Below are 72,089 nucleotides of genomic sequence, written 5' to 3'. Positions count from 1 at the left end.
TTGGCGTGGGTTTTGGACTTGTGTGCAATTGCTCATTTTCCAGTTGATTCATAGTTGTTGTAAGCTCGGCAATAGCTTGGCCATGATCATGCAATTCCTTGTGCAAATAGATGACCGTAGGGTCACCTTGGGGCACATTTGCTCGGCTTTGCCATGCCGAAGAGGTGTAGGCCATTTCATCAAGTACATCACATGCCTCTTGGTAGGAAAGTTTCATAAAGTTCCCTCCGGCCAATTGGTTCGCAATGCATTGATTCGTGGTGTTGATGCCCCGATAAAAAGTTTGTTCAATCATAGCCTCGGTCATGTCGTTATTAGGGCAATCTTTCACCATTGTTATATATCATTCCCATATCCCGTGCAAAGGTTTTGTTGGCTCCTGCTTGAAGGCTAGAATTTCATCCCGAAGAGCCGCCATATGACTTGGAGAAAAGAACTTGGCAATAAATTTATCCGCCAATTCATCCCATGTTGTGATAGAATGATTGGGGACCCTTTCTAACTAATCCAATGCTTTACCCCGAAGAGAGAAGGGGAAAAGCCTCAATCTCAACGCATCCTCGGACACATTTGTCTGCTTACTAACACAGCATGTATCCACGAACCCCTTCAAGTGCTTGTACGCATTTTGATCGGAGGCGCCCGTGAAATACCCTCTTTGCTCGAGCAAGGTCAACATAACATTTGTGATTTGAAAGTTTCCCGCCCGGATTCGGGGAGGAACAATAGCACTGGCATATCCTTGATTTGGTAAAACTCTGGGAGCCACTCTCGGCAGTGCCGGAGGAGCTCATTTGCATTTACATTGCCATTTCGGCCTCTCCGTGGAACTTGAGGTAAGACCTCATCTTGTTCTAGATCCTCTACCTCCTCCCCGCTATCACGTTGTCGAGAGGGTCGTTTGCATTAAGAGCCATTTGTACCTGATTGATCGACACAAACAAAATTAGTAAACAAGAAGGAAAGAGAAGCAAAACACAAAACTAAATAAACAGATAGTCAACACCGTAAGCTCCCCGGCAACGGCGCCAAAAAGTGATCACTTCCAACTCAACGCTACACTAAGGTAGGAGGAGCGGTTCGCAATATCTTTTACCCGATATGAAGGTCAGTATCGAATTAAGAGGGGACTTTTAAGGGATTATAAACTCAGTTATTTCACCTATATTTCAGACTAAGAAAACCTAATTGAACCCCTGCAACTCCTCCCCAAAAATCTCACACAAACCCTAGGGTATTCCGGGTGTTACGACGTGATTCTAGTGCTGAAAAGTCCGGACAGCTTGCTAGTTTCTCTTTCTCCTTCTTGTATCCGTGTTGAAAAACTTATTTTTGATGAAAAAGGACCAGGTTTCGTGGGTTATACTTAGTACAAGGTAAGTTTATGCTTCTCCTTCCATTATCTATATGTTTGCTAGTTGTAACTCGATCGTAAAGAATAGACCTAGCTAGTTTCGAAAGAATAGTATGTTGTTTATTCTTGTGTAATGGTTGGCTGGTTGTAAACTTATTTTTAAGTGTAATTCATGGTTGGTTTATTGGATAAGAGGTATAATGATGTACTTTTAGTTGTATTTCCCAATTTTAAAGAAAAGACAAGTCGAAATGTGTTTAAGTAAACTGAAAAATTATTTTTGAGTTGATGAACTTGTGGGAATATTTTTGGGCTGTTTCGTGTTGGTATTGGGTTGTCTCTTTTACTACTATTTTTATGGAGTTGAGAGGAGGAAGGTTGTGGAGAAATACCACATAATGGCAAGGTTGTTTGTTGTTCGTTCGTCGTAACATTTTCGGGTTGGTTGACACTATTATGGTTGTCATGCTGTGTATGAAGTGATAGGGGTATGTTGGGCTGTTTGTGATTGTTTTGAATAGTGTGAAGTCATATATATAGGGGAGGTTCTGTCCGTTTCATTGTAAAATAGGTTGTGGTCGATACATAATAGTTACGACGCTTAAACGATAACGAGAGTGTCATTTCTCTTATTGTAGACTAAGGAGCCGTGAAATTGCATAGCTTGAGGTTGGGAAGAATATACAAGGTATGTTAAGGCACTTACTTCTTTCTTTTGGCATGATCTAAAGTGACATGAACATAAACGGTACGCTAATTCATAACGGATCTACTCCTAGAAACTAAGGTTGTCCATGTTGTTCTTTCCTTATAAAGTTATTCTAAACAAGTGTGTATGATCCTTAAATCCCACTAAGGTTCATATTGATGGTAGGGATGTCCATAATGTTAATCGAAGGTGCAATGACCTTACATCACTCCGAAAGGGTTAGAACGTGATTCCATGAGTCGAGCATGCATTATATATATGTATCTATTTTACTCTACCGAGCCGCGCTATAGTCGGTCGGGTATGGCACCAATTGTGCAACCACTGATCAGTTGGGTTTACCGAGCTCCACATGGCCGGGTACGATTCTACCTAGCCTTATGATGGCCGGGTACGTTTTTACCGAGTCCTCTTTGAGGCCGGGTACGATATGATGATGATGATGCCCACAGAGGCAAATGTTTTTAAAAAGTTCATGTATATATATGTATTATGCATTTCATGTCAGTAGCCCCCAGAGGCACTCAGATGTTACAGGTTGTATCTCCTCTATCTCTCTTTACATTACTGTTCTTGTTTATGCTTTCCTGCCTTACATACTCGGTACTTTATTCGTACTGACATCCCTTTTGCCTGGGGATGCTGCGTGTCATGCCCGCAGGTCCCGATTGATAGGTTGACAGTCCTCCTAGTAGGCTATCAGCTCAGCGAAGGTGTTGGTGCACTCCACTTGCTCCGGAGTTGCCTAGTTGGTCAGTATGCTTTGGATATGTATTGATTGGTATGGCGGGGCCCTGTCCCGATCTTTATGATTTTATGTACTCTTAGAGGCTTTGTAGACAGATGTCAGGTGTAGGGACACTTGTATGGCCTTGTAGGCCTATGTTTTGAGTTTACAAATGGTCATGTCGGCCTTATAGGCCCGTATGTCACATATATAAGTTTGTATATCATTTTGGGTCTTCATATGTTGAGTATTCCCTTATGTTTTATTCTTGTTATCTCATGACCGGTTTTCTGGCTCATTTACTCATGATGGTATGATAAGAAAGATATGTTACGTTGGTACTCGGTTGAGTAAAGCACCGGGTGTCCGTCGCGGCCCTCTGATTCGGGTCGTGACAATCATTTCTCATGAGTCCATCTCAATTCTTTGTTGGGTCAAATTTGGGGTTATAGACTCTCTTTCTCAAGAAAAGTTAAACCCACAAAGCTTAAATCAGTGTTTACAACCACCAATTCTAGAATTAAACATAAAATCAACCCAAATAGCAAACACCCATAGTCAATCTAACACTAGATGGCAATACCCATCAATTACTCATACTAGGATTGAGTCACAACCCTAGCTAATGGGTTTAGCTACTCATGCTGGATAAGGAAATTGAAGAAATAGATGAAGAACTAAGCATATTAATTAATTTCTAAAATTAAAATACAAGAATCTATGGTAAATGTAAAGCCAAAGTGCCAAAAATGGCTACAAAATTCGTTCTCACGAGCGCAGCTGTTGTCTGATATGTCTCAATTCCTTAAAAATTGGTAAAATGTTCTATTTATACTAGGCTGGAAAAACTGGACAAAAATACCCCTGCGGGGTCAGTGCGGGCCGCATTAAATGGACCGCGGCCGCACTAGGCTTCCTTCTACTTCTCTGAACTTGGACACAGCGTAGCGCATAGAACAGACCGCAACCGCGGAGGGAGATAGTGCGGTGCGCGCAACCACGACCGTGGACCGCATGGCACTGGCTTTGCAAACTCAATCTCTTTGAACCTCATGACCGCGGACCACACAAAAGAGTAGTGCGGCCGCGGAGCCTTCACCGCGCACGGCGAGATGTGTACCGCGGCCACACTTCTTCTAGTCCTGATTGACCAACTCTTTGAACCACCTAGTGCAGCTGCATTCACTTTGCGCGGTCCGCACTAGGCCTCCTTTTCTTAATATTTCTTGGTCTTTGATACTTGAGCAGGTTTCACTCCTTTTTGAGCCGATCATTGACATTTCATCACTTTGTCGATCAAACCTGCGATCAAGCACAACTTGTGAGCCTTTTAGGACTATTTTGTAACAATATATGATCAAAGCATAGGCAAGTAGGGGCATAAAACATGTTAAAATCCTAACTTATCAGTCTCCACTCCCTAGTTGATTTTATTTTAGACATAGGGTCTCCAATCCCTAGTCTGCTTTTCCAACATAGGGTCTCCATTCCCTAGTTGATTTTTACTTTAGACATAGGGTCTCCACTCCCTAGTCACTTTTCCAACATAGGGTCTCCACTCCCTAGTTGAATTTATTTTAGACATAGGGTCTCCACTCCCTAGTTGAATTTATTTTAGACATAGGGTCTCCACTCCCTAGTCACTTTTCTAACATAGAGTTTCCACTCCCTAGTTGAAGTTATTTTTGACATAGGTTCTCCACTCCCTAGTCACTTTTCCAACATAGGGTCTCCACTCCCTAGTCATTTTTCCGACATAGGGTCTTCACTCTCTAGTCTTTTTTTCAACACAGGGTCTCCACTCCCTGGTTAATTTCATCATATATATATAGGGCTCCACTCCCTAATCTCTTTTTCCCAAGGATATACAATCCTGGTTTTATTGCTTTCAATAAAGAAATAGTTTAGATTTTTATTATGAATAACTCACAAAATTTTCCTAGTGAAAATTGGTGCAGAACATTTCGTTTGTTTGTTTGCTTTGGTGCCTGAATAGGTATTCACCGTGAGGCACAAGGTTCGAGATGACCAAAAGAAGAAGTCTCAACCCAAATGAAAGAAAAGAAGAAACAAGAAAAGCAGTTGAACTCTAAGTATAGAAGCGGAGAAAAGATGTAAACTGCCCAAGATAAAATTGAAGTCACAAGTTTCGCATTGTCTCGCCTTGATCCAAAAAGCTGAAGAAGAATGAACCAGCGGTTGCAACTAACAAGCATCAAGATTCAGATCAGAGTCTGCAGGAAAACCATCCGAGACTCAAGATCAAGCTTTAGAAGGTCTATAGATAGGAATCTTGTAACTTGTAGTTGATAGGCTTAGCTAGTTTAGCTTTTCCTCTTTAATTTTGGTGTAATAAGGAGATCAGCAAGCAGAAATAGCAGTAAAATCACAGTTTTTTTGTAGTCCCTGCTACCAAAACTTCCAGAAATATACTGACCTGATTCCTTTATAGCCAAGGATATGTAGGCAACCTCTGAAGCAAGGTTCGGTCAGACTTTCTCAAAAGATGCTTCTCATGGAGTTTCAAACGGGCAAAAATCACTCGTAATTGCTCATTTTATCTTTGCCCAAAAACTCTTCGTGTTTTCGAGCAAAGAGGGGCAGTTGTAAGCATATGATTTTTTCCCTATATGAATTACACCTATAAAATCTAAGAAAATAGATTTTTTCCAATTATTTGCCATTTTATATGAATTTTGTAGGATTTTTGTTAATTGTTTGCATTTTTGTGCAAGTTTTATTTTTATTAAAATTATGAAAATGCTAAAAACACCATACATTGTATTTAGGTTTTGTTTTTACATTTTTAGGATTAATTAGTAATTATTTGTTTTATTAAAAAAATGAAAATTACAAAAATGGCCCATTTTTATATTTTTACCTTTTAATTTTTAGATTAATGATTTTCCTCTTCTAATTTAGGATCATAGTAATTTTATAATTTTTTTAATTAGATATATGACTTAATTCTACAATTTTAGACTAATTTAGGATTTTAAATTTAGGATTTTTAATTGAAAAAAAAAATGAAGAAAACAAAAAGAAAAAGGAATAAAAAGAGGTAATTGAAAGAATGGGGTTTTAATTGAAATTGGGCTGTTTCCATACCCAAATTTTAACCCAGCCACATCCCAAACCCAGACCCAAAACCCCTTACTTGGTCCGTCTCCCTATAGTCCAAAATGACCCCATTTTGTTCCCCCCCCCATTACGATCGTTGGTTCTTTATGATCCAACGGTTCCTAACTCACCTCCCACTAACTATATGACTATCCGAATTAGAACCCCGCCTCCCCCATTCAAAACCCTTCAGTTTATCTCCTTCAACCAAACCTAAGGAAACCCTAGCCGCCCCAATTTCCTCTACTGCCTCCGCCATCAACCAACCACCGAAAATCGCCTCACGGCGATTCCGGTGCCCCAAACCTCTCCAAATTCACGCCAGACGCTCGTCACCTCCTCTTGTTTCTGAATCCCCAAACCAATTCCCTCAAATCCCTCTCAAATCCCTCCAATTTCAGATCTAAGGCTGAACCCTAGTTTGCCCAAACCTTTTCAAACCCGTCCATCTTCTAACCAGGCAACCGCCACACCCCTCTCATCTCATATATCCTTTCAATTACATTAGAAACCCCACCAAAATCGATGAATTTTAGATCTAAACATCTAGAAAAAACCCTAGTTCAACCTTGTGCAATTTGCTTGGGGATTTCTGTTCGTTTTGGGTAGAAACTCATTTGAGTCAATTGCTCTTGATAAGAGCAATCATTTTTGCATTAGTCCTGACCCATTTCGAAGTCATCGATTTTTGACCAGTTCACCACTGGCCGGCCCAACTTCATCATCGCTCATTGGCTTGCTTCGTTCGTCGCCAAAATCAGTATATTTTCCTCCTCGTATCTCCTTGTTTCTGTTTCTTCATTTTTTTAGGTGTTAATCTTGTTTGTTTTGATTGTTAATTCATTTAATTTTCAGTAAAATAGGCTTATTTAGTTAATTGTTTTAATTAAGTGCAGTTAAATGCGTTTAGATTAATCAGTCTTGTTCAACTTAGTAGACCAATTAAGGGTTTGCTTCTGTTTTGGTTTATTCTGTTTTGTTATATATCTGATTTAGCTTTAATTAGTTTTATTTCAGCTTGTTTTGGTTTGGTTTATATCTGATTTAGCCTTAATTGGTTTGATTTCAGCTTGTTTGGTTTTAGTTTAGCCTTAATTGGTTTGGTTTCTGATTTTTGAATATTGTGTGGATTTGAAGGAGTTTGATAAGGTAATTTTGATAACCTTAAGGGGTTTATTGGAAAACCAATTTAGGGAATCCAAGGTTGAATGGCTTAGTTGGTTCTAGGAGGTTCTAGAAGGGTTTAAAGGGTAGTCAAATAATCAGAACTTAAGTTAAAATTGCAATAAGCAAGATTTTAAAAGGGTAAATTGGGGGTTCTAAATGTGAAAATATCATAATGTTCTAGAATATGGCAGTTGTCCCCATTCTTAGCATGAAAATGCTGGCAATGGATAAGAAAAAGGAAAGGCAGTTGTATAAAAGATGTTGTACTATTCTACAATCTAGAAATTAGGTCAGAATATTTCTTTTTTGATGCTTTTTTGTACACTCTATAAAAGAAAAATATTCTCTCACTCACAAAGAGAGATTCAGCATCATCTTCTGCCTAAAAAGTTCTAAAAACACATCAGAGACTCATACCCTAAAAAAGACTCAAAAAGTTTCTACATTTTAAAAAAGGTTTTTTGCTAGGATTGCATCTCCGTTATTCTCTAAAGGCTTAAAAGGATTTGCATGAGAATTCCTGGTTTTCTAAGCTGAAGTAGAGTTGGATCTTTTTTCTTTCTTTGGGGAAAAAGTTTCAAAGTGGTACTTTCTGGGAAATTTCTATGCTTTCTAAGCTGAAGTGAGGCTTGGTTTGTTGATGTTGTTTGAGTGAATCTCTGCTGCTGTTCTTTGTTGTGAATCTGCTGCTGCTTTGCTGCTAATAGCTGACTCCAAGCACATTTTTTAGTTTGTTTTTGTTGTATCCAGGTGCATTTTTGAATCCCTGGAATGGAAGTGGATATAGTGATACCTATAACATTAGAGCTGATGGTTAAATGTTAAATGAAATTTTATACTCAAGTGTTTAAGCCTCAGTTTCATTTCATGTCTGATTTTTCTTCAAGTAGCTTAGTATTTTGGAATCTTCTTAGTTTGTTGTTTTTGCATTTCTGATTTGCATGATAGTCAACAGTCTTTTGTTTAGTTGGGAATCTTACATGTGAGTGTTTAAGTTTGTGACGCCCCAAAGGGTCATCACCTGTTTCTAATTGAATTGTTTTGTGTCTCCGAGGCCTTAAAAACCTCATTTAGGGTTGCCTCGATTTGTGTGCGCAGTCTGAGAGCGTAGCCGAAAATCTTAAATGTGAAATCTTGTGAAAATTGCTAAGTTTTGACATCAAAATGAATAAGTTTGACTCCGATCAACATTTTGGGTAAACGGACCCGGACCCGTGATTTGACGGTCCCGGAGGGTCCGTAGGAAAATATGTGACATGGGCGTATGCCCAGAATCGAATTCTGAGGTCCTGCCCGAGTTATGAACTTTTAAGTGAAATTTTTTCTGAAAATGTTTAAAGAAAGTTGAAATGAAAATTGATGTGAAAGTAATGGTATCGGGCCCGTATTTTTGTTCCGGTGCCCGGTACAGGTCTTATATATGTTTTGAATCACTCCTGTTAAGTTTGGTCAAAAACCGAATGTCGTTTGATGTGATCCGGACCCTAATTGGAAAATTGATGTTTAAAAGGAAATCTGAAGAATTTCATGGATCTTGAGGGGCAATTCGATGTTCATGACGTTATATTGGTGATGTGATCACACGAATATGTTCGTAGGGTGTTTTGAGGTAGTATGCATGCTTGGATTAGAGTTTCGAGGGCTCGGTGAGTTTCTAGTAGGTTCTGGGATGCCTTAGGCTTAAAAAGATCAGATGTTGCATGTTCAGAAAAATATTGCAGGCCTCTAAACCCTTTGGCACGGCCCGCGAGGAAATGCGTGCGGCCGCGGAGGGGCCAGCGCGGCCGCGGTCGCCTTTGCGCAGTCCGCAGTGGGTGCAGCGAGGCCGCGGTCGGCCTTGCGCGGTCCGCGCGGGGCATAAATCCGCAGGCCTTCAGGAAGCCTGTGCGGCCGTGGTCCTTATTGCGCGGTACGCGGTGGGAGCTTCAAAGGGGTATAAATACACTTGAATTTCAGTTATTTTACAATTTTCAAAACCTCAAAACATAAGAGGCGATTTTCCAAACAACTTTTCTTCTCCAAAATGATTGGTAAGTGATTTCTAACTTATTTTCTTCACTTCTTAACATCTTTTAACATGATTTCAACTTCAATCAAAGATTTTCATGGGGAAATTGGGTGTTTTGGGTAGAACCTAGGTTTTTCTCTAAAATTTGGGGATTTGGACCTCAATTTGAGGTCCGATTTCAAAACAAATCATATATTTGGATTCGTGGGGGAATGGGTAGTCGGGTTTTGGTCCGAACCTCGGGTTTCGACCATGTGGTCCCGGGGGTGATTTTTAACTTTTGGGTATAACTTTAGAAAACTTATTTTCATGCATTGGGGTTGATTCATTTAGCATTTATTAATGTGATTAAGTAACTTATGACTAGATTCGAGCGGATTGGTGGTGGAATCAAGAGGTAAAGCTATAATTGAGACTTGAGTGGTGTTCAAGGCACCGAGGTAAGTGTTTGGTTTTACCCTAGCTTAAGGGATTAGGAGTTGGGTCATATTTGCTACTTGCTTCTTGTTGAGTACGATGTTTAGGCATGGTAACGAGTATCTATACATTGGTGTCAAGCATGACCGTGGGTCTTAACTTGAAAATTGTTGTGTTTTTGAATGACACCTTGTATACTTTAATTAATGATCCTCTATTATTAAGTATTTCCATTAATTGAACTGAATACTAGTAAAGCGAGATTGGTTATACCTGATTCTCCCTTGCCGGGATGACTATTTCGATATCCTTGTTCCCTTGCCGGGAAGTTATTAAATTACTTATGTCCCCTTGCCAGGAAGTTATTATATTACTTATGTTCCCTTGCCGGGATTTCTGGTGATTGTGTGGTGAATTGAAATGGGAGCGGGTGGTACGCCTACCACAAGATATTATGAAATGGGAGCGGGTGGTATGCCTACCACGAGATATAATGAAATGGGAGTAGGTGGTACGCCTACCACGAGATATAATGAAATGGGAGTGGGTGGTACGCCTACCACGAGATATGAGAAATGGGATCGGGTTGCACGCCTGCAACAAGAGGAAACTAAAAGTGAAAGTTGCCTTTATTTTCTTCATTTGTGATAGAAGTTATAGTGCTAGCTTCCTTATTATTCCCTGTTATTCCTTTTAACTGCTATCCCCGAAGCATGTTCCCTTTCCCCAGCTTTAACTGCTTATTTCTTGTTTACTTTTCCGCCATATATTATATAACTGTAAAGGTTTATCTGGAGTCTGGTCCTAGCCTCGTCACTACCTCGCCGGGGTTAGGTCAAACACTTACCAGCACATGGGGCCGGTTGTGCTGATGCTATGCTCTATGCGCTTTTGCACAGATCCAGGTTTTGGACAGCAGCAGTAGCGTGGGAGCCAGCCTTCAGTCCAGTGAGACACTGAGGTAGCCTTGCAGGCGTTCGCAGGCCCGACATCTCCCCTATCTTTTATTTCCATCTGTTATCTCATATATTCGAGACAAACAGTTTATATTTTCTTTCAAACGGTTGTATTTAGCACTCTTAGAAGTTCGTGAGTAATGTGACACCAGTTCTTGGGTGGAGGCATATGTTGATTCTCGCATTATTGTTCAGCTTTCTTTAAATTTAAGTCTTCCGCATATTTATTTAATTCTGTTGCGTTCATGCTATCGCCGATAATTGTTAAAAGAAGTAATTGTTAACGATGTAAGCAGTTAAGGATTGGCTTGCCTAGCTCTCATTAGTAGGCGCCATCACGACTCCCGAGGGTGGAAAATCCGGGTCGTGACAAGTTGGTATCAGAGCACTAGGTTACATAGGCCTCACAACTCATGGACAAGCTCAGTATTGTCTGAGGGATCGGTACGGAGACGTCTGTATTTATCCCCCAGAGGCTACAGAGTTAGGAAAATCTCACATTTGTTCTTTCTTGTCGTGCGGATTTTTTCCTCAAATGCTAATTGAACTTCTACTTTGTTCTTCGCAGATAGCGAGAACATGCGCTTCCTCATCTACCACTCAGCAGCCCGAGCCCCCTGCAGTAGCTTCCACTAGGGGAAGAGGGCAAGGTCGAGGCCGTACTAGAGGCCGAGGTAGGGGCAGAGCTCAGCCCCGAGCAGCAACACCAGTGGCGGAGCCTCAGGTTGATTTTGAGGAGGAGGTTCCAGCCCCAACAGTTCCGGTAGGCCCAGCTCAGGTCCCATATGGGTTTATCGCTACCCTAGTTCTTCAGGATGCTCTGGTTCGATTGGTGGGCCTTATGGAGAGTGTCACCCGAGCAGGTTTGTTTCTAGTAACACCAGCCACTTCTCAGGCTGGAGGAGGGGCTCAGACTCCCGCTACTCGCACTCCGGAGCAGGTAGCTCCCCAGATTCAAGTTCTAGCGGTTCAGCCAGCGGTGGCAGTTCAGCCGGGTGTAGGGGCTCAGACCGGCAATGGAGCGGCTATGTCCGCCGATGCTTTGTGGAGACTGGATAGATTCACCAAGCTCTTCACTACTACTTTCAGCGGAGCTCCTTCTGAGGATCCCCAGGATTTCCTATACAGCTGTCATGAGGTTCTCAGGAACATGGGCATTGTTGAGACCAATGGGGCCGATTTTACTGCATTTCGCTTATCTGGATCCGCCAAGACTTGGTGGAGGGATTGTTGCTTAGCGAGACCAGCTGGATCGCCATCTTTGACATGGGAGCAGTTTTCAGTGTTGTTTCTGGAGAAGTTTCTCCCCGTGACGCAGAGAGAAGCCTATCGGAGGCAGTTTGAGCGCCTTTAGAAGGGTTCCATGATGGTCACTCAGTATGAGACCAGGTTCATCGATCTAGCTCGCCATGCTCTTGTCATACTTCCCACCGAGAGAGAGAGAGAGGGTGGGGAGGTTTATTGATGGTCTTATTCGGCCGATTCGTCTTCAGATGGCCAAGGAGGCCGGGAGTGAGATTACATTTCAGGAGGCGGCCAATGTGGCCCGTAGAGTTGAGATGGTTTTGTCACAATGAGGTGGTCATAGGTCGGATAAGAGGCCCCGTCATTCAGGTAGTGTAAGCACGTGATTTTTGCCCTATGAAAGAATTACTCCCAAGAAATTCAAAATAAAATAATTTTTCCTTGGTGTGCAATTTTTTGAATTTTTGTGGTATTTTTGTGTAATTATTTGTATATTTGTCTGCGCATGTTTATTTGCTAAATTAATAAAAAATACAAAAATATATCGCATTTTGCATGTAGGATTTAATTCTACAATTGTTAGTAATTAAGTTTGTTTTACAAAAATGAAAATTACAAAAATAGGCATCTTTCACATTTTTAGCATTTAATGTCCAATTGTACAATTTTATGCTTAATTATTACTTAATTGTGTGTTAATTGTTATTGGGAGTTAATTTGCGCTTTTATAAATTAATTTATTTCTATATGATAGTTTAAGGATTTTTAGAATTTAGTTTTAGAAAAATAAAAGAAGAAAAGAGAGCAAAAAATAAAGAAAATCGGAATTGGGCCTCTGCTCCAAATTCAAGCCACAGGCCCAAATATACCCAACCTTCCTCTACGACCCGGTCCATTTCAAACCGGGTCGACCCAGTACATAACCCAAATACCCAACACCCCCCTATCTTACACAAAACAAAACAAAAAAACCAAAAAAAAACTAACACTAACCATCCGCCCCCCTTCCTTATCTTCTTCTTCTCCATCACCTTCCCCAAGCAAGCAACCATGGTTGCCCCCCCTCACACTTCATCCCCACGACCAACACCCTCAATACACACACACAGTAGTCGTCGAACCTCCATAGCCACACCAAACGACCCCGCTGCCATTGCTTCATTTTCTTCGTCAAGCTCGAATCTTGCTCGACACTCATGGATGCGCATCTCCTTCTTCTTCACGACAACCCAGCAGCAACCAAGCCAGCCTGTCGCTGCTGCCATGGCTGCGTCTTCTCCATTCGTTGTTGCTGCTACTGCCTGCTTCTCCGTCGTCCACCATTGCTGCCCGACGCCACCGCTGCTGCTGCTGCGTTTTCTTCTCCTCCGTGATGCTGCTGCTGCGTCGTCTGCTTCTTTAGCTCGTGCATGGCTGCCTCCCTCCCCGACGTGAGCTGTTGTTGTGTGCAGCTTAACCAGCATCTTCAAACGACCATCTTCTTCAGTCGAACCACCATGAACGACCTCGCCATTCCATGGCTGCCCTCGCTGCTTCGCCTTAACAGCTTCACGTCCAAAACAACCAACATCCATGGATGCCTCGTCTTCGTCTTCTTCACTTCTGCTTCACGTTCAAAACCAGCTGCACCTTCACCGTTGATACTGCCTTCTGCTTCGTTTTCAAATGACACCAAATGACCATCTTCTTCGATGGTCCGTTTGTGGTCGTCTTCGGCGTCAAGTTATTTTGTTGCGATAATTATTTCCGGGCAGATTTGTTTTCATTCGAGTTCGTCGTCGCTTCGATCCGGTTAGTGGGTTTGAGTTTTATTTTGTCCATATTTTTATTTTGATGTTCTCGGATTCTAAAATAGGTAAATGTTCGATTCTTGCTTTGTTCATGTTTATCGTTGAATTAATTTTCTAGTTTGTTCATATGTTTTGATGATTTAATTTTCAGATTCAAATGTAACTTTGATTAATTAGTTTTTCAGTTTATTTCATGTACTTTTATTTATTTTTGTAAAAGAAATTGTTAGTTTAATTTTAATATTGTCAGATTTAGTTTAAATTGTTTGAATCCGTTGTTTGTTGTTTAATATAGATTTAATTCATGTTCATTTTGTTTGAAGTTCGTTTTAATTCAGTAATTTAATGCGAAGTTATGTTTTGGTTTTAAATTTTTTTTTTCTGATTCAATGTAGCTTTGCTATAATTTTGTTGGATTTAATTTAAAAAGATCATTTGATTATTTGAAGTTTAGTGATTTGAATATGTTTATTTGTTTTGTTTAATAATTCGAATTTGAATAAAACTTGCTTGTTATTGTTGTTGAAACTTTTCATTTATATTCATACTTTGTTTGATTGTTCTTGAATTCGAAATTAGTATAAGGTTGATTTTCTTGTTTGTTGTTTATCATTTATGATTATTTCTTCGGTTTGTTTCATGATCTTGTTTAGTTTAATATAGAAATTGTTGGTTGTAATGTTGTTAGATTTAATTTTAAGTTAAATGATTATTGAATTTAGAAATCTGAATATACTTGTTTGTTGTTGTTGAATCTGAAAGTAGGTTTGTTTGTTTTAAAAATATTGTTCAATCAAAATAATTTTAGTTGTTTCTTTATTGTTCATCATTTAGTTTGAATTTGTTGTTGAAAATTGTTTAGAAATTGGTCATATTTGATGTATTATGGTTGAAATTAATTAGGTGAATTGGTTATAGCTGATGGGGGTAGTTTGGTAATTTGCAGTACGTTCAGGGGTAGAATGGTAATTTCAGTAAGGTCAGAGGGGTATTTTTGGAATTAAAATTCTGAACATTTAATTATTTTGAGTGTTTTGTCCATTAAAATTAAGATAATATTAAAATAATCAATAATGGGGGGACAAGATATAATGGTGGGGAATAATGCAATTGTTTAATATAAGCATGGGGGACAAGATATAATGGGGTATTTATTTAATAAAGTGGGCGACAAAACATTAGGTAGTGGGATTAAAAGGGGGATGAGTGGGAAGATAATGGGTTTTATGTTTAAAAAATGCTGAAGGATGTTAATAAAGAGAGGAAACTTGATCAGATTTTGGGACAGAATACAGAAGAAATTTTAAGAGAAAGGAAATTCCGAAAAATACTAAAACTTCAGAAGATAAAAAGAAAAACATTCTGTAAATTCAAAAGAAGAATAGTATACACCTGATATACAATCCAAATATTCTGATATACGGATTCAGAAATTAAGGGTTAAACACTAACTAGTCTTTCAAAATCTGAAAAGATTCCCTTTGCTTCTGTCCGTTGATTGTTGTTGGTGTTTCTGGATTTTTGTCTTGATTTTAAAATCTGTCACTAAGTTTCTCGTTGCTGGTTGTTACTGGTTGCTGGGGTTGTTGTTGTTGTATGCTACTGAATTTCTGCTGATCTCCCTTTTCTTTTGCTTCCAATATCAGGTACACAACTGACACGCTAATTATTGTAAACTGAAATAGGAAGCATGAATACGAAAATGAAGAGTTGAAGTTCTAAATTTATTTTAATTATATTCTGAATTTTATTTGTATATATAAATTATTTAGCTTACAAAAATCAGAATCATGTAGCTATTTAATATATATAGTGGAACATCTGACGATAGCTTAACGGATGAACTATCTATATATATTTCTTAAAAATAAATAAATGGTGTAGTAACTCTGTCTAGTTAAAAATCAAACGAATAGATCCATTCGGAACTTGTAGGAATATTGTTTAGTTAAATAATATTGGTTAATTTCAGCATGTAAATGGTTTAGGATTAAAATTAGATTGCTAAGTTTTTTTTAATTTGACAAACTGAGAACATGCCTAGTATAATGTAACTAGGTAGTAACATGTGAATAAGACGGCCCAGGTCTAGTTTTATGCCATACACGTTGGGACTGGGCCCGCATTGGCAACGTACTGCCCTGCTTGTATCATTTTCAGAATTTATGAATCATATTCGAAACTCAACTATAACAACTCAAGCATGTAAATAAATTAAGACCTTTTCTATTTCATTTTGTAGAGACAATTTTAATAGAAAAAATGTAGGCACTTTAGGATTATCCTTTTAAAATAAATGAGATGAGCCTCACCCAATAAAACGCACAAATTGCGGGCCCTCGATAAATGTTTAATTAAAATTACTTAGACTTCGGGATGAGCCGTTTAGCAAAATTCCACGGCCTTACCCAGAAATAATAATACGCTAATTGCTTTAGGCGCACGATTTAATTAATCTTACCTTCTTAAACTCGGGTGCGCATTTCATGCGACCCAAATCCAAATCCCAAAACATTGAATAAAAAATGTGTTCCGGATTACGGGTGCATTTCATGTGACGCAATCCAAAGACATGTTCTTTTTAAACAATGTTCACATTTTTTTTTAAAATATAATAATAAAAGTGGTAAAGAGTTAAAACTTGCACAAGAGCGCATAATTGTATAAAATCAGATAAACAAGCCGAATATGACAGTTGAGCGACCGTGCTAGAACCACGAAATTCGGGAATGCCTAACACCTTCTCCCGGGTTAACAGAATTCCTTATCCGGATTTTTGGTTCGCAGACTGTAATACAGAGTCATTCTTTTCCTCGATTCGGGATTAAATTGGTGACTTGGGACACCCTAAAATCTCCCAAGTGGCGACTCTGAAATAAATAAACAAATCCCGTTTCGATTGTCCTTTAATTGGAAAAACTCCTTCAACCCCTCGCGGGGGCGGAAAAAGGAGGTGTGACAGCTCTGGCGACTCTGCTGGGGATAAAATCCAGAACTACTGGTTCAGGGTTAGAAATTCGAGCTTATATAAATTGTTATATTTGGTTTTATCTGATTTTGTTACATGTTTGGGCTCAATATGCTAATTGGTTGCCTTTTACCGCTTTGATATTATGTGAACTGTATATAAACTGTGCCGAAACTCATCTCCTCTCTGAGTCTTCTGAATCATGAAGAAGGGTGTACTTCGTACGACTTCTTTTCTGTATAGTGTCAAATCCCAATTTAGAACGAGGTTCGGACAAGTTGCTAAGCCGGTGAAGCTTCTGTATTCCCGGTACGCTGCCCCCCCTCGGCTCGAGCTGTCCGCTCGGGTAAGCCAGGTCTAGAACAAACACCCAGGTTCTGAACCTAGTATAACAAAGCCACATGCCGGATCCCTAGTAGGAACGTTTATTTGCATCATGTGCATTTGACTTAGGGGACTCAACACAGGGGTTGGGTCCGTCTAGGACAAGCAACCTGAAAATAATAGACCATCTTATGGCATCCTATGTGCTACATGTTGTATTCAGTCAAGGGCGAATGGGTCATTTGGTCATTTCCAGCATGATGTTATTTTAATCAAAGCATGGGGAACATTTGTGGAATCCAAGAAGCCTTGGAATTCCCTATGTCCCCCACGCTTGCTTTTTGGGAAAACACATGGGGAACATTTGTGGAATCCAAGAAGTCTTGGAATTCCCATATGTCCCCCACGCTTCATATGTTGGAAAAAGCGCATGGGGAACATTTGCGAAATCCAAGATGTCTTGGAAATCCTTATGTTTCCCATGCCACATTTTGAAAATAACAATAAATATAAAAAAATAAAAATACATATAAAAACAAGGCATGAAAATTCAAAAGATTTTGTATGTTGTCATCATTTTCCACAAATGAAAATGCCAAAAATGAAAATAAAAAGAATCTTGCGTTGAACATGGATTTATTATTTGTTGTAATATATATATATATATAAATCCAAAAAGTATTTTTCTTTATTTCCTTTCTAGAAAAGTTTTTTTAGACCCCCAATTTTTGAGAAAAACTCCAAAAATATTTTCCATTATTGATGTCTTTAGAAAGTCTTTTTAATTGTTTTAAAAAAATAAATAAAAATATTTTCTTTTAATTTCTTCCAAAAAATCAGAAAATATTTTCATTCTTCTTTCAAAATTGAAAAGAAAAGTCAAAATTCAAAAAAAAAAATTTAGGCATTTCTTTCATTGAAAGTAAAATTCCAAAAATATTTTCTTTCTTCTTTAGAAGTTTCTCTTTCAAAATTCAAAAAAAAAATCTTTAGAAATCCTTCTTTGAAAAAATGCTCCATTTCTTCTTTATAAGTCTTTCCTACAAAAAATAAATAATAATAATAATAAAAAGAGTTTATTTACTTTATTCATGATGTTCCGAACTACGCGGGTTTGATTCTCACCGGATGTGAGATACGTAGGCAACCCTCATCGGGTCAAACCTCCACCTTTTGCTAAAATAGCCAAAAACAAATAAATAAAAAATGTCAAAATTTTAATTCTGTCATAAAGAGGTCGGGTGACGCTGTTTTGTCAAAACATAGCCGAATGTTCCCGAAAGGGACGCCGGAAGGCTGACTTTGCATAAACAGCCACCTTTGGGTCATTTTTTAAGATTTGGTCCAGTTGACCCACACAGCCTTAAAAATCTTCGTCCCCGAGGCGTTGAAAGGTCGTGTTTGCAATATTGAGTTTTCTATTTTTGAAAAATGATAAAAAGAGTCATAAATAAGTTGGGTGATGCTGTTTTTGTCAAAATAGTCGAATGTTCCCGAAAGGGACGCCAGAAGGCTGACTCTGTATAAACAGCCACCTTTGGATCATTGTTTTAGATTTGGTCCAATTGACCCACACAGCCTTAAAAATCTTCGTCCCCGAGGCGCTGAAGGGCCGTGTTTGCAACACTAGGTTTTTATTACAATTTGAAAAAAAAAAAAGATTCAGCGGTCAGGTGAATACCGTTTGGATTTTTGGTCAAAAATAAGCCGAGCCAGCTTCGGTCGCGTCTTAAACCGTTCTTGCCGAAATAGCCTTAGAGTATCTTTCAGTTGTCGAAAGGCTATTTTCGTAAAAGAACGGATAAGTTTGTAAAGTGTCAAAATAATCCTCCCCGGCCTCAAAATTCATGTGATATTCGGAAGGGGCCACATTTGAAAAATAACCGTTTGGTTGCATTTGTCAAACGGGGAAAGGAAGCTAACCTTTTGTTTTGAGGTTATAAATCTTTTGACTAGAATATGTGGGTTGTTTGATTTTTGAGTTTGTAGGTCATCTTCAAACCTTTGAAACCCAGTTTGTTTTAATATGAAAATTGAAAAAATATTTATTATTGTTTATCTTTTATGTGTCCGAACTACGCAAGGTCTGATTCATGCGGGGTCATGATACGTAGGCAATCTCCATAAGATTCTACCACAACAAAAAGAAAAAAAATGAAAAAAAATGAAAAAAAAAATCGAAAAAAAAAAAAGAAAAATGAAGATGTTGTTAATAATGAGGACCGACTGAGTCCATTTTAACCTGTTTTGTTTTGAATCACAAAGAAAGTTAAGGTGGTTGGTTTGTGGTAAGCCGGACAATGACACCCAGAATATCGCGCGGAATCCTTTACCTGCACATCATGATACACACTTTGCGGGGATCAGGCCTGATGACAGAAGCACTCGAATCCTATTGGGGAATTGTTGACTAAGGTTGATGATATTGAAGTTGGCAATGGTCTGGACAATACTGATGCGAAGCTCAGTGGCTAAGATGCCAATTTTGATAAAGTGGGAGGACGCTCCGTTCCTTGGTTAGCAAGAGAGAAGCTTGTGGTGGCTTATTTTGTTGTCATTTATGTTGTTCGGATTATTAGGATTTTAATTCGGGTATTGTCTTGTGTCAAACTGTCTTATCTTTCCGTTTTATCATAACGGTTTGTTTAAGTTTGTCCAGGTCTTTTTAGGATTTTATTCTGGTTTGTTTTTGTCTATTTTGTTATTCAAACCATTTCACCGGTAGTCTAATGCAAAATCCGGTCTTTTATTATTTCCAGTCATCTTTTCGTTTAGTCCTTTTATCATTTTTGTTCAGCGCTGATTCCAGTGACATGACATGCGCACACAGTTTGGGCCTAGTCTTTAAAGTTAATCATAAAACCCCGGAAAGGTGATCAGAACATTTAAAAGAAATAAGGACGGTTTGGGATTATTAGGAGCTCGAGTCATACAGAACTAGGGCAAGTAAAACACAAAGAAAACCGCTAAAAGAAAGATTCACCAAATTGGCATGAGGGTCGTTCATGATAATGAGAGTGTCGCCCAACGGTGCTTTAGAAATGACAAATGAAAAGCAAATGGAGAATATAATTGTCAAGTCCAACACCATCAAAAGAGACTATAAATCTATGTTCAATTGTGTTGTTTGCACTTGACATGTTTTGAAGACTGGAATGACGAAGGCATTTCGTTCTGCTACCTAAACACTTTATCCTTCGTTACCCCTTTTGAGCCTTGTTTATTTTCTTCTTTCATACCCCTCTTTCGGAATCAGTAGCAAAGAGTAGAAACACAAACATAAAAAGATAAGAAAAGAAAAAGAAAAAAAATACAAAAAGAAAAAGAAAAAAAATCAACAAAACGACAAAAGAAAAATGAAAAAAAAAATGATAACAAAAAAAAAGTCAGAAGAAAACAGAGGAATTGGGAACTACGTTCGACCTGATTCCTCAAAGAGGATACGTAGACGCCTCACGGCTCGGTCATGGTGTAATAAAAATTAAATAAATAAATAATCCCCAAGCAAGAAACTGGGGCAAGAGTTGCGCTTGTTGTAAGCAAATATGGTTCCGAAGGTTGTAATTTTGAACCCCAAATTTATTTTTGAGCCTTTAATACCCTTTCTTTCTAGCCTATCCAAAACCCACATTACGGTCCAAAGAAAGACCTTCTGATCAGTCTTCAAAAGATGCCAAGTCAGACAAATGAGAGTCTTACCGGTGAATATAACATTCTGTTCCACAGCAGAAAGGACTCTAATCCCCAGCAGAAAGAGTCATATCGGCAACACTCCAAATCCCCAGCTGTAAAGTGATACAACTGAGAGAGTCTTATCGGTGAAAATTTTCACGGACACCATAAGACGATGGAAGCTGAGAGAAGAAAAAAAAACAAAATGGGAGAGGCTTGATAGTGAAAACCCTTTGGGCACTACAAGCCGAATAAGATTAAGAATCAGATGGGGAATCTCCAAGTGAAGATCTAGAAAGACGATTGACGGCGAAGGATAGGCCACATGTGCATGTCACGACCATTAGAGTCGGTATCGGTGTTTGATAGGTTTTTATTTTATAGTTTCTTTTGTTAAAGAGTCATCTTTTTCCTTTGTCCTTTATTCGGTTCCCCTTTTGTTTATCTTTCTCCTTTCATAGAAACATTCCCCAGTAGAGTCTGTTTGGTCAGAACCAGTGGGAAATTACTTCAAAATCTGCCATCAGCTTTCCTATTAGGCAAAACCAGATCTGGTTAGAAGATCCAAATGGTCTAAGTCAGGAAGGAACAAGCGCGAGGTCAGTGTCAAAAAGATATCCCCAGCAAAAGGGAATTGACAAAAGGACTGACGAGTGTCAATAGGGATATCCTTGCCAAAACCAAATGTTATAAACCTCAAGGCCAAGGCCCGTGGACAAATCAAGGAGAACAATGAGCATGATTTGGGAAATTCATGCGAGACTAAAAGGTCGGGAAAATGACAGTTTCTGAACTATGCCACAAAAGAAGAGAGATATCTCCAGCAGAAAGGGATCATTCCCAGCAAATAATATCATCCCCGCAAGTTTTGGGAACGCAGAGCAGGGAAGGAGAAAGGGAAAAGCCATCCTAGTAGGAGTATCATGACCAACCACCGCGTTTTAAACTAACAAATTTTATTTGATTTGAAACAGGTAAAGGAAATGGCATTGATGACGGAAATGCATGCCACAAGAAAGATTATCAAACTGGGGCAGAAAATTTTCCTTTCATTTAGAAAATTTTCTGAAAGTCAGATACCCATTTGGGGAAGAATAAAGATAGCACCAGTCTCAAGGGAAGTGGTCTTTGAACCAGTTTTACCCCTAGCATAACAAGTTTTAATAAAGGAAGTTGTTCCCCAGCGGACAGAACAAAAGGATGAAACTTGTGCTCGGAAAAAGCAAAAGGCCAATATCATTCCCAGCAGCCTTCAGAAGAGTGAAGAACTAGTTTTGAAGGAATCAAAATCTCCCAACAGTGTTATCCTCAACAGCGTTATCCCCGGCGGATAACATTTTATCCCCAGCAATGTTGAGAGAGAAAAGATTTGAAGGAAGTGGCTTTGGAGAAAAGGGGAAGAAAGGAGACTCCCCAATAATATTATTCCCCAACAGGTAAGTAAATAATTTCCCAGCAGTGTTATCCCCAGCAGTCTCGGGGAAAGACAACACGAGCTTTTAAAGGGGAAAATCATCCTCAGCAAGGCCACAAATCGGCCAGCATTTTAAAAACTGATAAAATTTTCTTTGCTTGAGAGTTGAAACATGAACAAAGCAGCGCAAGGGAAAAAGAAAAGAAAAAAAAAGGGGAATTACAAAGGTAAGTTTCTCAAATCTTTGATCTTTACATTTTCCTCCTAGGATAAAGGTCCTAGTCTGATGAAATTTTCTCCTGAGATATCAAATCTTAGTCCGATGAATCTTTCTCCAAAGCTCGAAAGGAGCTTGATTTATTTTTAAAAATATTAGAGTTGAAGTCAGGAGCCCGCCTGGAGAATAGAGGCGTTAAAATTTAAGAAATTGTTGAAGTCAGGAGCCCGCCTGTAGAACGGAAGTTGTTAAATTTTAAATTGAAGAAGTCAGGAGCCCACCTGTAGAATGGCAATTTAAATTTCAAGTTTTGAATTTGGACTACATTTCAGTCTTTACATTTAAGTTGAAGAAATTGGGTTCATCCACCCTCAAATAGGATTTTATTTTCAAAGTTGTTGAAGTCAGGAGCCCGCCTGAAGAGAGGAAAGGCGTTTTATTTTAAAAAAAAAGTTGTTGAAATCTCGTCAACCTAAAGAAAGGAATGGCATTTTATTGTTGAAATCAGGAGCCCGCCTGAAGTGAGGAAAGGCGTTTTATTTTTAAAAGTTGTTGAAATCTCGCCAGCCTAAAGAAAGGAATGGCATTTTTTTTCAAAGTTGTTTTGAAGTCAGGAGCCCGCCTGAAGAGAGGAAAGACGTTTATTTTTCAAAGTTGTTGAAGTCAGGAGCACGCCTGAAGAGAGGAAAGGCGTTTTATTTTTTAAAAAGTTGTTGAAATCTCGCCAGCCTAAAGAAAGGAATGGCATTTTATTTTCAAAGTTGTTGTTGAAATTAGGCGCCCACCTGTGTAACAAGGGAATACATTTCATGTCTTTACCATTAGGCGCCCACCTGTGTAACAAGGGAATACATTTCATGTCTTTACCATTAGGTGCCCACCTGTATAACAAGGGAATACATTTCATGTCTTTACCATTAGGCGTCCACCTGCATAACAAGGGAATACATTTCATGTCTTTACCATTAGGCGCCCACCTGTATAACAAGGGAATACATTTCTGTTTTTTATTTCATGTTCTAGGTCGCCCACCAGTATAATGGGGGCATGCATTTCTGTCTTTTCATTTCATGTCCTCGGTCGCCCACCAGTATAATGTGGGTATACCTTTCAGTTTTTCATTTCTGTTCTAGGTCGCCCACTAGTATAACGCGGGTATACATTTCTGTCTTTTCATTTTATGTCCTAGGTCGCCCACCAGTATAATGCGGGAATACATTTCTGTCTTTTCATTTTATGTCCTCGGTCGCCCACCAGTATAATGTGGGCATACCTTTCAGTTTTTCATTTCATGTCCTAGGCGCCCACCAGTATAATGCGGGAATACATTTCTATTTTTCATTTCGTGTTCTAGGTCGCCCACCAGTATAATGCGGGCATGCATTTCAGTTTTTCATTTCTAGGTCGCCCACCAGTATAATGCGGGTATGCATTTCTGTTTTCATTTCATTTCTAGGTCGCCCACCAGTATAATGTGGGTATGCATTTCTGTTTTCATTTCATGTCCTAGGCGCCCACCAGTATAATGCGGGAATACATTTCTGTTTTTTTATTTCATGTTCTAGGTCGCCCACCAGTATAATGCGGGTATATATTTCTGTTTTCCATTTCATGTCCTAGGTCGCCCACCAGTATAATGCGGGTATGCATTTCTGTTTTTCATTTCGTGTTCTAGGTCGCCCACCAGTATAATACGGGCATACATTTCAGTTTTTTATTTCTAGGTCGCCAACCAGTATAATGCGGGTATGCATTTCTGTTTTCATTTCATTTCTAGGTCGCCCACCAGTATAATGCGGGTATGCATTTCTGTTTTCATTTCATGTCCTAGGCGCCCACCAGTATAATGCGGGAATACATTTCTGTTTTTTTATTTCATGTTCTAGGTCGCCCACCAGTATAATACGGGTATACATTTCTGTTTTTCATTTCATGTCCTAGGTCGCCCACCAGTATAATGCGGGTATGCATTTCTGTTTTTCATTTCGTGTTCTAGGTCGCCCACCAGTATAATGCGGGCATACATTTCAGTTTTTCATTTCTTGGTCGTCCACCAGTATAATGCGGGTATGCATTTCTGTTTTCATTTCATTTCTAGGTCGCCCACCAGTATTATGCGGGTATGCATTTCTGTTTTCATTTCATGTCCTAGGTAACCCACCAGTATAATGCGGGTATACATTTCAGTTTTTCATTTTTAGGTCACCCACCAGTATAATGCGGGTATACATTTTCATTGCATGTCCTAGGTCGCCCACCAGTATAACGAGGGAATACATTTCATATTGTTGCATTCAGGCGCCCACCTGTATAACGAGAGGAATACTTTTCAGTCTTATACTGCAGATCTTGAAATCAGTAACCCACCGGAAGGTAGAAGGTTACAACAGGAATTCCCAGCAGGAAACAATAAAAATCCCCAGCACTAGAAAGCAGAAGGTGGCAACAAGAGGTCCCAGCACAAAATCAAGCGCATGAGTCAAAAGGAAGAAAAGACTCGTCTTGAAAGAAACGGCTTGTGAACATTAAATTATGTCCAGCATAACAAATCTGATGAGGAGAGTCATATCCCCAGAGGAACCGTCGAAAAGCTTAATGAAGAAAGCCATATCCCCGGCAGACTGAGCAAAATGATGAAACTGGTATTCAGAAAGGCAAAAGGCCAGTGTCATCCCCAAATTCACGGAAGAAAAGCACCGGAGGAAACACAAGCCGACAAGAAAGCAAGGCAACAAGAACAAGTTGCAGATAGATGAGATCTTATGATCCGTAGTCTAGCCTAGCTTCTTGTTTTCTTTTAAGCATGGTGTAATAAGGAGGTCAGCAAACAAGTGAAAGTAGCATGCAAGAACGGCAACATTGCAGTCCCACGGTAGTCCCAGCTACCAAAACTTCCCGAACTACATTGACCTGATTTCTGTTCAGCCCAGGATATGTAGGAAACCTCTGAAGCAAAGGTTCGGTCAAATCTTTCAAAAAATGCTTCACACGGAGTACTCAGATGGGCAAAAATCGCTCACTTTATCTTTGCACGAAAACCCTTCGTGTCTTCGGGCAAAGAGGGGCAGCTGTAAGCACGTGATTTTTGCCCTATGAAAGAATTACTCCCAAGAAATTCAAAAAGATTTTTCCTTGGTGTGCATTTTTTTGAATTTTTGTGGTATTTTGTGTAATTATTTGTATATTTGTCTGCGCATGTTTATTTACTAAATTAATAAAAAAATACAAAAATATATCGCATTTTGCATGTAGGATTTATCTACAATTGTTAGTAATTAAGTTTGTTTTACAAAAATAAAAATTACAAAAATAGGCATCTTTCACATTTTTAGCATTTAATAATTGTACAATTTTATGCTTAATTATTACTTAATTGTGTGTTAATTGTTATTAGGAGTTAATTTGCGCTTTTATAAATTAATTTAGTTCTATATGATAGTTTAAGGATTTTTAGAATTTAGTTTTAGAAAAATAAAAGAAGAAAAGAGAGCAAAAAATAAAGAAAATCAGAATTGGGCCTCTGCTCCAAATTCAAGCCACAGGCCCAAATATACTCAACCTTCCTCTACGACCCGGTCCATTTCAAACCGGGTCGACCCAGTCCATAACCCAAATACCCAACACCCCCTATCTTACACAAAACAAAACAAAAAAACCAAAAAAAAACCCTAACACTAACCATCCGCCCCCCTTCCTTATCTTCTTCTTCTCCATAACCTTCCCCAAGCAAGCAACCATGGCTGCCCCCCCTCACACCTCATCCCCACGACCAACACCCTCAACATACACACACAGTAGTCGTCGAACCTCCATAGCCACACCAAACGACCCCGCTGCCATTGCTTCATTTTCTTCGTCAAGCTCGAAGCTTGCTCGACACCCATGGCTGCGCATCTCCTTCTTCTTCACGACAACCCAGCAACAACCAAGCCAGCCCGTTGCTGCTGCCATGGCTGCGTCTTCTCCATTCGTTGCTGCTGCTACTGCCTGCTTCTCCGTCGTCCACCATTGCTGCCCGACGCCACCGCTGCTGCTGCATTTTCTTCTCTCCATGCTGCTGCTGCTGCGTCGTCTGCTTCTTCAGCTCGTGCATGGCTGCCTCCCTCCCCGACGTGAGCTGATGTTGTGTGCAGCTTAACCAGCATCTTCAAACGACCATCTTCTTCAGTCGAACCACCATGAACGACCTCGTCATTCCATGGCTGCCCTCGCTGCTTCGCCTTAACAGCTTCACGTCCAAAACAACCAACATCCATGGATGCCTCGTCTTCGTCTTCTTCACTTCTGCTTCACGTTCAAAACCAGCTGCACCTTCACCGTTGATGCTGCCTTCTGCTTCATTTTCAAACGACACCAAATGACCATCTTCTTCGATAGTTCGTTCGTGGTCGTCTTCGGCGTCAAGTTATTTTGGTGCGATAATTGTTTCCGGGCAGATTTGTTTTCGTTCGAGTTCGTCGTCGCTTCGATCCGGTTAGTGGGTTTGAGTTTCATTTTGTCCATATTTTTATTTTGATGTTCTCGAATTCTAAAATCGGTAAATGTTCGATTCTTGCTTTGTTCATGTTTATCGTTGAATTAATTTTCTAGTTTGTTCATATGTTTTGTTGATTTAATTTTTAGATTCAAATGGAACTTTGATTAATTAGTTTTTCAGTTTATTTCATGTGCTTTTATTTATTTTTGTAACAGAAATTGTTAGTTTAATTTTAATATTGTCAGATTTAGTTTAAATCGTTTGAATCCGTTGTTTGTTGTTTAATATAGATTTAATTCATGTTCATTTTGTTTGAAGTTCGTTTTAATTCAGTAATTTAATGTGAAGTTATGTTTTGGTTTTAAATTTTTTTTTCTGATTCAATGTAGCTTTGCTATAGTTTTGTTGGATTTAATTTAAAAAGATCATTTGATTATTTGAAGTTTAGTGATTTGAATATGTTTATTTGTTTTGTTTAAGATTAATTCGAATTTGAATAAAACTTGCTTGTTATTGTTGTTGAAACTTTTCATTTATGTTCATACTTTGTTTGATTGTTCTTGAATCCGAAATTAGTATAAGTTTGATTTTCTTGTTTGTTGTTTATCATTTATGATTATTTCTTCAGTTTGTTTCATGATCTTGTTTAGTTTAATATAGAAATTGTTGGTTGTAATGTTGTTAGATTTAATTTTAAGTTCAAATGATTATTGAATTTAGAAATCTGAATATACTTGTTTGTTGTTGTTGAATCTGAAAGTAGGTTTGTTTGTTGTTAAAAATATTGTTCAATCAAAATAATTTTAGTTGTTTCTTTGTTGTTCATCATTTAGTTTGAATTTGTTGTTGAAAATTGTTTAGAAATTGGTCATATTTGCTGTATTTTGGTTGAAATTAATTAGGTGAATTGGTTATAGTTGATGGGGGTAGTTTGGTAATTTGCAGTACGTTCAGGGGTAGAATGGTAATTTCAGTAAGGTCAGAGGAGTATTTTTGGAATTAAAATTCTGAACATTTATTTATTTTGAGTGTTTTGTCCATTAAAATTAAGATAATATTAAAATACTCAATAATGGGGAGACAAGATATAATGGTGGGGAATAATGCAATTGTTTAATATAAGCATGGGGGACAAGATATAATGAGGTATTTATTTAATAAAGTGGGGGACAAAACATTAGGTAGTGGGATTAAAAGGGGGATGAGTGGGAATATAATGGGTTTTATGTTTAAAAAATGCTGAAGGATGTTAATAAAGAGAGGAGACTTGATCAGATTTTGGGACAGAATACAGAAGAAAATTTTAAGAGAGTGGAAATTCCGAAAAATACTAAGACTTCAGAAAATAAAAAGAAAAACATTCTGGAAATTCAAAAGAAGAATAGTATACACCTGATATACAATCCAAATATTCTGATATACAGATTCTGAAATTAAGGGTTAAACACTAACTAGTCTTTCAAAATCTGAAAAGATTCCTTTTGCTTCTGTCCGTTGATTGTTGTTGGTGTTTCTGGATTTTTGTCTTGATTTTAAAATCTGTCACTAAGTTTCTCGTTGTTGGTTGTTATTGGTTGATGGGGTTGCTGTTGTTGTATGCTACTGAATTTCTGTTGATCTCCCTTTTCTTTTGCTTCCAATATCAGGTACACAACTGACACGCTGATTATTGTAAACTGAAATAGGAAGCATGAATACGAAAATGAAGAGTTGAAGTTCTAAATTTATTTTAATTATATTCTGAATTTTATTTGTATATATAAATTATTTAGCTTACAAAAATCAGAATCATGTAGCTATTTAATATATATATAGTGGAACATCTGACGATAGCTTAACGGATGAACTATCTATATATATTGCTTAAAAATAAATAAATGGTGTAGTAACTCCGTCTAGTTAAAAATCAAACGTATAGACCATTTCGGAACTTGTAGGAATATTGTTTAGTTAAATAATATTGGTTAATTTCAGCATGTATATGGTTTAGGATTAAAATTAGATTGCTAAGTTTTTTTTAATTTGACAAACTGAGAACATGCCTAGTATAATGTAACTAGGTAGTAACATGTGAATAAGACGGCCCAGGTCTAGTTTTATGCCATACACGTTGGGCCTGGGCCCGCATTGGCAACGTACTGCCCTGCTTGTATCATTTTCAGAATTTATGAATCATATTCGAAACTCAACTATAACAACTCAAGCATGTAAATAAATTAAGACCTTTTCTCTTTCATTTTGTAGAGACAATTTTAATAGAAAAAATGTAGGCACTTTAGGATTATCCTTTTAAAATAAATGAGATGAGCCTCACCCAATAAAACGCACAAATTGCGGGGCTCTCGATAAATGTTTAATTAAAATTACTTAGACTTCGGGATGAGCCGTTTAGCAAAATTCCACGGCCTTACCCAGAAATAATAATACGCTAATTGCTTTAGGCGCGCGATTTAATTAATCTTACCTTCTTAAACTCGGGTGCGCATTTCATGCGACCCAAACCCAAATCCCAAAACATTGAATAAAAAATGTGTTCCGGATTACAGGTGCATTCATGTGACGCAATCCAAAGACATGTTCTTTTTAAACAATGTTCACATTTTTTTTTAAAATATAATAATAAAAGTGGTAAAGAGTTAAAACTTGCACAAGAGCGCATAATTGTATAAAATCAGATAAACAAGATGAATATGACAGTTGAGCGACCGTGCTAGAACCACGGAATTCGGGAATGCCTAACACCTTCTCCCGGGTTAACAGAATTCCTTATCCGGATTTCTGGTTCGCAGACTGTAATACAGAGTCATTCTTTTCCTCGATTCGGGATTAAATTGGTGACTTGGGACACCCTAAAATCTCCCAAGTGGCGACTCTGAATAAATAAACAAATCCCGTTTCGATTGTCCTTTAATTGGAAAAACTCTTTCAACTCCTCGCGGGGGCGGAAAATGGAGGTGTGACAGGTAGATTCAGTGGTACCTCGTCTGGAGGTAGAGATTCATATGGTAGAGGCCATCCTCCTAGGCCCTTTCAGTCAGCTCTTCAGGTCTTCCATGGTACTTCAGGTGGTCGTGGTTCTCAGATGCACTATTCTGATCAGCAGCCTTACAGTGCACCATCAGCACCTATCAGTGCACCGCCGCTTCAGAGTTTCCAGGGTCGTCAGCCCTAACAACCGAGGGCTTGTTTTATTTGTGGCGACACGTGGCACATTGCTAGGTATTGCCCTCGAGCTTCGAGCAGTTCTCCGCATCAGGGTTCTCATGTTATGGTACAGGCGCCAGATGTCCCACAGCCTGCCCAGCCAACGAGAGGCAGGGACAGAGGTGTTAGAGGTGGAGGTAGAGGTCCCAGAGGTGGAGCTCAAGCCGCCAGAGGTGGAGGACAACCAGCAGCAGGCCGTCCTAGAGTGGCAGTTCAGGGTGGTGGGGCCCAGCCCCGATGTTATGCACTTCCAGCCAGGCCCGAGGCTGAGTCTTCAGATGCAGTCATTACAGGTACTATACTGGTTTGTGATAGAGATGCTTCAGTGCTATTTGATCCAGGGTCTACGTATTCGTACGTGTCATCTTATTTTGCCCCGTACCTGGTCAAGCCTAGTGATTCATTGAGTATTCCTGTTTATGTGTCTACACCGGTGGGTGATTCTATTGTAGTTGATTGAGTTCATCATTATTTTAATGTAGTGTTTGGGGGTCTTGAGACCCGTGTCGATTTGTTGCTTTTAGACATGGTCGATTTCGATGTTATATTGGGAATGGATTGGTTATCCCCGTACCATGCTATCTTGGATTGTCATGTCAAGACCGTGACCTTAGTCCTGCCAAGTTTGCCCTATTTAGAGTGGAGAGGGACCCCTAGTCATTCTTCCCATAGTGTTATCTCTTATGTAAAGGCTCGGCGTATGGTCGAGAAGGGGTGTTTGGCCTATTTGGCTTATGTTCGCGATTCTAGTGTGGAGGTCCCTTCTATTGATTCTGTACCCATTGTTCGGGAGTTTTCTGAGGTTTTTCCTTCATACTTGCCCGGTATGCTGCCCGACAAGGATATCGACTTTTGCATTGATTTGACTCCGGGCACCCAGCCCATTTCTATCCCGTCGTATCATATGGCCCTATTGGAGTTGAAAAAGTTAAAGGAATAGTTGCAGTATTTGTTTGAGAAGGGTTTCATTAGACCTAGTGTTTCGCATTGGGGTGCGCCAGTTTTGTTTGTAAAGAAAAAGGATGGTTCAATGAGAATATGAATTGATTACCGGCAATTGAACAAGGTTACAATTAATAATAAGTATCCACTGTCGAGGATTGATAATTTGTTTAACCAGCTTCAGGATGCCAAGGTATTTTCAAAAATTGACTTGAGATCTAGCTACCATCAGTTAAGGATTAGGGCATCTGATGTCCCTAAGACAACATTCCGCACTTGGTACGGGCATTATGAGTTCTTGGTTATGTCATTTGGGTTGACCAATGCCCCATCAGCCTTTATGGATTTGATGAACCGAGTGTTCAGGCCTTATTTGGACTCGTTCGTGATAGTCTTCATTGATGATATTTTGGTATATTCCCGCAGCTGGGAGGAGCACGAGCAGCACCTTAGAGTGGTTCTTCAGACCTTGAGGGATAGTCAGTTATATGCTAAGTTCCCGAAGTGTGGGTTCTGGTTGAGCTCAGTTGCATTTCTGGGTCACGTTGTATCAGTAGAGGGTATTCAGGTTGATCCAAAGAAGATTGAGACAGTCAAGAACTGGCCTAGACCAGTTATAGAGATTCGGAGTTTCTTGGGATTGGCAGGCTACTATCGTAGGTTCGTGGAGGGGTTCTCGTCTATTGCAGTCCCGATGACTAGGTTGACCTAGAAGGGTGCCCAGTTCAGATGGTCGGACGAGTGTGAGGCGAGCTTTCAGAGTCTCAAGACAGATCTAACTACGGCACCGGTGTTGGTTTTGCCCACAGGTTCAGGGCCTTATATAGTCTATTGTGATGCATCTCGTATTGGACTTGGTGCAGTGTTGATGTAGGATGGCAAGGTCATTGCCTATGCTTCGAGGTAGTTGAAGGTTCATGAGAAGAACTATCCAGTGCATGATTTGGAGTTGTCAGCCATTGTTCACGCATTGAAGATTTGGAGTCACTATCTGTATGGCGTGGCGTGTGAGGTGTTCACGGACCATAAGAGTCTTCAGCATTTGTTCAAGCAAAAGGAGTTGAATTTGAGGCAGATGAGGTAGTTGGAGTTGTTGAAAGATTATGACATCACTATCCTATATCACCCGGGAAAGGCCAATGTGGTGGCCGAGGCTTGAGTAGGAAGTCAGCCAATATGGGCAGTCTTGCTTATATTCCGGTCGGTGAGAGACTGCTTACTTTGGACGTTAAGGCTTTGGCCAATCAGTTTGTGAGGTTGGATATTTCTGAGCCTAGTCGAGTGTTAGCTTGCACGGTCGCTCATTCTTCGTTATGGGAGCCTATCCATGATCGGCAGTTTGATGATCCCCATTTGTGTGTCCTTAGAGACACGGTGCAGCGTGGAGGTGCCAAGCAGGTTACCTTAGGTGATGATGGAGTCCTGAGATTGCAGGGTCAAGTTTATGTGCCTAATGTGGATGGGCTTCGAGAGTTGATTTTAGAGGAGGCCCATAGTTCCCGGTACTCTATCTATCCGGGCACCGCGAAGATGTATTAGGATTTGCGGCAGCATTATTGGTGGCGTAGAATGAAGAAGGATATCATTGCCTATGTGGCTCGGTGTTTGAATTGTCAGCAGGTTAAGTATGAGCATCAGAGGCCTGGTGGTTTATTTCATAGGATTTAGCTTCCCAAGTGGAAGTGGGAGAGAATCACTATGGACTTTGTTACTAGACTTCCGTTGACCCAGAAGAAGTTTGATGCAGTTTGGGTCATTGTTGATAGGCTGACCAAGTCAGCGTATTTCATTCTTGTGGCAGTCTCCTATTCGTCCGAGAGGTTAGCTGAGATCTATATCTGGGAGATTGTTCGTCTTTATGATGTGCCGATATCTATCCTTTCGGATCGAGGTACGCAGTTCACCTCGCGTTTCTAGAGAGCAGTTCAGCGAGGGTTAGGCACCCAGGTTGAGTTGAGTACAGCATTTCATCCTCAGACGGATGGGCAGTCCGAGTGGACTATTCAGATATTGGAGGATATGCTCCGAGCTTGTGTTATTGACTTTGAGGTTCGTGGGATCAGTTCTTGCCTTTAGCAGAGTTTGCCTGCAACAACAGCTACCAGTCGAGTATCCAGATGGCTCCTTACGAGGCTTTGTATGGTAGGCGATGTCGATCTCCAGTTGGATGGTTTGAGCCGGGGGAGGCTCGGTTGTTGGGTACAGATTTGGTTCAGGAGGCCTTGGACAAGGTCAGGATCATTCAGGATAGGTTTCGTACAGCTCAGTCCAGGAAAAAGAGCTATGTATATCATAAGGTTCGAGATGTGGCTTTTATGGTTGGTGAGCGGGTATTGCTCCGAGTGTCGCCTACGAAGGGCGTGATGAGATTCGGGAAGAAGGGCAAGCTTAGCCCTAGGTTCATTGGTCCATTTGAGATCCTTGATCGAGTGGGAGAGGTGGCTTATAGACTGGCATTGCCGCCTAGGTTATCAGCCGTGCATCCAGTGTTTCATGTGTCCATGCTTCGGAAATATCACGGCGATCCATCCCACGTGTTAGATTTCAGCACTGTCCAGTTGGACAAGGATTTGTCATATGAGGAGGAGCCGGTGGCTATTCTAGACCGACAGGTTCGCCAGCTGAGGTCGAAGAGTTTTCCTTCGGTTCGTGTTCGGTGGAGAGGTCAGCCTCCTGAGGCATCGACCTGGGAGTCCGAGTCCGACATGCAGGACCGTTATCCCCATCTTTTTCCCGACTCAGGTACTTCCTTCTTTTGTCCGTTCGAGGATGAACGGTTGTTTTAGAGGTGGAGAATGTGACGACCCAAAGGGTCATCACCTGTTTCTAATTGAATTTTTTTGTGTCTCCGAGGCCTTGAAAACCTCATTTAGGGTTGTCTCGATTTGTGTGCGCAGTCCGGGCGCATAGCCGGAAAGCTTAAATGTGAAATCTTGTGAAAATTGCTAAGTTTTGACCTCGAAATGAATAAGTTTGACTCTGGTCAACATTTTGGGTAAACGGACCCGGACCCGTGATTTGACGGTCCCGGAGGGTCCGTAGGAAAATATGGGACGTGGGCGTATGCCCGGAATCGAATTCCGAGGTCCCATGCCCGAGTGATGAATTTTTAAGTGAAATTGTTTTCTGAAAATGTTTAAAGAAAATTGAAATGAAAACTGATGTGAAAGTAATGGTATCGGGCCCGTATTTTGGTTCCGGCGCCCGGTACAGGTCTTATATATATTTTGATCTAGACCCTAATTGGAAAATTGATGTTTAAAAGGAAATCTGAGGAATTTCATGGATATTGAGGGGCAATTCGATGTTCATGACTTTATATTGGTGATGTGATCACACGAATATGTTCGTCGGGTGTTTTGAGGTAGTGTGCATGTTTGGTTTAGAGTTTCGAGGGCTCGATGTGTTTCTAGTAGGATCCGGGATGCCTTAGGCTTAAAAAGATCAAATGTTGCAAGTTCAGAAAAATATTGCAGGCCTCTGAACCCTTTAGCACCGCCCGCGAGGAAACACGTGCGGCCGCGGAGGGGCCAGCGCGGCCGCGGTCACCTTTGCACGGTCGGCGGTGGGTGCTGCGCGGCCGCGATCGGCCTTGCGCGGTCTGTGCGGGGCATAGATCCGCAGGCCTTCAGGAAGCCTATGAGGCCGTGGTCCTTCTTGCGTGGTCCGCGGTGGGAGCTTCAGGGGGGTATAAATACACGTGAATTTCAGTTATTTTACACTTTTCAAAACCCCAAAACATAAGAGGCGATTTTCCAAACAACTTTTCTTCTCCAAAACAATTGGTAAGTGATTTCTAACTTATTTTCTTCACTTCTTAACATCTTTTAACATGATTTCAACTTCAATCAAAGATTTTCATGGGGAAATTGGGTGTTTTGGGTAGAACCTAGGTTTTTCTCTAAAATTTGGGGATTTGGACCTCAATTTGAGGTCCGATTTCAAAACAAATCATATATTAGGATTCGTGGGGGAATGGGTAATCGGGTTTCGGTTCGAACCTCGGGTTTTGACCACGTGGTCCCGGGGGTGATTTTTGACTTTTGGGTATAACTTTAGAAAACTCATTTTCATGCATTGTGGTTGATTCATTTAGCATTTATTAATGTGATTAAGTAACTTATGACTAGATTCGAGCGGATTGGTGGTGGAATCAAGAGGTAAAGCTATAATTAAGACTTGAGTGGTGTTCAAGGCACCGAGGTAACTGTTTGGTTTAACCCTAGCTTAAGGGATTAGGAGTTGGGTCATATTTGCTACTTGCTTCTTGTTGAGTACGACGTATAGGCATGGTAACGAGTATCTATACATTGGTGTCAAGCATGACTGTGGGTCTTAACTTGAAAATTGTTGTGTTTTTGAATGACACCTTGTATACTTTAATTAATGATCCTCTATTATTAAGTATTTCCATTAATTGAACTGAATACTAGTAAAGTGAGATTGGTTATACCTGATTCTCCCTTGCCGGGATGACTATTTCGATATCCTTGTTCCCTTGCCGGGAAGTTATTATATTACTTATGTCCCCTTGCCAGGAAGTTATTATATTACTTATGTTTCCTTGCCGAGATTTCTGGTGATTGTATGGTGAATTGAAATGGGAGCGGGTGGTACGCCTACTACAAGATATTATGAAATGGGAGTGGGTGGTACGCCTACCACAAGATATTATGAAATGGAAGCAGGTGGTATGCCTACAACAAGATATTATGAAATGGGAGCGGGTGGTACGCCTACCACAAGATATTATGAAATGGGAGAGGGTGGTATGCCTACCACGAGATATAATGAAATGGGAGCAGGTGGTACGCCTACCACGAGATAGAATGAAATGGGAGCGGGTGGTACGCCTACCACGAGATATGAGAAATGGGATCGGGTTGCACGCCTGCAACAAGAGGAAACTGAAAGTGAAAGTTGCCTTTATTTTCTTCATTTGTGATAGAAGTTATAGTGCTAGCTTTCTTATTATTCCCTGTTATTCCTTTTAACTGCTATCCCCGAAGCATGTTCCCCTTCCCCAGCTTTAACTGCTTATTTCTTGTTTACTTTTCCGCCATATATTATATAACTGTATAGGTTTATCTGGAGTCTGGTCCTAGCCTCGTCACTACCTCGCCGGGGTTAGGCCAGACACTTACCAGCACATGGGGCCGGTTATGCTGATACTACGCTTTGTGCTCTTTTGCACAGATCCAGGTTTTGGACAACAGCAGTAGCGTGGGAGCCAACCTTCAGTCCAGTGAGACACTGAGGTATCCTTGCAGGCGTTCGCAAGCTCGGCGTCTCCCCTATCTTTTATTTCCATCTATTATCTCATATATTCGAGACAAACAGTTTATATTTTCTTTCAAACGGTTGTATTTAGCACTCTTAGAAGTTCGTGAGTAATGTGACACCAGTTCTTGGGTGGAGGCATATGTTGATTCTCGCATTATTATTCAGTTTTCTTTAAATTTAAGTCTTCCGCATATTTATTTAATTCCGTTGCATTCATGCTATCGCCGATAATTGTTAAAAGAAGTAATTGTTAATGATGTAAGCAGTTAAGGATTGGCTTGCCTAGCTCTTATTAGTAGGTGCCATCATGACTCCCGAGGGTGGGAAATCCGGGTCGTAACAAAGTTAGTTCATCTTCCCATGTATTGTTCACGATAACTCTATTTAGATATTTCATTGGATGATATTGGTTGGTATCTCATACATGTGGAAAAGATGTATTGTGTGGCTACCAAATCACTTCAATTAAATAGTTTTAGATTTCAGCATTGCTAAATAGATCATGTGCTTGATTCAATATGGTGGCTGAGTAGTTTAAGGCATAGTTCAAGCTTATGACTCGTTATTAAAGGCATGTCAAATGAATTATAAGTCTATAATCTGATTATTCATGCATGTTTAGTTTTTTTCCAGAATTTCGTATAATCTTTCTTGTTGTCATTTGTGAATCAAGAAGTATGAATTTCAGCCATGGCCTTATCATTAAGAGCCTATTTTGCAAAATATGTGGGTTTGATTTTGGCCCCATAAGTAGGTCATGTCCATCAAGAGGCCTGGAGTGACCAGATCTAGGCCTCGCGTGTTTTGGGTTCAATTTGGAGCCCAATCGTATTTGGGCTTTGATTGTTTCCTTCTGTTAAATTCTGCTCTAATTCAATGGAGAGTTTTGTGAGGCTGTTGGACTCAGTTTTAGGCCCAAAAGTAAGACAGTCATGGCCAATTCGGGCCTGACAAGGTTTCTGAATGTTTGCCCTCTTTGGGCTCATCTTAGAGCCCAAGCGATTGCAAACACCTTACTTCCTTGGCCAAGTTCCCAAGTTGGGCCAGCAGCCTGTCTTTTTTAGTAATCAAAAGGTTTACTGAAATACCCCAATACATATTTACAATTAAGTTTTTCTTTAGATTGAACTTCAATTTAGAATAAACCTATGCATCCTCAATTTACTTTAGTTAACTACAAATCTCCTTTTCAAACAAATTGAGGTGTGCCATCAAATCACATAATCTATGGCCCTCGTATTAATCATCTTAACTAATGTAGAAAAATGCCCTTAAGCACTCGTTAGTTTGTTTTAGGCGCGACTTAGACTATTATAGTGATTATGTATACGCCCACGTAACATAATTACGAATTTGATTTTTTTTAAAAAATAAATAAATCGAGGGATGCGTTCGCGCAACTTCAACCAAATTTTCTTAATAAATAAACAAAGAATTATTAATTGTGGACACGTTCGCGTGACATGATTTTTGACGCGCCAAAGGAAAAGATATACGTACGCGTACCCAATTCTTTAAATATGAATAATCAAGTGACTAAAAGGGGTTAAAAATGTATATAGGTCCTAAAAGTGAGTAGTTAAACAATTTAAGACAAGTAATAATCACTAAGCGACCGTGCTAGAACTACGGAATTCGGGAATGCCTAACACCTTCTCCCGGGTTAACAGAATTCCTTATCTAGAATTTCTGGTTCGGAGACTTTTAGAATAAAGTCGAAACTTCCTCGATTTGGGATTTAAAATAAACCGGTGACTTGGGACACCAAATAAACTATTTCAAGTGGCGACTCTGATAAATTAAATAATCCCATTTTGAATAATGTCACTTTAATTCGAAAAACTCCCATATATCCTCGGGGTGTAAAAAAGGGAGGTGTGACAAATGCCATGCCCTAGTTGTCCTTTTCCTAAATCAAAGAATTATCTCGAGCACTTTGAGTACCTAGGAGTCAGATCGCAATGATGTATCCTACTCCATCTTTAAACAAAGCATACTCAATGATAATAGACCAAGAGAGCCAACGGAACATAGCTAATTACACTCTAGTGTCACAAATCACTGAATCAATTGAGAGCACAACTTTGTTAAGCAACAAAGGAGGATATCATGCTAGTACCACTTTCAAACCTGTGCCTAGAAAGAGTACTATGGTTTGTGAATATTGTCATCTCAAAGGTCACACTAAAGAAAATGTCTACAAGCTAGTAAGTTGTCCACCAGACTTCAAGTCCAAGAGAAGAGGAGGCGCTACTGGGAATACTATCTCCTACACTAATAAAACCAACTCTAACTCCTAAGCAAATCAGGCTAGCTGGATGACACCTAATACAGGAGAAGCTACATATGAAGCCAACAATACTGGAATGCAAGGACAACAACAACTTGCAGTTATAGAAGGTTTCACTTTAATGGTAATGCCAGCATCTCCATATGCTCCTACTGCCTTCTTTACACCAGAACAGTATTAGTGGATACTTCAGCTGCTCAACAAGGGACCAGATGAAGGATTCTCAACCAAGGTAGTTGTTGTAGGTACACAAACAGACCTAATGTCTATCTATAATGATAGGGAGTGGATTGTGGACACATGTGCATCTAAGCATATGGCATCTAGCTTACAGATGTTAAAAGCATATAGGCTAGTACCACAATCAAACAGGAGTAAATTTCACTTACCTACAAGAAATGTTGTCTCAGTCACACACAGAGGATTGGCCTCTATGTTTAAGAACCAAGACATATCTAATGTGCTATATATACCTGAGTTTAAGTTCAATCTTCTCTTAGTGTCCAAACTCACTAAAGAACTGAAATGCCTGGTAATGTTCTTTTCTAACTTCTGCATCTTCCAGGACCTCTTCAGTGTATAGGTGAATGGTATTGATAAAGAGAAACATGGTCTTTATGTGTTACAGGAGAGGCAGAAGAAGGGTTCAAGTCAAGGTACAAGTCAACAAGTAACTACTAGCACTAGTACAGGTTATTTGAATAAGACTAGTCATGTTCACATGTCTGCTGTTTCTGATTCTAGTAGCCTATGGCACAAGAGACTTAGGTCATGCACCACTAGAAATAATAAGGAAACATGAAGCACTTAAACATCTAAAGGCTAATGCACATCAATATTGTATTGTTTGTCCCTTGGTAAAACAAATAAAGTTATGAGCTCTACTGTGTCTAAATCTACTTTTTATTTACTTTATTGTGACATCTGGAGACCTTACAGAGTTTCCACCTATGATGGCAAAAGGTACTTTGTCACTGTTGTAGATGATTATACTAGGTTTACCTGGATATTCCTGATTCAGTCTAAGTCTGATACTATAGTTGTTCTTAGAGAATTATTTGTCAAAGTACAGAACATTTTCTCTATCTTTGTTAAAACACTTAGAACAGATAATGGCTGTGAGTTTTTTAGCACAGAATTCAAGGGACGTCTCTCTACTATTGGTATTGAAAACCAAAGCACTTATCTGTACACCCCACAACAGAATGGAGTGGCTAAAAGAAAACATAGAACCATCCTTGAAATAGCTAGAGGATTAAGGTTTCAGGCAGACATCCCATTAAGGTTCTGGGGTTAGTGTGTCACTACTACTATTTATCTGCTCAACAGGTTACCCTCCAGAGTGATTGGCTTCAAATCTTCATTTGAGATGCTTTATTTGTATGCTCCTTATCTCAGTCATCTGAAGGTCATAGGTTGTCTTTGCTATGCACATGTTCCATAATGTACTGACAAATTTGCCTCAAGGGCCATTCCTGCAGTTCTCATGGGGTATGCACCTTCTTAGAAAAGGTATAAGCTATATTATATCCATTCCAAGACACTCTTTGTGAGCAGAAATGTGGTGTTTCAAGAGGATATCTTTCCATTCAAGCAACTGAAGTCTGCAGGCAATCCTGTGTTCCAGTACTAGATCTACTATCACCTATGGCATCTACTAATATTATGAGTCAGCCAGCTACTTACTCACCTGGTACTTCTAATAGCTCAACTCTAGGGGAGATCAACTCACTTCCTTCCTCAATTGCAGTTCATGAGGTGGCATCTCCTACTGAAGCAAATCCAACTCTTTCCAATACAGCTCAAGAGGTCTAGTAGATCAAGCAGACCCCATATGTGGTTGCAAGATTATGTTACTAAACCAGCAACTCACACTTGTCCCTATCCTATTTCATACTATATAACCTACTCAAATTGAAAACACCTTATCATCATCTACTGGCACTTCACTCAGCCATTCCTGAACCTAAGTCATTCAAAGAGGCTGTCTTAGATCCCAATTGGGTGCACGCTATGAAGCAGGAAGTAACAGCTCTTGAAGACAAAAGCAGCTATTGGGTGCAAGTGGATTTTTAAGGCCAAGTACAACACTTCAGGTGAGGTTGAAAGATATAAGGCCAGGTTGGTGGCCAAAGGGTACAGCCAAAAAGAAGGGCTTGACTACACTAAGACCTTCTCCCCCAGTGGCAAAGATGGTCACTATGAGGTCTGTCATAGCTCTAGCTGCCTCTCTGAATCGACAGATTTACCAAATGGATGTACACAATGCATTCCTCAATTGTGATCTTATTGAAGAAGTGTATATACATATTCCTGAAGGCTTTTGTAGAAAGGGGGAGACTCAAAAAATTTACAAACTCCAAAAGTCACTGTATAGCCTTAAACAGGCCCAAGACGGTGGAATATGAAGTTAATAGAAGCTCTAGTGGAGATGGGATTCAAGCAGATTCACTTTGACTACTCTCTTTTTACCAGAAAAGCAAAAAGTGACATAGTTGTAATCTTAGTCTATGTAGATAGTTTGATCATCACAGTTAACAATCCTATTCAACTAAACCAAACAAGAGATGACCTACACACTAGGTTCAAAATGAAGGATCTTGGGAAGCTGAAGTCCTTTCTAGGCATTGAATTTGCCAGTTCCAAAGAAAGAATAGTAATGAATCAGAGGAAGTATGCTATGGAGTTGATTTATGAATCGGGCCTAAGTGGAGCAAGGCCTGCTGGCATTCCTCTTGAAATGAACCAAAAATTAACATCAGCAGACTATGATAGCTGAATGAAAACTAATGCAGTAGATGAGGTGTTGAAAGATCCTAGTAGCTATCAAAGACTGGTAAGGAGGTTGTTGTACCTCACCATGACCAGGCCTAACCTTGCCTTTGCAGTGCAGGTCCTTAGACAATTTATGCACTGTCCAAAGGTATCACATATGGAAGCAGCCCTTAGGGTGGTAAGATACATCAAGGCTGAGCCTAGGTTAGGTCTTCTAATGCCTGCTAATAACACAAACAAACTTAGAGCCTACTGTGACTCAGTCTGGGGAGCTTGCCAGCAAACCTGAAGATCAGTCACTGGCTATTTAGTAAAGTTTGAAGATACATTAATATCATGGAAGTCCAAGAAACAAGAGATAGTTGATAGTTTCCCTATTTTGTTTGGCTACAAAATACTCACCAAAAATTATAAGTTTGATTAAGTTTAGACTAGTATTGCTATGTAATAAGCCATCTATGGAATTGGGATGAGAAACTTTGTTTCGGTACAAAAATATTGACAGTTATAGTATATATGTGGCTTTTGTCTATGTTCTAGCAATTCAAGATTATATGTTATGTAACATCTAATAATGATAAAGTAATTATTTCAGGGTTGTGGTGAGATATGAATAAAATCTATTTATCCTTAATCAAAAGTCCTAGTATGAATTTTGGGTATGAATTTTTTTTTAGTAAAAGCATTTTTTTCCTCTTTAGTGCACCTTACACCTCTTACTAGTGGAGCCTGTATCAAAGTTCGAGTGAAAAAAATATAAGTAAATACTTGTGAATATTCTTATTTGCTTAATTGTAGAGATATTTGAGTACATTTGGGTTATCACTTGACGTATGGTAGTAGAGAAATCAATTAAGAAACCTCAAATAGTTTGGGAATGGCTAAAATCAAGATCATTTTCAAAGATGACAGAAGTGCCATTATTAATGTAATACAGTATTCTTTAGTCAAACATCAAAGCTACGTCATCTTATCTACAGATTCCTAGTATTATTAGGTTATATAGTAGTAGGATTAATATAGTGGCTCATGGATTTTTGTTTTTTCTTTTCTTTTATTTTATTTTTTATTAGACTTATATCTTATTTCCTAGTATCGCTAATGGTGGATAAAATTGGTTAAATTTTACTTAGAAATCGAGTTCATTACCATCAAGGTTTAGCTAGTGCGGTGAATAGGATTTCTTATCTTTAACAAACTTCTCGGGTTCGAGGTTTAAGTATGAAAATATTTTAGCAGAGAACGTTTTCTCCTTTTAATAGATTTTACGCAACGTGAATTTAAATTAATCAGGACCTCCATATAAATATCAGACATCAAATAATAATAAAAAATAAAATAAAGTTCATATATAACGGTCTTCTAGGATCCTTCCTTGTTACTCCATGTATTTTACATCCATACAAAAATAGAATAGAATAGAGTGATTTTCTAATATTTATGGTGACTTGTCTTTTGTAATGATCAAAATGCCAACGAAAAACAAAAGAATAAGAAATAAGGTAATGACAGAACAGCTCACGTTTCTGTACCTTCATCTAAACTGGTAGTTTATGAAAAATATAAAAATACAACATTAAAAATAAAAATAAAAAGGTTAAAATAATATGTGTGGTTTTGGTAAGCAATACAAGGTGTATTCATTTGCTGGTAACAGCAAATTTCTCCTATGTACATCTCACCTTCTGTCTGTTGGCAGGACTACAAAATACTTTCTTCAAAAAGTTGTCAAAATTATTGATACTGTCAAATAAATAATTTTACATTCAATCAGATTAATTTACTAAAATTAGGTGATTTAATTATGAAGTAAATATATATATATATATATATATATATAATTATGATTTTAAGTGAGAAAAATCTACCTTTTTTTCGGTGTAATAATATATTATTCAGCAGTCTTTAGTCTAGCTAATTCAGATTCGCATTCCGTAGAGCTTATATAAGAGGGGGAAGCACTCCCTAGCGAAAAAAATTTCATTCATAGGGCTCGAACCTCAAAACTCATATTTAAGGATGGAAGAATCATATATATATATATATATATATATATCTTAGAAGTATGCATTTTTTATGTGAGGTAACATCGGATATGAGTAAGTTTTTAACCATATATGCCCCTCTGGAATTGTTTTGTTTTATAATTTGTAATAACGAGCCTCAAAGAAAAGATCTTTCACTATTTAATAGGGAAAAGGAAAGAAATCTGGAAGTGGTCAAGAGATCACAATTTTAAAATCATAATCTCACAGATTTAAATTTCACAGTATGGTTTTTTTTCATCAGCCACATAACTCTATTTTTAACATAAAAATTACAAAATATTATGCTATTAACACAAAAGTTACAACGGTCGAAAAACTCAACTTTCTGATGTAATATTTTTTTACTCCATATATATATATATATTTTAATTTTTAGTCTAAAATGGTTGTTAGCAAGGGGTAAATGGATCATTTATGATGAAGACGATGAGCTAAGAGAATGATTTAGAGTTCTTGCAGAGTAGAACCATATACGAAATAGATCCTCTGGCAATTATTACTTTTGTATTAGTAGTCAAAATCTTGTGATTTTTATATTAAATAATATAATTATCTAATTTTGATATTAAACAAAATTATAATTATGTGGCCATTTATAAAATCTACCTCTCTATTTTATTATGTAATTGAACCTTTTAAATGACGATAAAGAAAAAGTATATATGCTGACAAGAAGACGACCACTTTGTTAGAATTCTATGCATCGACAGTTCAAAAAGTATTTATAAATTAAATCACTTAAAAAGTTATTATAACTTACAAGTATCTATATTTAATGCTTAGTAATCAGGATAAAGGATAAGTAACTAAAAAATATTTTAATTAATAGTGTAAAAAAAAATTATTCCGGTAATACAATATCATTTTCCAAACAAAAAACTACTTAGAGGGGGTTAGGTGTCCTTCCTTGTCATTAGTCCATACATAATCTTGAACAATCAACACCCAATATATTAACAAATCCATATTCCTTGTCTCCAACTCTTATTATGTCTTAATTCCTTAATCACCTCTTTAATTTATAATCACCTCCATGTGCTTGCCAACTTATTATCATCACCCCCTGTGGCCCCACAATCAAATCATTTATCAAACATACATTCATCATTGATCCCTTTTATTTGAATTATAATTTTTCAACCAACCCTCATTCCACGTGTATGTATATAGGGAGAAGCTAGTGTGTAAGTTACAACTTCGATCAACCGAGTAACTTGATTCAAACTTTATATTTATTTTAAGAAATTTTTGAAATTTTTATTTTAAAATTCAATATTTCAAAAGGACCGAACTCTTAAACTTTAAATCCAGCTTTATGTTATGCATCTCAATTTTTAGTCATTCTCTTTATAAGTAGGTAAAAGTACTACTCCATCAACTACTGATTGATTCGACCTGTTTGTTGCATTTTGTTTTAATTAGATTTTCATTCCACTCTTTTTTAAACAAGGAATAAAAATTTAGACCAGCTTAAAAAAAAATTATTTTTCCTATATCAATTTAACCGACTTAATTGCATGATTGATACAAGGTAATGAAATACCTCCTACATGACTATTGCTGACACCACAACAGACCCCAATTCGGATTTCAAATTTTTAAGGAAAAAAAATAAAAAAACAGAAACGACCATTTATCCACTAATTGGTACGTGTGTTACACTAATTGTGTTTGGAATTAGTACGTGTGTTACACTAATTATGCTTGGAATTAGTGCTGGTCACAAAAAGTGATATTTATATTAGTGTGAATAATTATAGAGGATCATAGGACTCCACAAAGTTTAAGTATGCAATTGAAAAAAAGGAATAACTATAACGGCAAAATTGTGTGTTGAAATTTTAAACTATTTGTATATATTAAGTCTTTCGTTTCAATTTAGATAATACATTATGCTTATAGAGAATCAAACTATATAACTTTTGACCAATATTTTAAAATTGTCAAGAAAGCAGTTAGTAGTTAGTTAGTGGTTAGCCAAGTAGTTAGCCAGTTATCCAACAGTGTAAGGACAGATGTGTAAGCACGTGATTTTTGACCCTCCCCGGGAATTTTTATGTTCTTAGCTTAAATATTTAATTTAGGACTAATATAGCTATTTTGACTATTTTTGCTTTATTTTTCTCGCAAAAGAAAAATTACAAAAAATATATATATAAATTTTAGTTTATGTATCCCTCATAAACTTGAAAAAATCAAAAAATTGCACTTTATTTTTGTACTTTATATAATTTCGGAAATTACAAAAAAAAATATAATTCTATTAAGGTTTTGTAGTCATTTTAATTTGGAAAAAATACAAAAAATATTACTTAATATTTTATCTTAATATTTAAAAAACGAAAATTACACAAAATAGTTTATTTAATATTTTGTAGCTATTTTAAATCTTGAAAAATATTTAAAAAAGATATAGTTTTGTTTAAATACTAGTCTTATTTTTGGTAGTTATTTTGTTTACGTAGGACTAGTTAAGCAACGTTTTCTATTTCTCGGCTCCGGGCAAAAGAATAATATTCGGGTTCAAACTACCCGGTTTTTAGGCCTAATTTTCGGACCTAGCCCATAATAAACCGAGTCCACCGTACACGGGGAACCCCACCACGCGTGGGGGTCATAAACCTTGAACCCCACCACGCGTGGGGCTCATTTTTCTTGGCAAAACATTACAAAACACGGACAAACACTTAGAATTGAGGGGGGACTTTTGAATTTTTTGGATTTTTGGACTACTGTAGATCTTCTTCTTCAAAAGAAGAAGAAGAAAATAACCCTAAGAGAAAAAAGAAAACCCTACTGCAAAAACAAAACGACTCCATTCCCTACTTCCCCCAGCACCGGACCAACAGCTCCCTCTCCATCCCGTCACCTTCCCCGGCAGCCCCACCATCGTCAAAACCACCGTCCAAAACCACTGGCAGCCCCCACGCACCAGCTCCGTCGAGCTGCTGCTCGCTGCATCGTCAGTGCCCCCTCCTCGACCCTACTGTCGCTACCAGCCCCTTCACGTCCACCGTCCACTCCCTCACGTCCGGTGACCACAACCAGTCTCCCTCGCTGCTCCTTCGTCGTCCAGCCTCATCGTCCCATCTCGTCACTCACCGGCGACTACCAGCAGTCCCTCATTGCTGTTGCACCATCTTCCCCAACCTCATCATCTCACACCGCCAAACCACCCTATTCCCCCAGCCAGCGAGCTCCTGCTCGTCGTCATTTCCAGCCAACGACTAAACAACCCAGCTCAACGCCACCACCAAGTGCCACTGCCCAAACGACCCCTCCCTCCTTGCCATGGCTGACCAAAAAACACACACACACACACCAGCTGAAGCTTAACTGAAACGTACAAAAGGTAGCCCAGAAGTTCTGTCCGGGGTGAGGTCCGTTGAGGTCGTCTTTGGTTCGTCGAGGTTCGGTACGTCGAGTTTGTTGTCCGAGGTTTCATCGCGGGTCCAACGCATCGGACGATAATATCAAGTAGGTCATCTCTGTCTGTGTCCTTCATATTTGTTGTTTAGCAATATGTACATGCGTTTGTTGAAATACAATCCTAGTTCATGCGGATAGTACGCGACATTATATACATGGTGATTGCAAATTGCTATATTTGATAATTAACCCCGTATGGTATTGAAATTTGGCCGTGAATGTCTTTCCCGTTGTTTCGTTATTTTAAATAGCTATTTGACATTTTGTTTCTTCATGTTTAAATTGTTGTTATCCAAACATTTGTTGTAATAGAGGTTTGCACATATTCTGAAAGGTTAATTATTTAGTTTGTCTTAATAGTTGTTTATACATGTGGTAGTAAATGTTGAAATTATAGTAGCAATTTTAATTCCGCGGAAAAATGTTCGCTTCATCAAATGGGTTCAATCTATAACCTATGATCTCGCGAAGTAGCAAAAAAAAACATAGTTATTTTAGCCTTGTCCTATTTCTAAAAGAAAAAAAAAAATGAGACGAGCCTCTCCGAAAAAAAATACAAGCTGCGGGCCCCTCTAAATGTATATATTAAATACTTAGATTCCGGGACGAGCCGTTTAACAAATTTCACGGCCCTACCCAAAATAATAATGCGCTAGTTGCTTTAGGCGCGCCTTTAATAATTTAATTTTCCTAAACTCGGGTGCACATTTATGTGACCCAAATCCAATTCTCAACGGAGTCGAAATGTGTTTCTAATCACGGGTACATTGATTGTGACGTGGTTCGAGGTGCGTGTCCATGACGTTGCAAATTCATTTTAAAAAATAAGAATGAGATGAGCCTCGCCAAATAAAATACAAATTGCGGGGCCCTCAGTAAATATTTGCTTTAAAAATTGTTTAGACTTCGGGATGGACCGTTTAGTAAAATTTCACGGTCCTACCCAAAATAAATACGCTAGTCGCTTTAGGCGCGCCTTTAATAATTTAATTTCCTTAAACTCGGGTGCACATTGATGTGACCCAAATCCAAATCTCAACGGAGTCAAAGCGTGTCGATGACCACGGGTACATTGATTGTAACGTGGTTCGAGATACATTTTATAACGTTGCAATTCTTGATAAAAATAACGGTAAATGATAAAAGCGGTTGAAAGATAAAATTTGCACATAAGTTCATATTGTATTTAAAATCAGATAAATAAGCCAAATATAACAGTTGAGCGACCGTGCTAGAACCACGGAACTCGGGAATGCCTAACACCTTCTCCCGGGTTAACAGAATTCCTTATCCGGATTTCTGGTACGCAGACTGTAATATGGAGTCATTCTTTTCCTCGATTCGGGATTAAAATTGGTGACTTGGGACACCCTAAATCTCCCAAGTGGCGACTCTGAAATAATTAAACCAATCCCGTTTCGATTGTCCTTTAATTGGAAAAAACTCCCCCTGCGTCCTCCCGGGCGCGGAAAAAGGAGGTGTGACAGCTCTGGCGACTCTGCTGGGGATAAGACACCCAGAACCACTGGTTCAGGGTTAAGAATTCGAGCTTAGAATAATTGTTATTATTTGGCTTTATTTATTATCTGATTTTTACATGTTTGAGCCTAATGTGCTAAATGTTGCTTTTACCGCTTTGATATTATTTGAACTGTATATAAATTGTGCCGAAACCTTTCTCTTCTTACCTCCGGGGATGTGCTTACTGGTTGAGACTCCCTATTCTGTTAGTGTCATACCCTGAATAAAAGAGGCTCGGAAAGTTTCTAAGCCGGCTGGCCTTTTGGTTCCCGGAAAGGAGCTCCTTCCTCAGCTCGAGTTGTCCGCTCGGGTACACTGTCTAGAACACCGACCCAGGTTTTTGAACCTAGTATAACAAAGCCACATGCCGGATCCCTAGTAGGAACGTTTATTTGCATCATGTGCATTTGACTTAGGGGACTCAACATAGGGGTTGGGTCCGTCTAGGACAAGCAACCTGAAAATAATAGACAATCTTTCGGCATCCTATGTGCTACATGTTGTATTTAGTCAAGGGCGTATGGGTCATTTGGTCATTTCCAGCATGATGTTATTTTAATCAAAGCATGGGGAACATTTGTGGAATCCAAGAAGCCTTGGAATTCCCTATGTCCCCCACGCTTGCTTTTGGGAAAGCACATGGGGAACATTTGTGGAATCCAAGAAGTCTTGGAATTCCCATATGTCCCCCACGCTTCATATGTTGGGAAAAGCGCATGGGGAGCATTTGCGGAATCCAAGAAGTCTTGGAAATCATTATGTCTCCCATGCCACATTTTTGAAAGAAATAATAAATATAAAAAAATAAAAATACAAATAAAAACAAAGCATGAAAATTCAAAAAGATTTTGTATGTTGTCATCATTTTCCACATATAAGAAAATCGTGAAAAAAGGAGAAAATAACAGCATAGAAGTCCGAGTAGAGTCGAAACTCTGCCGAAATTTTGAAAATGAAAAAATGTCTTGTTAGTTTGTTATATTAAAAGCAAAGGAAAAATAAAAAAAAATCATCATTGTTCTGTCTGGTTTTTTTAAAATATTAAAGAAAATAGTTTGTTTTGCCATTAAATGAAAATGAAAAAGAGTCTGTTTTTTTTTTTAAAAAAAATGTTTTATTTTATTTTACTTTGTTTGTCTATGAAAATGCCAGAAATAAAAATAAAAAGAGTCCGGCGTTGAATGTGATTTTATTATTTGTTCCAAAAATAAGTATATATATAATCCAAAAAAAAATTCAAAAGAAAGTTCAAAATTCAAATAGATAAAATAGATAAATAAAAAATCCGAAAATATTTTGATTCTTCTTTCAGAAATTGAAAAGAAAATTCAAAATTCAAAAAAGCATTTTAGGGGCATTTCTTATATTAAAGGTAGAATTCCGAAAAATATTTTCTTCTTTTCTTTAGAATAAAAAAAACGAAATTTCAAAAATATTAGTCTTTCTTTTAAAAAGAAAATCAATCAAAAAATAATATTTCCTTGCTTCTTTTAAAGTAGTTCTTTTAAACGAAAATTCAAAAAAGGTTAGTTCATATGCTTATTATTATTTGCCTACTTATTCTTATTAGCCCGAACTACGCGGGTTTGATTCTCACCGGATGTGAGATACGTAGGCAACCCTCATCGGGTCCAACCCCACCTTTTGCTAAAAAAGCCAAAAACAAATAAATAATAATAAAAAACAAAAAAACAAATAATATGTCAAATTTTAATTTTGTTATAAATAAGTCAGGTGATGCTGTTTTGTCATAAATAGCCGAATGTTCTCGAAAGGGACGCCGGAAGGCTGACTTTGCATAAACAGCCACCTTTGGGTCATTTTTTAAGACTTGGTCCAGTTGACCCCCACAGCCTAAAAATCTTCGTCCCCGAGACGTTGAAATGCCGTGTTTGCAATATTGAGTTTTCTAATTTGAAAAACGACAAAAGAGTCATAAATAAGTCAGGTGATGCTGTTTTGTCATAATAGCCGAATGTTCCCGAAAGGGACGCCGGAAGGCTGACTTTGCATAAACAGCCACCTTTAGGCCATTTTGAGATATGGACCCACACAGCCTTAAAAAAAGCTTCGTCCCCGAGATGCTGAAGGGCCGTGTTTTGCAACACCAAGTTTTTATTATAATTTGAAAAAAAGAGTCGACGGTCAGGTGAATACCGTTTGAATTTTGTCATAATAAGTCGAGCCAGCTTCGGCCGCGTTTTAAACCGTTCTTGCCGAAATAGCCTTAGAGTATCTTTCAGTTGTCTAAAGGTTATTTTCGTAAAAGAATGGACAAGTTTGTAAAGCGTCATAAAATAATCCTCCTCGGCCTCAAAATTCATGTGAAAGTTGGAAAGGGCCACGTTTGCAAAAACAACCATTTGGTTAAAATTAGCAAATGGAAGAAGGAAGTTGGCCATTTGTTTTTGAAGTTTGTAAACCTTTTGATTAAAATAGGCGGGTTGTTTGATTTTCAAGTTTGTAGGTCATCTTTAAACCTTTGAAACCCAGTTTGTTTTAATATGAAACGTGAAAAGAAAAAATGTTCATTATTGTTTATCTTTTATTGGTCCGAACTACGCAAGGTCTGATTCATGCGGGGACATGATACGTAGGCAATCTCCATAAGATTCGACCACCACTAAAATGAAAAAAAAAGAAAATAAAAAAAAGAAAATAAAATAAATATATAATAATAAATAAATAAAAGAGAGTGTGGAAGATTTTCAGGGGGCACAATTGCCTAACTGCTTGGGTACATTTTTGATATATGATTGTCTGTCCAATGCCCTAACACTAACGTGATGACTTCCCTTTGATGTGTCCATATATAGAGAGTGGTTGGTTGTGGTAACTCCTCCCTGCAAAGCAAAATCAAAGGACAATGGCTCAGAACCGCAGAACCGAGTGGGTCGGTACTGATGACCGACAACAATTGATCGAACGGAACAGCGGGTTGGTAGAAGAAGTGAGAATGCTGAGACAGCATGTGGCAGACATGTATCAGGCATGGATAACGGGAAAAGCACCACCCCCTCCACCGCCAAGTCTCTTGAGCTCGGTCATTTCCCAAGCACCCAACACCATAATGGAAGATCCCCCATACTCTCCATCCCAACCCGCTTATGGCAGCTTTCCCAGCTACCCGAGTAGCTCCATCACTCCTCAATGCTTCTCCGCTCCCCAACACCACTTCTTTCCCCGCCATACTTCACTTTCCAGGCACCCGGCTCCACAAAATGCCTACCCACCTACACAAGCCTACCAAAAGCCACCTGGATCAGGTTTCCGGCCCTGTCAACATGCAAGAATGAAGAGGTTGCTGAAACGAGGAAAGGCTCTCACCCCCATCGGGGTATCTTATGCCAGTCTGTTTGAAAGGCTAAGGCATGCTGGTTCGATTGAGCCACTCCCCGCATGTACTATAAATCCGCTTGCAAGGAGCTTTGATCCGGCAGCACGATGCGCCTACCACTCCAATGTCATAGGGCACAACATTGAGAGCTGTCATAGCTGGAGAAGGGAAGTAGAGAAAATGATCCGAGAAGGGCGGGTTGCGATTAATAACAGTGACATGGAGCACTCGAACCTCCTCGAGAATTTGCCGACGGAGGTTGATGAGGTTGAAGCTGGTAATATTGATGCAAAGCTCAGTGGCTAAAATGCCAAGTTTGATAAAGTGGGAGGACGTTTTGTTCCTTGGTCAGCAAGAGAGAAGCTTGTGGTGGCTCATTTTGTTGTCATTTCTGTTGTTCGGATTATTAGGGTTATGAGTCGGATGTTGTCTTGTCCAGTTTGTTTTTAGGATTTTTGTTCTGGATTGTTTTGTTTGTTTTGTTATTTAAACCATTTCACCGGTAGTCTAATACAAAGTCTGGTCTTTTATTATTTCCAGTCATCTTTTTGTTTAGTCCTTTTACCATTTTTTGTTTGATGCCGATTCTAGGGACATAACATGCGCACCCAGTTTGGGCCTAATCTTTAAAGTTAATCATAAAACCCTGGAAAGGCGATCAGACCATTTAAAGAAAATAAGGACGGTTTGAGATTATTCAGAGCTCGAGTCATGTGGAACTGGGGCAAGTTAAGCACAAAGAAAACCGTTAAAAGCAAGATTCGCCAAATTGGCATGAGGGTCGGTCATGATAATGAGAGTGTCGCCCAACGGTGCTTAGAAATGACAAAGGAAAAATAAAATGTTTAACATAATTGTCAAGTCCAGCACCATCAGAAGAGACTACAAATTTAAAGTGTGTTGTTTGCACTTGGCATGTTTTGAAGACTGAAATGACGAAGGCATTTTGTTCTGCTACCTAAACACTTTATCCTTCGTTACCCCTTTTGAGCCTTATTTATTTTTCTTTCATACCCCTCGTTCGGAATCAGTAACAACGAAAAAAAAGAGAAAGAAAGAAAACAACAACGAAAAAAAAAGAGAAAAAAAAAAGAAAAGAAAATTGATAACAAAGAAAAAAAGGGGGAAAATTAAATGAAAAAGAGGAATTGGGAACTACGTTTGACCTGATTCCTCAAAGAGGATACGTAGGCGCTTCACGGCTCGGTCATAGTTTTGAAAAATGAAAAAAATCAATTAAAATATCCCCAAGCAAGAAACTGGGGCAAAAGTTGCGTTTGTTGTAAATAAATCTAATTCCGAAGGTTGTAATTAATAACCCAAAAATTAATGCATTTTTGAGCCTTTAATACCCTTTCTTTCTAGCCCTATCCAAAACCCACATTACGGTCCAAAGAAAGACCTTCCGATCAGTCTTCAAAAGATGCCAAGTCAGACAAATGTTGTCTTACCGGCGAACATAACATTCTGTTCCACAGCAGAAAGGACTCTAATCTCCAGCAGAAAGAGTCATACCGGCGACACTCCAAATCCCCAGCTGAAAAGTGATACAAATGAGAGAGTCTTATCGGTGAAAACCTTCACAGGCACCATAAGGCGATGAAAGCTGAGAGAAAAGCCAAAAATGAGAGAGACTTGATAGTGAAAACCCTTCGGGCACTGCAAGTCGAATAAGATTGGGAATCAGATGGGGAATCGCCAATTGAAGATCTTGAAAGATGATTGACGGTAGAGGATAGGCCACATACGCATGTCATGGCCATTAGAGTCGGTATCTGCGTTTGATAGGTTTTTATTTATAGTTTCTTTTGTAAAAGAGTCATCGTTTCCTTTGTCTTTTATTTTGTTTCTGTTATTTTTCTCCTTTCATAAAAAATTTCCCCAATAGAGTCTGTCCGGTCAGAACAAGTATGAAATGACTTCAAAAATATGCCATCAGCTTTCCAAGATGAGATCTGACTAGTATATCCAAATGGTATAGTCAGCGAGGAACAAGCGCGAGGCCAGTGTCAAAAAGATATCCCCAGCAAAGGGAATTGACAGAAGGATTGACAAGTGTCAAGAGGGATACCATTGCCTTTATCATAAGTTATAAGCCTCAAGGCTAAGGCCCATGAACAAAGCAAGGAAAGCAGTGAGCATGATTTGGCGGAATCCATACTATACTAAAAGGTCGGGGAAATGCCAGTTTCCAAGCTATGCCACAAAAGAAGAGGGATATCCCCCAGCAGGAAGGGATTATCCCCAGCACATAATATCATCCCAACAAGTCGTGGAACACAGCGCAATGAAGGAGAAAGGAAAAGCCATCTCATTGGGAGTATCACAACCAACCACCATGTTTTAAACTAACAATTTTGTTTGATTTGAAACAGGTAAAGGAAATGGCATTGATGCAGAAACGCATGCCACAAGGGATATTATCAAACTGGGGCAGAAAATTTTCCTTCCATTTAGAAAATTTTCTGGAAGTCAGGTACCCCCAGCTGATAACATTTTACCCCCCCCAACAGGTAAGTAAATAATCCCCACCAAGTTTTCGTTAAGACATTTTCAAGTCTTAAGGATCTGTCGGGTTCATCCGCCCTCAAATAGGATATGTTGGGTTCATCCGCCCTCAAATAGGATATGTTGGGTTCATCCGCCCTCAAATAGGATATGTCGGGTTCATCCGCCCTCAAACAGGATATGTCGGGTTCATCCGCCCTCAAATAGGATATGTTGGGTTCATCCGCCCTCAAATAGGATATGTCGGGTTCATCCTCCCTCAAATAGGATATGTTGGGTTTATTCGCCCTCAAATAGGATATGTTGGGTTAATCCGCCCTCAAATAGGATATGTTGGGTTCATCCGCCCTCAAATAGGATATGTTGGGTTCATCCGCCCTCAAATAGGATATGTTGGGTTCGTCCACCCTCAAAGAGGATCTGTCGGGTTCGTCCGCCCTCAAATAGGATATGTTGGGTTCATCCGCCCTCAAATAGGATATGTCGGGTTCATCCGCCCTCAAATAGGATCTGTTGGGTTCATCCGCCCTCAAATAGGATATGTTGGGTTCATCCGCCCTCAAATAGGATATGTTGGGTTCATCCGCCCTCAAATAGGATATGTCGGGTTCATCCGCCCTCAAATAGGATATGTTGGGTTCATCCGCCCTCAAATAGGATCTGTCGGGTTCATCCGCCCTCAAATAGGATCTGTCGGGTTCATCCGCCCTCAAATAGGATCTGTTGGGTTCATCCGCCCTCAAATAGGATATGTTGGGTTCATCCGCCCTCAAATAGGATATGTTGGGTTCATCCGCCCTCAAATAGGATATGTCGGGTTCATCCGCCCTCAAATAGGATATGTTGGGTTCATCCGCCCTCAAATAGGATCTGTTGGGTTCATCCGCCCTCAAATAGGATCTGTCGGGTTCATCCGCCCTCAAATAGGATCTGTTGGGTTCATCCGCCCTCAAATAGGATCTGTCGGGTTCATCCGCCCTCAAATAGGATCTGTTGGGTTCATCCGCCCTCAAATAGGATATGTCGGGTTCATCCGCCCTCAAATAGGATCTGTTGGGTTCATTCTGTTGGGTTCATCCGCCCTCAAATAGGATATGTCGGGTTCATCCGCCCTCAAATAGGATATGTTGGGTTCATCCGCCCTCAAATAGGATATGTTGGTTTCAGTCTTTACTTTTAAGTGTTGAAGTTGGGAGCCCGCCCAGATAATAGAGGCATACATTCAGTCTTTTATTTTAAGTGTTGAAATTGGGAGCCCGCCCAGATAATAGAGGCATACATTCAGTCTTTTTATTTCAAGTATTGAAATTGGGAGCCCGCCCAGATAACAGAGTCATACATTCCACGTCTTTACCCATAGGAGATGCATTTCCTCCTAAGTTTTAGTTTTACCCATAGGAGATGCATTTCCTCCTAGGTTTGTTTAGTTTTACCCATAGGAGACGCATTTTCTCCTAGGTTTGTTTCAGTTTCACCCATAGGAGATGCATTTCCTCCTAAGTTCAGTTTTACCATAGGAAACGCACTTCCTAAGTTCAGTTTATCATAGGAGACGCACTTCCTAAAGTTTAGTTTCACCCAGTAGGAGACGCACTTCCTAAGAACAGTTATCCCCAATAGGAGACGCACTTCCTAAGTTTATTGTACCCATAGGAGACGCACTTCCTAAGTTTATTGTACCCACAGGAGACGCACTTCCTCAAAGTTAAGTTTTACCCATAGGAGATGCATTTCCTCCTAAGTTGTTTTTGAAGAAAAAAAACAAAAACAAAAAGAAAAGACCTAGTCTGATGAACCTTCTCCTAGGATCAAAATCTTAGTCCGATGAATTTTTCTCCTAAGATAGAGACCTAGTCTGACGAACCTTCTCCTAGGATCAAAATCTTAGTCTGATGAATCTTTCTCCTAAGATACCAAAAACAAAAATGACCTAGTCTTGATGAACCTTCTCCTAGGATCCAAATCTTAGTCTGACGAATTTTTCTCCTAAGATAGAGACCTAGTCTGACGAACCTTCTCCTAGGATCAAAATCTTAGTCTGATGAATCTTTCTCCTAAGATAACCAAAAAATGACCTAGTCTGATGAACCTTCTCCTAGGATCAAAATCTTAGTCTGACGAATTTTTCTCCTAAGATAGAGACCTAGTCTGACGAACCTTCTCCTAGGATCAAAATCTTAGTCTGATGAATCTTTCTCCTAAGATACCAAAAACAAAAAATGACCTAGTCCGATGAACTTTCTCCTAGGATCAAAATCTTAGTCCGATGAATTTTTCTCCTAAGATAGAGACCTAGTCTGACCTAGTCTGATGAACCTTCTCCTAGGATCAAAATCTTAGTATGACGAATTTTTCTCCTAAGATAGAGACCTAGTCTGATGAACCTTCTCCTAGGATCAAAATCTTAGTCTGATGAATCTTTCTCCTAAGATAACCAAAAAACAAAAAATGACCTAGTCTGATGAACTTTCTCCTAGGATCAAAGTCTTAGTCCGATGAATTTTTCTCCTAAGATAGAGACCTAGTCTGACGAACCTTCTCCTAGGATCAAAATCTTAGTCTGATGAATCTTTCTCCTAAGATAACCAAAAAACAAAAAATGACCTTGTCTGATGAACTTTCTCCTAGGATCAAAGTCTTAGTCCGATGAATTTTTCTCCTAAGATAGAGACCTAGTCTGACGAACCTTCTCCTAGGATCAAAATCTTAGTCTGATGAATCTTTCTCCTAAGATACCAAAAAACAAAACAAAAAAAAAAGAAAAAAAAAAGAAAAGAAAAACGTTTGAAAAAAAGAGTCATTTTCCTAAAACCAGGCGCCCACCTGTATAACGAGAGGAATACATTTTGGTTTTACTTTCAAGTGTTGAAATTGGGAGCCCGCCCATAATGACAGAGGCATACATTCAGTTTTTACTTTCAAGTGTTGAAGTTGGGTGCCCGCCCAGATAACAGAGGCATACATTTCAGTCTTTACTTTTCAAGTGTTGAAGTTGGGAGCCCGCCCATAAAATAGAGGAATACATTTCAGTCCTTACATTTCAAGCATTGAAGTTAGGCGCCCACCTGTATAACAAGGGAATACATCCTAATCTAGTGTTTAGTTCACTCTCAGCACTGCATCAGTAGTATCAGTGGGCTACGATTTTGCTAACGACTCACAAACCTCCCCAGTGCAAACTGGGTTAGGAAATTTTGTTTGTTTTGTTTGTTTTGATTGTCAGGGACCCGCCTGTAGAACGGAGTTTGTGGTATGTCAAAGATCGAAGAAGTCAGGAGTCCGCCTGTCAAAGATCAAGCAGTGACCCACTGGAAAGCAGAAGGATTACAACAGAAATCCCCAGCATTCAATCCAAGTTAGAAGCTCGCCTCAAGAACGCGAATCAATAGTCTGGGATGATCAACAGAAGCTGGTCACAAAAACAAAAAAAACAAAAAAAAAAGAAGAAGAACAAGAAAAGAGAAAAACAAAAAAGAGAAAAATACGGAAGTGGAGAACAGATGTGGTCTGCTCAAGAACTAACACCTACAACTAGCAAGTATCAAGGTTCAAATCCAAAGTCTGTATGAAGCACCATTCAAGACTCAAGACCAAGTTTCAGAAGACTTAAGAGATAGGAATCCTTGTAACTAGTAGCTGATAGGCTTAGTTAGTCTTTTTCAGTTTTCATTTTTGTTGTAATGACAGGACCGCGGACCGGAACCTCAACAGAACGGCACCTCGATCGGCTCTTCACCTCGGTACCATCTCTCGCATTTTCGAACTACACGTGGCCTGATTCCTGTATAACCAAGGATATGTAGGCATCTCAGATACCAGGGCTCAGTCACATTCCCTCCCTTTCCTTAAATGTAGTCCGTCCAAGTAATGGTCGGGTCAAAAACACGTCTAGTCGTTCTTTGTCGGAAAACTCTTCGTGTTTCCAGTCAAAGAGGGACAGCATGTAAGCACGTGATTTTTGACCCTCCCGGGAATTTTTATGTTCTTAGCTTAAATATTTAATTTAGGACTAATATAGCTATTTTGACTATTTTTGCTTTATTTTTCTCGCAAAAGAAAAATTACAAAAAATATATATATAAATTTTAGTTTATGTATCCCTCAAAAACTTGAAAAAATAAAAAAATTGCACTTTATTTTTGTACTTTATATAATTTCGAAAATTACAAAAAAAATATAATTCTATTAAGGTTTTGTAGTCATTTTAATTTGGAAAAAATACAAAAAATATTACCTCATATTTTATCTTAATATTTAAAAAACAAAAATTACACAAAATAGTTTATTTAATATTTTGTAGCTATTTTAAATCTTGAAAAATATTTAAAAAAGATATAGTTTTGTTTAAATACTAGTCTTATTTTTGGTAGTTATTTTGTTTACGTAGGACTAGTTAAGCAACGTTTTCTATTTCTCGGCTCCGGGCAAAAGAATAATATTCGGGTTCAAACTTCCCGGTTTTTAGGCCTAATTTTCGGACCTAGCCCATAATAAACCGAGTCCACCGTACACGGGGAACCCCACCACGCGTGGGGGACATAAACCTTGAACCCCACCACGCGTGGGGCTCATTTTTCTTGGCAAAACATTACAAAACACGGACAAGCACTTAGAATTGAGGGGGGACTTTTGAATTTTTTGGATTTTTGGACTACTGTAGATCTTCTTCTTCAAAAGAAGAAGAAGAAAATAACCCTAAGAGAAAAAAGAAAACCCTACTGCAAAAACAAAACGACTCCATTCCCTACTTCCCCCAGCACCGGACCAACAGCTCCCTCTCCATCCCGTCACCTTCCCCGGCAGCCCCACCATCGTCAAAACCACCCAACACCACCGTCCAAAACCACCGGCAGCCCCCACGCACCAGCTCCGTCGAGCTGCTGCTCGCTGCATCGTCAGTGCCCCCTCTTCGACCCTACTGTCGCTACCAGCCCCTTCACGTCCACCGTCCACTTCCTCACGTCCGGTGACCACAACCAGTCTCCCTCGCTGCTCCTTCGTCGTCCAGCCTCATCGTCCCATCTCGTCACTCACCGGCGACTACCAGCAGTCCCCCATTGCTGTTGCACCATCTTCCCCAACCTCATCATCTCACACCGCCAAACCACCCTATTCCCCCAGCCAGTGAGCTTCTGCTCGTCGTCATTTCCAGCCAACGACTAAACAACCCAGCTCAACGCCACCACCAAGTGCCACTGCCCAAATGACCCCTCCCTCCTTGCCATGGCTGACCGAAAAACACACACACACACACCAGCTGAAGCTTAACTGAAACGTACAAAAGGTAGCCCAGAAGTTCTGTCCGGGGTGAGGTCCGTTGAGGTCGTCTTTGGTTCGTCGAGGTCCGGTACGTCGAGTTTGTTGTCCGAGGTTTCGTCGCGGGTCCAACGCATCGGACGATAATATCAAGTAGGTCATCTCTGTCCGTGTCCTTCATATTTGTTGTTTAGCAATATGTACATGCGTTTGTTGAAATACAATCCTAGTTCATGCGGATAGTACGCGACATTATATACATGGTGATTGCAAATTGCTATATTTGATAATTAACCCCGTATGGTATTGAAATTTGGCCGTGAATGTCTTTCCCGTTGTTTCGTTATTTTAAGTAGCTATTTGACATTTTGTTTCTTCATGTTTAAATTGTTGTTATCCAAACATTTGTCGTAATAGAGGTTTGCACATATTCTGAAAGGTTAATTATTTAGTTTGTCTTAATAGTTGTTTATACATGTGGTAGTAAATGTTGAAATTATAGTAGCAATTTTAATTCCGCGGAAAAATGCTCGCTTCATCAAATGGGTTCAATCTATAACCTATGATCTCGCGAAGTAGCAAAAAAAAACATAGTTATTTTAGCCTTGTCCTATTTCTAAAAGAAAAATAAATAAATAAAATGAGACGAGCCTCGCCAAAAAAAAATACAAGCTGCGGGGCCCTCTAAATGTATATATTAAATACTTAGATTCCGGGACGAGCCGTTTAGCAAATTTCACGGCCCTACCCAAAATAATAATGCGCTAGTTGCTTTAGGCGCGCCTTTAATAATTTAATTTTCCTAAACTCGGGTGCACATTTATGTGACCCAAATCCAATTCTCAACGGAGTCGAAATGTGTTTCTAATCACGGGTACATTGATTGTGACGTGGTTCGAGGTGCGTGTCCATGACGTTGCAAATTCATTTTAAAAAATAAGAATGAGATGAGCCTCGCCAAATAAAATACAAATTGCGGGGCCCTCAGTAAATATTTGCTTTAAAAATTGTTTAGACTTCGGGATGGACCGTTTAGTAAAATTTCACGGTCCTACCCAAAATAAATACGCTAGTCGCTTTAGGCGCGCCTTTAATAATTTAATTTCCTTAAACTCGGGTGCACATTGATGTGACCCAAATCCAAATCTCAACGGAGTCAAAGCGTGTCGATGACCACGGGTACATTGATTGTAACGTGGTTCGAGATACATTTTATAACGTTGCAATTCTTGATAAAAATAACGGTAAATGATAAAAGCGGTTGAAAGATAAAATTTGCACATAAGTTCATATTGTATTTAAAATCAGATAAATAAGCCAAATATAACAGTTGAGCGACCGTGCTAGAACCACGGAACTCGGGAATGCCTAACACCTTCTCCCGGGTTAACAGAATTCCTTATCCGGATTTCTGGTACGCAGACTGTAATATGAAGTCATTCTTTTCCTCGATTCGGGATTAAAATTGGTGACTTGGGACACCCTAAATCTCCCAAGTGGCGACTCTGAAATAATTAAACCAATCCCGTTTCGATTGTCCTTTAATTGGAAAAAACCCCCTGCGCCCCCCCTGCGCCGGGTGTGGAAAAAGGAGGTGTGACAAGATGTAAGTTAAATTAGTCAGGAGTAGTATATAACCGTGTATATCCCTCATTTGTATGTGATCAGAATGAATGGAGGTTCTCTTCATTTAACATGGTATCAGAGCCCCGTGAAGACATTCAATTCACGCGAATTGCTCGAGTTTTGATTTGAGTTTCGAATCTCATCTGAGATCTGTGTAATTGCTTCGATTCATTTCTCTCTAGGTTGAATCGTATGTGAGCAATTAGGTATCATTTCTTCGTCTCTGTGTAATTGTTTTCTATAAACTCTATTTCTCTTCATCCTTCAATGGCGATCGGAGGTATTGGTGCTACTCAAACACAGGAGCTGAAGACATTATTGCTGATGCAAGTCCAGTGGCAGATCCAAGTCGTGTGGTTGAAATGGTGATCGATCAACAACATCCTTTATTTCTTCAGCCTTCTAATACTCCAAGTAGTCCTCTCATCTCAATCAAACTAACTGGACATGAGAATTATGCTATGTGGAGAAGCTCTATGTGTATCAGTCTCTTAGGCAAGAGTAAATTAGCTTTTGTTGATGGTAGATACATCAAGCACAAATTTTCTCCTGCTTTACATGATTTGTGGGAGAAATGTAATGCTATAGTTTTGTCATGGATCATGAACTTTATTAGTAATGAAGAATTAAGTGGCATGGTGTATGCAACTAGTGTACAGAAAGTGTGGGATGATCTTAGAGAGAGCTTTAACAAGGTTAATTGATCTAGAATTCTGTTTCTGCACAAACAAATTGCTACCTTGTCTCAGGGCATCTCCTCTGTATCAATATACTTTGCTAAGCTAAAGAACTTTGGGAAGAGTTTGATGCATTTATGTCTTGCCCTGGATGTGGTTGTGAGGAATCGAAGAGATATGCAGAACATTTTGGTAATCGCAGGTTGCTGCAGTTTCTGATGGGTTTAAATGAGACTTACTCACAATCTAGTAATCAGATTATGATGATGAGTCCTACTCCAACTATAAATAAATCTTATTCTATGATAATAGGAGAAGAAAGTAGAAGATCTGTGGCTAATTTTGCTCAAACCTCTATAGCAAATGAAGGAATAGCTATGTTTAGTGGAAAAGGAAACACTCAAGGTACAAGTAACTACAAGCCTAAAAGGAACAATTTATTTTGTGACTACTGTAAATATAAAGGGCACACAAGGGACACTTGCTACAAGCTTCATGGCTATCCTGCAGAATTCAAGCAAAAAAGAAAGGATGGACCTAATAATGCTACTCAATACACATGCCCTCTAACTAATAGTAGCCCCAGCAGTGGAAACTTTGAGGTTGCAGCTAACCTTGCAGGACTCCAGCAGAGTAATCTTGATTCAACTAGTCAGGGAGGTCAAGGAGTGATTGCAGGAGTGTCTCAATTCACAGTTGATCAGTACAATCAGATTTTGCATCTCTTGGGCAAATCCAACATCACATCTTCAAGTCAAAGTGATCCACCAAGTAGTGTTATGTCAGTAGGTATGACTCCATCTTTTGTAGATACTGAGGCTGAGGTTAGGTGGATAGTTGATACAGGTGCCTCCAATCGCATGGTAAAAAGTCTCAAAATCTTAGAGGAACCTAGAAGTACTGATGAAACTAGTATTGGAAAGGTTCATCTACCTATAGGAAAGATAGAAAGTGTCAAACATACAGGGTCTACAAGGACAGAAAATTACAAATGTGTTGCATATACCAGATTTCAAATATAACCTTCTGTCTGTCTCAAAATTAACAAAGGAGCTTAGATGTTTGGCTTTGTTCTATCCTGACTTCTGTCTTTTTCAGGACCTCTTCAATGGAAGAGTGGGGGGTGGTAAAGAAGATGAAGGCCTTTACATTTACATCTCAGGTAACAAGGATCAAACAAATGGAGGAGGAAATAACAACTCAGACTCTGAAAGATCTTTTGTAAATACAATAAAGGATGATAGTTCAAGTGTATCTCTGTGGCATAGGATATTAGATCATGTGCCAATTGATGTTCTGAGAAGTTAAAATATTTTCAACATTTGAAGTGTAATAGTGAGACTAAGCAATGTACTGTCTGTCCTATTGCTAGACAAACAAGGCTCCCATTTCCTCTTAGCACCTCTGTGGCAATTGCATATTTTTACTTACTTCATGTTGATGTTTAGGGGGCCCTATAGGGTACCTACTCATGATGGGAAGAAATATTTTCTCACACTAGTAGATGATCATTCCAAGTTTACTTGGGTTTTCTTGTTGCCTTCTAAAGCTGAAGTAATTGTTGCCATCAGACAGTTTTTCACTATGATCAAGAATGTTTACTCATGTACTGTAAAATTCTTAAGAACAGATAATGGGTGTGAGTTCTTTAACTCTCAAATGATAGAATTGCTGCAGTCTTTAGGGATTGTTCATCAGAGTTCCTATGTCTATACTCCACAGCAAAATGGAGTAGTTTAGAGGAAACACAAACACATCCTCAATGTGGCCAGACCACTGAGATTTCAAGCAAGTGTTCCACTGAGATTCTGGGGGGAATGTGTACTAACTGCAGTCTATATCATGAACAGACTACCAACACATGTACTGCAGGGTAGAACTCCATTTGAACTACTGATTGGTCATCAACCTTCTTTAGATTATATAATAGTTTTTGGTTGTCTAGGTTATGTTACTGATGTCAAAAAAAGAGACAAGTTCTCACTTAGAGCCTCACCATCAGTCTTTCTTGGATATTCTATGACTCAAAAGGGATATAGAATGTACAACATTCATATCAAGGAGTTCTTAGTCAGTAGAGATGTTATGTTCAAAGAAAACATTTCCCCCTTCCAACATTCAGCTCTTCTACTCTCCTTGTTTCCTACCATTGACATTCCTCAAGTCTTATTGCCTAATGATGTCTCTATATCCTCCTCTTCACCATCTTCAGTCTCTTCTTCTCCTCCTACACATTCTTCTTTACCCTATCCTATTTCTACTTCACCTGCTAAACATAGCTTAGAACAGCCAACACAAGTACCTGTTGAACCTGAACCGGTATCACCAATTAATTTCACTCTTGACCAGCCTAATCCTCAGTCTTCCACCTCAAATGATCAGCTGATAGGAGTCTCACATCCTAGAAGATCTGGGAGAACCAGTAAACCTCCTATCTGGCTAAAAGATTATGTTACTCTCTCTCAAGGCAAAGCCAATTGCTCTTATCCCCTATCAGCATGTGTCAGTTATGAGAATATCTCTGACTCTTATGCCAAAGCCATATCCTCCTACTCTGCAGTTGTAGAACCACAGTCATATACTGAAGCTGTCAAGCATCCTAAATGGATTGAGGCTATGAAAGCTGAAATCTCAGCCTTAGAAGAAAACCACATATGGTCTGTAGTAGAGTTACCTACTGGGAAGGTTCCTATTGGCTGTAAATGGGTGTTCAAAGTGAAGTATACATCATCAGGTGAAGTTGAGAGATACAAAGCCAGGCTGGTAGCTAAAGGTTACAGTCAAAAGGAAGGGCTTGACTACACTGAAAGTTTCTCTCCTATAGCAATGGTGACTGTAAGATCAGTCATTGCAGTTGCTGCAGCCAAACAGTGGCCTATTTTCCAAATGGATGTTCACAATGCTTTTTTGCTTGAACTCCTAGAAGAGGTTTACATGGATGTGCCACAAGGGTTTGCAAGCCATGGAGGGTCTCACAAGGTTTGCAAACTTCATAGATCTCTGTATGGTCTGAAACAAGCACCCAGGCAGTGGACCAGGAAGCTGACTGATGCCTTAGTATAGTTGGGTTTCATTCAAAGTCATTTTGACTATTCTCTTTTCACTAAGAAGGTCCAAGCTGAGTTGGTTGTTATGTTAGTTTATATAGATGACTTGATAATAAGTGGAAGCAGTCTAGGTCTGATAACTCAGACTAGAAATGATCTGAAACTCAGGTTCAAAATGAAGGACCTAGGAGAACTTAAGCTCTTTCTAGGAATAGAAGTTGCAAGATCAAAAGATGGAATTATTATGAGCCAAAGGAAGTATGCTTTGGAGTTGATATCTGAGATGGGACTAGTAGGCGCTAAACCTGCAGGAACACCTCTTGAATCTAATTTGAAGCTCACATCTATGGAGTATGACACTGCTGTAGGAGCTTCTGAGTGTGAAGATAAACTAATTGAGGATATAGGTGCATACCAAAGACTGGTAGGGAGGCTATTATATCTTACAATGACCAGGGTTGATATAGCATTTGTAGTACATACTTTAATTCAGTATATGCACAAGCCTAAGCAGTATCACTGGGAAGCTGCTCTTAGAGTTGTGAAATATATCAAGACTTCTCCAGGTCTTGGCTTACTAATGCCTTCAGAAGGGTCAGATAAACTAAGAGCATATTGTGAATCAGACTGGGGTAGATGCTTACAGACTAGAAAATCAGTAATAGGGTACCTAGTTAAGTTTGTGAATGCCTTGATCTCATAGAAGTCTAAGAAATAAGATACAGTTGCAAGAAGCTCTGCTGAAGCTGAATTCAAGAGTATGGCATCTACAGTTGCTGAAATAACCTGGCTCATATGACTCTTCAAAGAGCTAGAGGTTGATGTAAGTCTACCAGTTGATCTCTTTTGTGACAGCAAGGCTGCAATCCAAATTGCAGCTAATCCCATCTTTCACGAGAGGACTAAACACATCGACATTGACTGTCATTTTGTACGAGAGAAAATCATACAAGGTGCTGTAAAAACTCATCATATTCCCACAAAAGAGCAGCAAGCTGACCTTCTTACCAAGTGTTTAGGAAGATTGCAACATGATTACATGATCACTTAGTGTCCAAGCTGGGCTTGAAGGATATCTTCAAATCATCAGCATGAGGGAGGGTGTCAAGAAAGCAGTTAGTGGTTAGCCAAGTAGTTAGCCAGCTGTCCAACAGTGTAAGGACAACTCTAAGTTAAGTTAGTTAGGAGTAGTATATAATCGTGTATATCCCTCATTTGTATGTGATGATAATGAATGGAACATTACAATTTCCATCTCCTCTCTTAGTTTCTTCTGAGAAATCCTCTGCAGTCATGGAGGTTCTCTTCATTTAACAAAAATACATTCTTTATTATATTGACAAGTGAAAAATAACAACTTATAGTACTTTTCGCATAGTTTATGAATATCAGTGGCGAACGCATGCGGTGGCAAGCGGGTTCAACTGAGCCCGCTTCATCAAGAAATAAAATTGTGTATATGTATAAATTACGATTAAAGCTGCATAAACTTTGTATAAATATTTTATTTGAACCCACTTGTCAACTACTATTTTACGACTAAAGTTATATACTTCTAAGATTGAACTCGTGTGCACAAAATCCTGGGTTCGCTACTGATGAATACCTAGCTAAATTTAAATTTTAAAATACTAAGTTGAACTAATCCAATTGAGCTTCAAAATTTAGTCAAATTAACTCTTAACAGGTAAAAAATATATCATCTAAAGTGAAACAAATGGATTATTTAAAAACTTTAAAAAAAAAAAAAAGACATAAGTTTCCTCATTCGTGCAAACAATAAAACCTCGAGGATAAAACGTGCAAGTTTGTAATTTCTTAAAATCAGATGGCAATTTATGTAATTTGAATTGAATAAGGAGGGTGATTTTAAACGGCGAAATTTATTTGACGGCGTGATCTTTTTAGATCCAGCGAAGCCACGTGAGCAAGTTGTCAAGCTGGCTTGGGTCCCACTCCACCTCTGATTGAGCAGTTTGCTAGCTGTCAATCACTTTTCCCATTTTGCCCTTCATATACTCCTCCTGTCCACCAAATTCTCCACACCATCATTTGCTTAGCTTGGTCAATACTCAATAATAACCTAAACCCAATATTTCTTAAATCGAAAGGACGATTATAGCCTTGAATAAGTTCGAGAGACATTTTTTTTAAAATAACGGTAGTGTCCATCTCAACTTATACGTACTTCAATCATTCACGTGTACATATTACCTCCCATTAGTATAGATATTTAGTAACTTTATTAATTAGTTCTTAGGTAGATAAAAAGAAATTACTTAAAATTATTTTATCTTTATTAAAATTTGAGCTTTAGTTTTTCATTTACTTAATTTATTAACTGCTAGAACACTTCTTATTTATGATATTACACTAAATTTGTTGTTATTATATTGATCGTTAAAACATATCATGACATCTAAGTTCGTGAGACCTCTTATCCAAAGGAAAAAGAAGATGATACATAATTTTAAATTAATATAAATCAGAAATTGTTACCCGTGATATTATTTTTAAATTGTAAGAGTAGATTTAGTATATGTAAATCTTAAGGAATAAACATAAGTTAAAATTTACTCCGTTTATACCAAACCAACAAATCAAATATATATATTCTTATTTTTATTTTCATGGTGGGGTCGGGTCATTTGGAGTGGGGACGAGGTACAAGTGTAAATAATGGGAAAGACAGGGAGTATTTGGTTGGAAATAAGTCTTTGTTAGTATAAGGCTTGCCAGGCCATATATTTGGAAGCAGAGTTGGCTACAAAAATAAGAGTTTTGCTAAATTGTCCACATATATATAAACACTAGCACAACAATTATCTGTTTTATTATTAGAGAGCCAAAAGCTAAAGCCACAATTTGCAAACAAAGAGGAGAAAATTCAGTTTGCTTTCTTCATCCATGTAAGTGAAACAAACAACACTTAATTCTTTCTTGTTCTCTCTTCATTTTTAGTATTAAATCTTTTTTTTTTAAGTTTATTAATTTCATAAACTTATGCAAGGTGTTCACAATAGCAATTATGCCTAGTTCCTTTCTTTCTTTTTCATTTTTTTTTAATTTTCAATAAAGGATTAGCAAATAAATACATGTATAGCAAGCATTTTCATCTTGAACAATTCATTTTTATGGCTACAGATATACATATTTAAAGAAATAAAGATGGGTTATTGGCAAGCCAAGGTTGTTCCAAAATTCAAGCAGATCTTTGACAAAAATGGACCAAAGAAGGCTGCTGCTGCTGAGGCATGCAAGACCTTTGACGAGGCTAAGGTAAAAATAAATTTAACTATCGCGTATTTTAATCTGTTGTAACAAATAATATATCTTACTTGTACATGTTATTAATCTCACTTATTATTATGTATTATCGATAATTACTTTTTAGTAACTTGTGTGTGAATTTTTTTTACACTATCAGTACGTAGAAGTTGAATTCTTCTTTTTATTCTGGATAGTTGTAAAGAAATTATTGTAAAAAAGTACCTCATAATTCAAATTTGGCCACAACAAAAGAAGAAAATTAAAAAACAAGAAAAAAAATATAAAGACAAGGACATGGTAAACTTTTGTTTATTTACCTAGTTCTTAAAAACAAATTAATATGAGTTATTGTCTAATAAATTTCAGGAGCAATACAGCAAAGAGTTCGAAGAGAAGAAGACTGAGCTCCAACCTAAAGTTGTTGAAATTTATGAAGCTGCTGCAGTGGAGATCAAGGTTTTTATTTACATACTTTATTCAAATATTAAAAGGAAAAAACTGCAGAATTACTATATATTATTGCAAACAAACATAGAACTTACTGCTCTTATCTCTTTATGATTTTTAAAAAAAAAAAGACTTTGGTGAAGGGACCAAAGGTTTCAGGATTGAAGAAACACTCAACTCAAGTCCAGAAATTCCTTGATGAGCTTGTCAAGATTGGTAGGCCTTCATTTCTTTTACTTCGTATTTGCAATATATTTTAGCAATTATATGTACTTCTATTCTGTTTTATGTGACACTATAATTTTGTTATTCGGAGTCAATAAGTTTCTTGTTTGATCACAATTTTCTTCATATTTTTAAGTTTTTTTGAATTATTAACTATTGCAACTTATAATAGCAACTTTTTTACACAAAAATAATTAAATAGTTTGACCCTTGCTCCAACCTCATCACATAAAATAAAATTGAGGAAGTACTATTTATTCCATTAGAGTTTAATTAACTTGTATATATCTATATATATATATATATAGATAGATATTAGCAAGCATAAAGACTTATGCAAACAATTTGTGTAACTAAACTTGTTGTCGTAGGTGTATGCCTTATTTTTCTGATAACTACTTCCACTTATTATAAAACATAAAAGTAAAATTTGTAATCTTGATCAAACTAAGACAAATTTCTTGCTATAATAAAAAAATATGACTTGGTAGTGTAAATTTTCTTTCGCTGTCACTGTCGATATATAAAAGTTAAAAACACTCAATAATTTTCATGGTGATTTTTTGTTTTACTTCTATGAAGAATTTCCGGGATCAAAAGCAGTAAGTGAAGCAAGTTCAAACTTTGGGCCTTCCTATGTATCTGGTCCAGTTCTTTTTGTGTTCGAGAAAGTTTCCACTTTCATCGTCACAGAAGACAAGAAAGAAGAAGAAGCCGCCGCCTCTGAAGCAGAGGCAACAACAGCTGCTCCTGTTGAGGTGAAGGAGAAAGAGATAGTTGTTGAAGCAGAAGCAAAGAAAGAGGAAGAACCAGCACCAGCACCTGCGGCGACACCTGCAGCTGAGGTGGCACCTGCTGAGGTAGCACCTGCAGCTGACGTGGCACCTGCCAAGGTGGAAGAAGCACCTGCAGCAGTAGCAGCACCGGAACCACCAAAAGCTTGATGAATCTATCAATTTGTTTGTCTCTCTGTGTAAGAGTTGATTTTTTTTTAATTTTTTTTTGTATTTTAATTTTTCTATGTTTTGTGGTCACTGTATAAGAAAGAAGACAAAAAAACATGATTTGTTATATTCTTTGTTAGTGTTTTCTCCCTTCTCTCTTTCCTGTGTTAGTTTGTACTTTGTACAATATTATCTCAACAGTGTCTATGTACATTTTTTAAAGTTTTTCCTTTCTGATTCTTCAATACTATAAAATGTGCGTTACTTTGATATAGTTTCTCATTTCCTTTTTCTCAGCTAACTTATTTCATGCTTTCTTCTTCTTCATCATCTTTAATTTTCTTTATGAAATGAAACTGAGACCACATTATACAATTTAGTCTAAGTAATTAACGATGTGATTAAATTTTCTTAGTGTAATATTCTTTGATAAGACAAAGTTTGTGGGTTGGTTTTTTTGAGGGTGGTGGTGGTGGTGGTGGGGGATATCAACATCTAATTAATTGCGTGTAAGAATTATGGTTGATGTGATGGCATCATCGACAAAAAGATGTCGAAACTATGTCTACATTATATTGTCGAGTATATATGAACAAAACTACGATGTGCATTCAATTCGACTACTATGTAAACTGAATATGTAAAACCACCGAGCGCGGTATGAAGGGGTAAGTATTCTTTTATCCTTAATTAAAGGTCTTAGATTCGATTCATGTATATAGCTTCGATGCCTTTGTTAGAAAGTGTTTTACCGTTTTACTCTCAATGTAAAAAAATTCAAGACGAATTCAAATTTAGTCGAACCCCAGTACGAATACTGGATACCAAAAAAAGAAAACATTGAATGTGAGAAAGATGATAGATAGTTTTAGTAAAAGATCAACTGAGACGTACCATCGAACCAATTGGTACTAATGTACTATACACACTAGAAAAATACATAGGAAGTCTAATGAGCTTTTCTTGTTTATACATTTAAGGTATAAAAAAAAATTAAAAAATTAAACGATTCTATATCAAGAATTACATGGAAGCAACTATTTTCCAAACACGATAATGGCTGAAACTTAATAACTCAATTCCTTAAAATAAAAAATATACACTGAAAAGTTACAAAAAAAGGTTACAGTATCATGTCATTTAAAAATCAACATGTAACCTTCTATATCAAGTATGAATTAAAAATCTCCAAAACATGGTTAATGACATATTATTACAACAGGTAAAAAGACACTAATAGTGTAAAATCACCCACTATTCAGTGTCTATAATAATTTAGATCAAACGTAAAACGATACAACCGTGCAATAAATATAATGTAAAAAAGGGATACATCAGCAGCAAAATATTAATTTAACAGATAATACAAATCAAATCCTAATAATCTTATCGTAAATATAAAATCTGAGATGTTATTGGTTGGTAGGCCATTGAACAGCCAGATAGAAATCAAGTTGGTTGCCCACACGCAAGAAACTATGTGCTAAGCAGTTGGACCAATCAATTATGTAAGTTTATTAATATTAGAAATTGATGTTTCAAGTGGAAGTTTGATGTATATACGCAACTGGGACACTAAATTTATCATCATTTAGTGCACTAGCAATTTGAACATAAGAAAATTTTGTACGTCCTTTTTTTATTACTTCGAGCTAGTTTGTATGTATTTAATTAATTTTATCGCCTGCTATATCCTACCAATACAAGTATTAAGTAACTTTGTCCACTAAAATTTAAATAAATAAAAACAAATAATCTAGTGATTTTGCCGCCACTAAAATTTAAATATCAAATCTCATGATTTTCCACCCAATTTATTGACATTATTCATATTTTCTTCATGTTGCCGTGGTCTATTAAGCAAGCATGCCTTTCCAATTTGACCAGCCAATCATTTGCCATAGAGGCGAATTTCTGAACAGGAAGATGTCATCAACAAAATTAGCCAAAATCTTAACAGCCGTCATTGCAATGACTCCTTATGTAATTTTTCTTTTTGGCTGTTTTTGAAAAATCTTTTTCTAGATTTTTTTTCATTATTTTCCCTCTCTTGAGATTGTTTTGCACATAGTTAAGACAAAGTTCCGATTAGTTAGTGAAAAACTGAGAATCAGTGGAATTCAGCTTGAACTCGTGTTTACACCCAAATCACAAGATTTCACCAAAGTTAAGTAAAAACTTGATTAACCGTAATTAAGAGATAAAAGTTAGAAGACAAATGTTATATAATTATTGCTTTAGTGTAGACACTAAGTATGATTATTTATTCTTTAATTAATTGAAGGGAAAATACATAAGTCACCCTTCGAGCTTGCCCCGAAAACTCAGTTACACACTATAACTTTATGGGTGTCCCTTTTGTTAGGTATTTTCCTGATTTTCTTATCATATTTAATTTTCCTATCTGTTGAAGGAAAGGGTAACATATTTACCATAATGGGGTTTTCCTTCTTTTAGGATAAAATTATAAATCTCCCAGTTTGGCTAGTCTTTTTTCTTGTAGGAAAAAGTTTGGACTTCTATAAATTGAGGATCCTTCCTTCTCATTCAGTAGCATCTACAATGTAGCCGAATGGGGTTTGAGAGTCATGTTTCGGTGGAGAACTTTACAGGACAAGTGTTAGTGTGTCACTTGTGTTTGCCTCTTCGTGAGGTTGTTCTTTCAATATTTTGTACTCTTTATTTATATAGTGGA

At 38.4% G+C, this 72,089-nt stretch overlaps 2 protein-coding genes across 2 annotated transcripts; both read left to right on the top strand.

Moving 5' to 3' along the window:
- Positions 1–41,063: 41,063 nt before the first annotated feature.
- Positions 41,064–64,524, top strand: LOC138874776 (uncharacterized). Its single transcript, XM_070153560.1, has 7 exons — positions 41,064–41,120; positions 60,991–61,479; positions 61,534–61,663; positions 61,774–62,384; positions 62,560–62,723; positions 62,910–63,192; positions 63,334–64,524. The coding sequence occupies exons 1-7, from the start codon at positions 41,064–41,066 to the stop codon at positions 64,522–64,524; spliced, it is 2,925 nt and encodes a 974-aa protein (XP_070009661.1).
- Positions 64,525–67,258: 2,734 nt separating this feature from the next.
- Positions 67,259–69,664, top strand: LOC104216101 (plasma membrane-associated cation-binding protein 1-like). The gene is made up of 5 exons (XM_009766064.2): positions 67,259–67,417; positions 67,653–67,787; positions 68,145–68,234; positions 68,357–68,441; positions 69,033–69,664. Exons 2-5 carry the CDS (start codon positions 67,677–67,679, stop codon positions 69,392–69,394), a joined length of 648 nt encoding a protein of 215 aa, XP_009764366.1. The 5' UTR covers positions 67,259–67,417; positions 67,653–67,676; the 3' UTR covers positions 69,395–69,664.
- The last annotated feature ends 2,425 nt before the right edge of the window (positions 69,665–72,089 follow it).

Source organism: Nicotiana sylvestris, chromosome 8 (genome assembly GCF_000393655.2).
Source record: "Nicotiana sylvestris chromosome 8, ASM39365v2, whole genome shotgun sequence".
Lineage (NCBI taxonomy): Eukaryota > Viridiplantae > Streptophyta > Magnoliopsida > Solanales > Solanaceae > Nicotiana > Nicotiana sylvestris.
Note: the sequence above shows the minus strand (reverse complement) of the source record. Positions and strands in the feature narration are given on the sequence as shown.

What these genes read in the sequence shown, in the direction of transcription:
- LOC138874776 (XM_070153560.1), top strand. Translation starts at nt 41,064, where the DNA reads ATGAAAACTAATGCAGTAGATGAGGTGTTGAAAGATCCTAGTAGCTAT. An exon ending in CTAGTAGCTATCAAAGACTG is followed by an intron (nt 41,121 to 60,990) that starts GTAAGGAGGTTG and finishes GTGAGCAATTAG; the next exon opens with GTATCATTTCTTCGTCTCTG. An exon ending in ATACTCCACAGCAAAATGGA is followed by an intron (nt 63,193 to 63,333) that starts GTAGTTTAGAGG and finishes CATGTACTGCAG; the next exon opens with GGTAGAACTCCATTTGAACT.
- LOC104216101 (XM_009766064.2), top strand. Translation starts at nt 67,677, where the DNA reads ATGGGTTATTGGCAAGCCAAGGTTGTTCCAAAATTCAAGCAGATCTTT. An exon ending in AGACCTTTGACGAGGCTAAG is followed by an intron (nt 67,788 to 68,144) that starts GTAAAAATAAAT and finishes AATAAATTTCAG; the next exon opens with GAGCAATACAGCAAAGAGTT. An exon ending in CTGCTGCAGTGGAGATCAAG is followed by an intron (nt 68,235 to 68,356) that starts GTTTTTATTTAC and finishes AAAAAAAAAAAG; the next exon opens with ACTTTGGTGAAGGGACCAAA.